At 34.9% G+C, this 71004-nt stretch overlaps 6 protein-coding genes across 15 annotated transcripts; 4 read left to right on the forward strand and 2 right to left on the reverse strand.

Moving 5' to 3' along the window:
• Positions 1–7084: 7084 nt before the first annotated feature.
• Positions 7085–12936, forward strand: LOC145017927 (protein ROOT HAIR DEFECTIVE 3-like). Of its 2 annotated transcripts, XM_078975871.1 has the most exons (23): positions 7085–7274; positions 7907–8056; positions 8162–8228; positions 8307–8409; positions 8575–8645; positions 8738–8801; positions 8884–8949; positions 9090–9137; positions 9219–9281; positions 9376–9432; positions 9540–9698; positions 9794–9862; positions 9942–10033; positions 10205–10283; positions 10369–10534; positions 10632–10756; positions 10827–11089; positions 11168–11264; positions 11339–11494; positions 11580–11688; positions 11768–11858; positions 11958–12054; positions 12418–12936. In XM_078975871.1, exons 1-23 carry the CDS (start codon positions 7271–7273, stop codon positions 12529–12531), a joined length of 2310 nt encoding a protein of 769 aa, XP_078831997.1. In that variant the 5' UTR covers positions 7085–7270; the 3' UTR covers positions 12532–12936. The 2 variants fall into 2 exon arrangements, with proteins under 2 accessions (XP_078831997.1, XP_078831998.1); XM_078975872.1 differs by lacking the exon at positions 7085–7274 and having other exon boundaries at positions 7951–8056; positions 8139–8228.
• An 821-nt stretch (positions 12937–13757) lies between these two features.
• Positions 13758–16609, reverse strand: LOC145014295 (syntaxin-81-like). Of its 6 annotated transcripts, none has more exons than XM_078972676.1 (8): positions 16426–16609; positions 15417–15518; positions 15223–15306; positions 15026–15130; positions 14653–14796; positions 14346–14588; positions 14093–14239; positions 13758–13950 (listed from the first exon to the last, which is right to left on the reverse strand). In XM_078972676.1, exons 2-8 carry the CDS (start codon positions 15492–15494, stop codon positions 13804–13806), a joined length of 948 nt encoding a protein of 315 aa, XP_078828802.1. In that variant the 5' UTR covers positions 15495–15518; positions 16426–16609; the 3' UTR covers positions 13758–13803. The 6 variants fall into 6 exon arrangements, with proteins under 6 accessions (XP_078828802.1, XP_078828805.1, XP_078828804.1 ...); XM_078972679.1 differs by having other exon boundaries at positions 14118–14239; positions 16409–16609; XM_078972678.1 differs by having other exon boundaries at positions 14108–14239; positions 16409–16609.
• Positions 16610–25400: 8791 nt separating this feature from the next.
• Positions 25401–30885, forward strand: LOC145018621 (RAF-like serine/threonine-protein kinase 20). 3 transcript variants are annotated; one of them, XM_078976493.1, is made up of 9 exons: positions 25401–25669; positions 25987–28187; positions 28278–28364; positions 28522–28674; positions 28791–28954; positions 29041–29188; positions 29937–30059; positions 30137–30224; positions 30352–30885. In XM_078976493.1, the coding sequence occupies exons 2-9, from the start codon at positions 26313–26315 to the stop codon at positions 30540–30542; spliced, it is 2829 nt and encodes a 942-aa protein (XP_078832619.1). In that variant the 5' UTR covers positions 25401–25669; positions 25987–26312; the 3' UTR covers positions 30543–30885. The 3 variants fall into 3 exon arrangements, with proteins under 3 accessions (XP_078832619.1, XP_078832618.1, XP_078832620.1); XM_078976492.1 differs by having other exon boundaries at positions 25401–25665; XM_078976494.1 differs by having other exon boundaries at positions 25401–25644.
• A 9529-nt stretch (positions 30886–40414) lies between these two features.
• On the forward strand, positions 40415–42657 carry LOC145014318 (uncharacterized). The gene is made up of 6 exons (XM_078972699.1): positions 40415–40674; positions 41508–41588; positions 41657–41745; positions 41826–41995; positions 42085–42222; positions 42315–42657. The coding sequence occupies exons 1-6, from the start codon at positions 40552–40554 to the stop codon at positions 42362–42364; spliced, it is 651 nt and encodes a 216-aa protein (XP_078828825.1). The 5' UTR covers positions 40415–40551; the 3' UTR covers positions 42365–42657.
• A 4788-nt stretch (positions 42658–47445) lies between these two features.
• On the forward strand, positions 47446–49875 carry LOC145018500 (protein SULFUR DEFICIENCY-INDUCED 1-like). 2 transcript variants are annotated; one of them, XM_078976382.1, is made up of 4 exons: positions 47446–47646; positions 48219–48446; positions 48788–48943; positions 49356–49875. In XM_078976382.1, the coding sequence occupies exons 1-4, from the start codon at positions 47545–47547 to the stop codon at positions 49764–49766; spliced, it is 897 nt and encodes a 298-aa protein (XP_078832508.1). In that variant the 5' UTR covers positions 47446–47544; the 3' UTR covers positions 49767–49875. The 2 variants fall into 2 exon arrangements, with proteins under 2 accessions (XP_078832508.1, XP_078832509.1); XM_078976383.1 differs by having other exon boundaries at positions 47448–47646; positions 48234–48446.
• A 3724-nt stretch (positions 49876–53599) lies between these two features.
• Positions 53600–55952, reverse strand: LOC145017292 (vesicle-associated membrane protein 721-like). The gene is made up of 5 exons (XM_078975349.1): positions 55551–55952; positions 54383–54524; positions 54177–54297; positions 54004–54066; positions 53600–53911 (listed from the first exon to the last, which is right to left on the reverse strand). The coding sequence occupies exons 1-5, from the start codon at positions 55738–55740 to the stop codon at positions 53762–53764; spliced, it is 666 nt and encodes a 221-aa protein (XP_078831475.1). The 5' UTR covers positions 55741–55952; the 3' UTR covers positions 53600–53761.
• Positions 55953–71004: the final 15052 nt, after the last annotated feature.

The following is a 71004-nucleotide window of genomic DNA, read 5'->3' on the forward strand; positions in this document are numbered from 1 at the left end:
TATGAGCACATAGGATGTCTTATGACCAAAACCCATCACTTATGGCATAAAGGTGCCAACTTTGTTACCATAAGCACCCCATGCATCTTGTAGACCTCTTTTATGGCTTTTTGAGCCAAAGGCCCCATGCATGAACATCAAGTTTGTAGCTTTACGTATAAAATGGACCCTAGGAGGCCATATCTATGGTTTTGATGCGTTAAGACCCATTATAATCAACTATATAGTTTTGGACAAAGAGGGACTCAGCGAGTCGGGGTGTATTTTCTACCAAATCCTTTCTGTTTATGGACCAGATGTTAAGATCGAAGGTTCCCCGATTGTTTAGGTTCACTAGGGACCTGGAAATAATAGGACTCGATGAGTGGATAAACAGACTCTGCGAGTTCAAGGCAATATCCCAGCCACATGAAGATAGACTCGGCGAGTTCAAGGGGAACTCAGCGAGTCATAGACTGAACACCTTCTTATAGATGAAGATGAACTTGGCGAGTTAAATAACGAACTCGGCGAGTCGGTTGAAGAAATTCTGATGTGTTGTTGAAGGCGAACTCGTCAAGCTCTTGCTAGACTCGACGAGTAGGGACGGGACTATGGCATTTTGTGGATATAGGGACTCAACGAGTTGGCGGGCCAACTCGGCAAGTCAAGTCAACCAGATGTTGACTTTGACCAAGGATTTGACTTTGACTTTGACTTGGATTTGAGTAACTCTTGTAAGGGTTATGAGTATGAATTGATAACCTAAAAAAGTTGTCGTGTAGGGATTGAGGAGTTGGGGAGAGTCGATTTTCACACCGACGACAATGCAAACACAACGTTGAGGTGAGTTACCCTTCAATCGAAGTGGGTCTAAGGCACTAAGGCCGACCCACTAGTAGTTGATTACAGTTGAGATGATTGTCCTTTGTGATAATTGTCCGGTTTGCTATTACTTGATGTGTTCTATGTGCCTGTATGATATGTTCTATGTGATAGTGGTAGTAGGATGGGAATAGTCCCCCGATTCGGTTGTTAGGACCAAAGGGTAGGTCAGACACCCCAGATATGTCTAACAACATGTTTATGATATGTTATTATATGATAGTAGTAGGGGTGAAAATAGTCCCCGTAACTAGGTGAGATAGACCGAAGGGTAGGAAGGCACCCCAGAATGGCCTGACACGAGTAGGTCAGCACCCCAGAATGGCTTGACATGGGTAGGTCAGCACCCCAGAATGGCTTGACATGGGTAGGTCGGGCACCCCAAAATTGCCCGGTAGTATGTATGATTGTATGGTATGTGGTATGATGGGGGAACTCATTAAGCTTCGGGCTTACAGTTTTTAGTTTTGGTTTCATACCTCTTCAGCTAAGGGGAAGGAGCCGACAGGGTAGCAGCGCATCACACACACATGATTTCCGCTTTGAGAACCCTGGGATTATACTCTAACATTTTACTATTTGATGATATGGTTTTTGAGACTTGTTATTTGTGACTTGATGTTTGAAATGATAACAATGATGTTTTCCATAAACCATTTTCATAAGTAATATAATTAAGCAAAAAAATTTGGGTCTCGATTTTGAGATGTTACAAGTTGGTATCAGAGCCTTGGTTTGAGGGATTCGGGTACACCTTTGGGGGTGTCTGAACTCAAATCGAGGGCTTGAAGGATTTTTACAAATAAAAAAAATAGTTTTCTAAAATTTGAAATAAGGAGTTTTGAGAAAGAATAAGGTGTGTGATGTGTGTGACCGGCCGAGCTCAAGTAAGTTTTCCCCAAGATACCCATACATGTTAAGTTATATGATATGATTATGAGAATTGAAAGCTAGATTAGGGCTAAGGATCTAGGAAGGATGCCTTATATGCCTATTGTATGAGTTTATTGAGATATATGTTTGGACTGGTTAGTCGGCAGTATGGTATCCTAATTAGGTTATGCTTGGTAATGGTTACTCAATGCACGAATGTTGCTTGCTTAGTGTTGATAGGGATTCCGGCTAGCTTTAACTAACTAGTGAGCGGATATGTAATAGTATCTGCAACCTAGTTAGGGAAAGATGGTAGGGACTCCTTGTGCAACTGATGGCGGAGAGTAGGTCGAAGAGTGCCCTAGGACAAGCCTAGGATGAGATTAGTTGGAAAGTAAAAAGGGACTTTGTGAAGTCAAGGCAATTCTTGAGGAAAGTATGGATAGATGTGGAAGGTAGTATAGGCCCATACTAATGGAAGCAGAGGATATGTACTCGAATCAAGGAGGGCTGAGATAGAACCAGGAAACTTAGAGAGTGTGTGAGACCTCTCGAGAGTATGTATGACCCTGACATCATTGTGTTTATTTTTAGCATGGCGATTATGCGACATGGAGCAGGATATGGGTTAGGCTCGGGTGCGGGATCCGAGTAGGTTGATGCGGGTCGTACAAAGCCATCATAAAAGTTATGCTGACCAATGACGATCAGGTCTTGAGTTTCAGGTAGGGGATTTTGTGTTGCTAAAGGTGTCCCCCTGGAAGGGGATTATCAGGTTTTAGAAGAGGGGCAATCTGGGGCCTCGGTACATAGGCCCATTCAGGATCACGACTTGGATGGGAAAGATAGCATATTGCTTGGATATGCTGAAGGAGCTTAGTTAGATTCACAACACCTTCCACATGTCTCAGCTTCAGAAGTGTGTCATAGATGAGTCTGCAGTCATTTCGTTGGATGATATTCAGGTGGATGAGGGCTTGAACTACGTCGAGAGGCCGGTTTCCATCTTAGATAGAAAGACAAAGGGTCTTCAGAACGAGGAGGTGAAGCTGGTAAAGGTGCAATGGCAGCACTGAAGAAGCTTCGAATGGACTTGGGAGCAGGAGGAGGAGGAGATGCGGGAGCATTATCCCAATCTATTCATAGCTACGGACTTCGAGGATGAAGTCTAGTTCAAGTGGGGGAGAGTTGTAACACTTCAAATCAGGTATTTCCTTGAAACCCTCGAAGAATTCTAAATTTAGCATAATAAGTCCCTTAAGTACGTTGGGCGTACTTATGGGTACGCTTAGCGTACTTGGCAAAGATGATCGCGGAGGGGCAGCATGTGCGTTGGGTGTACCAGGAGTATGTTGGGCATACGTGTTGAATTGCCAAAACCCTAATTTATGGACTTGATGACTATTTAAACATTCTTAAGCCTCTTGGACCTAACCCTAAACAGCCTCCACAGCCTTATTTCTCCCTTCTACTCCAGAGAGAGTTGTGAGATCATTTTTGAGCTTAGAAAGTGAATTTGTAGCCATCTTTAGTATCCATTCAAGAAGGAGAAGTTGTCAAGCAAGCTTAGAGTGACCTTGGGCTTCAAGAATATGCATCTAGATCACCTTAAGGATCTTCTAGAGGTATAAATCTTGGATCTTTCCATCTTATTCATTAGATCTAGTTAGGGTTTTCTAGTTTGGTCCCTTTTGTTGGTTTTAGATCTCGTCTTGTGAGTTGAGCAACTTCAGAGGTTGGAAACGTTAGATCTGAGGTCCTTTAGTCCATTTACAACATAAAAATGAAGTCTTGATGGGTGTTGTGACCGCATGCGTGGATTAGGAACCTTAAAAAGGTCTTAATGGGGTTATTGGGAACATATAAGACATGCAAAGGCATAAAGTTGCCAACTTTATGCCTTAGGCCATCTTAATAAGTTTAGATCTGACTTTTGGACGTAAGAGAATCGAGCATTATGCACTTAATGGAGAAAGTGCTTAATTTGTTAGTACGTTGGGCGTAACCTAGCGTACACAGCGCGTAAGGCCCAGAGACTCAGTACGCCGCGTGTACCAGGCTGGTACGCTAAGCGTACGCACAACAGATGGGCTTGGATTTTGTTTTGGGCCTTTGAACTGTTGGGCCAAAATTGGTCGTTGGGCCTGGTTGTATTTTGGGAATGGTGGGCCAGTTTATCTGTTTTGGGCCATTGATGCTTTGGTTGGGCCTTATTGGGCCATGAGTCCCATTAATGATTTATGGACATGGACTTTGGGCCCATTATCAAAGGAAGAATATTTGGGCCTTATGGAGGGACTTGTAGTTTGGGTTCTCCATTGATTGTGTGAAGTTCTAACATTATTATTCAGTACGGGTGGTTACATACTGTCAGGAGAGCAGACTTCGGATTCTTCAGACAAAAGGTGAGTCTTCTCACCATACCAATGGGTCTAAGGCACCAAGGCTAGCCCATTTTATGATAGTTGGTATATTTGTTGTGTAGAGGTGTGTGACATGATTATGTGGTAATATGCGGTAGAGATAGCCTTTATGGGTGACGGTAGAGATAGCCTCTAAGGCTATGGTAGAGATAGATTTTATAGCTAACGGTAGAGATAGCCTTTATGGCTAAGGGTAGAGATAGCTTTTATAGCTAACGGTAGAGATAGCCTTTATGGCTAATGGTAGAGATATCTTTATAGTTAATGTGATATGTGATATGTGGTAGAGATAACTTTATAGCTAAGATGATATGATATGTGGTAGAGGAAGCTTTTATAGTTGATATGATATGTGTTATGTGGCTTGTGGGGGGGGGGGGGGGTATGCTCTGGGGAACTCACTAAGCGTTAGCTTATAGTTTGTGGATTTGTTTTAGGTACATCAGAGCCCAAGGGTAGGGGCAAAGCTTGATGGCGTGGTATGCACTCTCTCACACATTTTTACGGGACACTCTGATGTTTGGAATAAAAGTTGTATTTGACTCGTGTTTTGAAAACAATTAGAATTGGATTTCTTAAATTATGGAAATGTGTTTGATTATTCAAAAATGAATATTTTCTTTGAAAAATTTAGTCATTACAACTATCATTCATCGGTCCCATACATGAGGTAGCTACATTCATATACAAGTGGGGCATGTCTAGAATACCACATTAGTCATTGCTCATCAAAAGTCTCATTTTCCATGCATGATTTGATGAGTAAAATTGATGATTATATAGTCAAAGTTTATTCGTTCCTTTTGCTTTAAAAGGAAAAGCAATATCTTTGGGCCCCTCGGTGATTTAATGTTGACATTATAAGTGGTGGGCCCAGTTAGGACTAAGTTGATGTATTCAATTAGTAGTCTAATGATGTCATCACAAATCGGGAAACCAGGAAATAGAATCTTGGATAATAAGATTGATTTAAATCTATATCTAGTATCTATACGATATCATGAAGAACGAAGGGATAGATGGTCAATTATCTTAGAATTAACGTCTAATTAGAGTCTTGTAGTGTCTTTGGGAAAACATTCTTTATTTATTATTCAGAGTTGTAATTGTAATTGTAGTTAGTGACTTATCCAAGTGGGAGACTATTGGACTAATGTGTTTAGAGTCCTAACTAAATTGGCATAATATTGAAGTATAAAAATAAAATCCTTGTTGGGTTTCCCTCCTAACCAATAAACAGCTTGGATTGATTAGAGGAGAGAGATATATGATTTATTAATATATTATATGATTGATATATTAATTAGAAATAACAGTAATTAATTAAGAGTTAGTTAGAATTAATTCTAAGTTAATTAGAATTAATCTAAGGTACAATGGTTGAGTTATAATTGTTCAATAGTTGAACAACAGAGAGGATCTGGAATCCTCTATAGATGGCCGGTTTTGGGAGCCCTAAATAAGGTTCTAGAAGTCTCTATTTGATAACCACGAAACTAGATAATTATATGATTTAAAATATTAATATTATATGTTCAAATTCAGGGTTTCTAGAGTTTCCAGAAAACTATAAATAGAGCCTTAAACCTTGCAATTTTTAGCTATCTCATTCCTAAGAGGAATTTCGAGAATCTCCCCTCTCTCCTCTCAATCTTCGAGTTTCTTGCGTCTTGGGTGTGAAACATTAAAGACTCTCATAATTTTGGAGCTAGGTTTTCTAAAGAGACAAGAAGACTTTGACTTGCTTGTTGGATCTACAAAATGTATGTATTCTAAACATGAATTTCGAATTCATAGGTTTTAGTTGTGTTCTTCATAAGTATGTTGTTATTAAATGTGAAAAAAACATAGATCCAATTTTAGGTTGCATATACCCTTAAGTGTTTAAGTGAAATTCCGCATGTACATTGTATTGGTAAACTAAGATCCCCAAATAGAACCGACTATCACCAAATAATGATCAAACCTCAATTAAAACCTAAATCCTTCAAGTTTGACCCAAGGTCAAAGTGGTAAAAAGTCAACGATCAACGGGCAACAAAAAATCAAAGGTCAACCAGGTCAATGACCATCGCATCGTGGTGAGTCATTGGCCGCATCTTATACTGTTGAGCTAAAAACTTTTTAATAACAATTTCACTATTATTTATAACATGTAATTCCTATATTAAGATGAGACCTAAAACATTTAATCTTAAAGAGAAATGACAATATCTAATACTGTTAGGCTAAATTTTTTTTAATAATAGTTTTCTATAACATGTAGTCCCTATCTTATGACACAACTATTGTTGGTTTATATTGTCATGTGTTCCCATGCAATAAGATATTTGCTTACTAATAAAGCTTATTAGTATGATACATATTATATGTGTAGATACAAGCCGTAAAGGGAAGGAAGTATCTTAGCTTGTACTTTAAATGTATCATGTAATAATATACCACGAGGGACAGACACTCAATTTTGTCCTAGAAGTGTTAAAAAAATGGTCACAAAGTCCGATAAGTGTAAACTCAAAAACGTCACAAAGTCCGATAAGTGTAAATTCGTCGGTAAAACCATTTATTGACGGATTTTGTGACGAGACTACCTCTGTAAATGAGTATTTTCCTAGTTTTGCAACTCCTAAAATTTTTATGCAATTCCTCTATTTTTTGGTCCTGCTATATGATATCTTGTGGGATGTACGTAAAATATAACATGTATGATAGAACTTGGATATTTCTCTGTTGATACGAAGATCGTGTATGTTGAAGTGTTCGAAATGAAATTTTTGGGATGTACATAAAAATATTATAATTTTAAAAAACAATAAGAAAAGGAAGAGTAAATGCAAACGCACAAGGTTAGTTATATTAAATTAATTCAAATACTTACCGACCTTTGAAATTTAAAAAAGTTTTTCTCCTTTGATTTATAAACATTCTAGTCGACGGTCGGGACAATCTATTCCCCGCTCCAAGCTTTTACGAGCACAATCCAATCCCAAAGGTCTTAATGTCTAATTCATACAGATTTTTTCAATCTCACTCATCGTCGAATCACGGTTTCAACGAAAACGATTTCTGATCCTCCAACAATCGCCTGATTCAATACCAGAGACTCTCCGATGGGTAACGCCGTTCAATTTCCAGCTTATTTAAATATACTATTCCAAATTTGATGCGCGTTATAATGATTAAAAAACGGAATGTTGTTAATTGTCGACAATTTTGAAATTCGAATGCTTATAGCGATGTCAATTGTTTTCTTTTCATCGTGTAATTACAAATTGATCTTGTGTTAAGTCTTCTTCTTAAGCCATAACATGTATGTAACGTTGAATGATGAAATACAGAAGCGTCTTACTTCTGTTTAGATATTTGATCGACTGGAATGATCACATTTCAGGACTAGGTAATTTTTTAATTGATGTCCCATGGGAGGTTTTGTTCCGTTTGTTCCTTTGTAATAATCGTAAGCAATAAGAGTCGGAATTTAAGCAATATGTAAAATAAATAAAGATCATTCTGCCCTAAAACTTGGTATAAATCTGATAATTAATACCAAAACTTATTTACGCTATGATTAAATATTGATCAAGTATGATAGGTTTCAAGTTATGGTGTCATTGATTATATAGAACTCTGGTAACGGTTGAATTGTTTGTAATCACATTTGGTATCTTAAGATGATATGAAAATTCTTCTATTCCAAAGTAGCGAAATGCTTATCATGCTATATTTGTACATTTTGTCCTTCTCAGTGGATGCTGCAGCATGTTGCTCCACCCATCTCATTGATGGAGATGGTAGTTTTAATGCATCAGGACTTGACAAGTTCATGAAGGAAGTAAAACTCGGTGAATGTGGTCTTTCTTATGCGGTTGTCTCTATCATGGGCCCACAAAGTAGCGGTATAGATACCTTTTTTTCAAGCGTAAAAATCACATTAGACAATTCATTTCACTTGATGCAAGTTCCATCTGATGATTTCAGTGATGCTTATGTGTTTGGGACAGGGAAGAGTACACTTCTAAATCATCTATTTCATACCAACTTCAGGGAAATGGATGCATTCAAGGGAAGGCAAGTATCTATTTTGTTCATTACTTCTCTTTTATCTGGCACCAGCATAACAAAAAGACTGCATTGCCCTCCTATCAGGTCTCAAACCACCAAAGGTATTTGGATGGCTCACTGTGCTGGCATTGAACCTTGCACTATTGTAATGGATCTTGAGGGCACTGATGGAAGGGAAAGAGGAGAGGTTGTATTCTGGTTTCTGAATCCTTGTTTTTAATAATTCCAGGTTTATAGTTCCTTTTAGTTGTTCACAGTTTTAAGCTTTTGAATGCAGTTTACTGTTTTATTCACTTTGGTGAAGTGTACCTTTTTCATTGCTTGCAGCTTAGTAAACTTTTGCATGTTTCAGGATGATACTGCGTTTGAAAAACAGAGTGCACTTTTTGCTCTTGCTGTTTCAGACATAGTGCTTATAAACATGTAAATGTTGCAATCTCTCTGACATACAATTTCACAAAGATTTAACAAGTTTTATAATCTATATTGCTTTCCTCTTTAAAAATATGTGTTAGGTGGTGCCATGATATTGGTCGTGAGCATGCTGCAAATAAGCCTCTGCTGAAAACTGTATTCCAGGTATGCCATTTATAGATTTTTCTTTAGTTGTTCTCATCATTGATAACACACAACAATTTAACTTCCTATTTCTCCTTTTCAGGTCATGATGCGGTTATTTAGTCCCCGAAAAACAACTTTAATTTTTGTTATACGTGATAAAACAAGAGTAAGTGTGGTTTATCTATCTATCTTACACACTGCTGTTCTAGAACGTTCAATATATATATATACGAGTTCATTATCTGATAATTCTATTGGTAACATCCTGATGCTTATTGGATCTTTTTTCCTTTTTGTTGTCATTAGACGCCTCTGGAAAATTTAGAGCCTGTCTTAAGAGAAGATATCCAGAAGGTAAACTTTATTAAACTTATTTTTATTTGTACTAATACTCTTTTACCAAAGAATAAAAGTCTAAAATATTCTTGATGATAGATATGGGATTCTGTTCCCAAGCCAGAAGCTCACAAGGAAACACCACTGAGTACATTTTTCAATGTAAGTTACAGAACATATTACTCTTTGTTTACTTTTAACAAAAACTATTTCTCACAAGTGTCTGTATTGTATTTCGTACTGATGACTTGATCAGATTCAAGTTGTTGCTCTTTCTAGTTTTGAAGAGAAGGAAGAACAATTCAAAGAGCAGGTAGAAGAAAAAGTTACTTTTATGTATGATATGTTATGTGGGACACATGACACATGGACACCTTAAATAACATATTATTATTATTTACTTTTTATACATTATGCAAGGTTGCAAATTTGAGGCAAAGATTCTACCATTCTATTGCACCTGGAGGGCTTGCTGGTGATAGGCAGGGAGTTGTTCCTGCTTCAGGTTTTTCCTTTAGTGCAGAACAGATATGGAAAGTTATCAAGGAGAACCGAGACCTTGACCTTCCTGCTCACAAGGTAAATGTAGTTTTCAAAATTAACTCCTTTTGATTAATTTTTTTAACCATATTCTGTGTTTTTACTGTGTGTGATGTCTTTTGATGCTTCTGTAGGTGATGGTGGCTACTGTGCGTTGTGAAGAAATTGCTAATGAGAAATACGCTGCCTTTGTTGCAAACAAGGTTCGTTGTTTTCATGTTTCATTGGTTGATGTTTTCCTTGAGATATTTAAACTAATTGTTTTTAAAATATTACATACAGGAGTGGTGCGAATTAGAGAATACCGTGAAGTCTGAATTGGTGCCGGACTTAGGGAAGAGGCTTAGTGCAATGCTTCAAACTTGTTTTTCAGGGTATGCGCATAAACACTTAGCATATGTTCATGTGTATATACTTGTTTTAAAGAAATGATTATGCACATATGTACTTGTTCTTGTTATTCATGTGCATATAACTAACTGTATATTGAGCATAAATTCAAGCGAATTTGTTGTTTTTATTTCTAGTATAAATTCCTTTTGCAGATATGACGATGAGACTACATTTTTTGAAGAAGGAGTTAGGACTTGTAAGAGAAAGCAAATGGAAGAGAAGCTGTTGCAAGTAATGTTACGCTATATTCAATTGGGATTGTGGTAAAATATAATTTATATGACTTAATTCCCCTCATTACTTGTTTCTTTTTTAGCTTGTTCAACCATCCTACCACTCAACATTGGGACATATAAAATCTCAAACACTTGAAAAATTCAATAAAGCATTTGAAAGCGCTTTGAGTGAAGGACAAGGGTTTGCAGTGGCTGCCCGTGATTGCAAAATATCAACCATGAAGCTATTTGATCATCAGTCTGAAGGTAATAATAACATCTTCATATATATAACTATTATGATAGTAATAAATAATAATTATCAATATGCACATAAAAAAAAAATTGTGTCTTGAATGTATAGGTGCCATCATCAAACAAGCTGACTGTGACACATCTAAAGTAAGGGAAAAGTGTTCAAACGAAATCGATGCACAGATTGCTGATGTTCGTAATACAAAGTTAACCGATCTTTCTACACTATATGAGGTAATAAAGTTTTGATATATACTTTTTTTTATTAGATACTCAAGTTAATTATATGTATTTTTTTGTACAGTCAAAACTAAAGGAAGCATTATATGGACCAGTGGAGGCTCTTCTACAAGCAACTAATGATGACACTTGGCCTGCAATAAGAAAACTTCATAAACGCGAGACTCAAACAGCTGTCACCGAGTGTTCTGCTGCACTTTCTGGCTATGAAATGAAAGAAGACTCCAAAAAAGAATTCCTTTCGAAATTGGAAAATCATGCTAGAGATATAGTTGAAAAGAAAGCCAAAGAAGAAGCTGGCAGAGTTTTATCTCTCATGAAAGAGAGGTACTGACACTGTGCATTTCTACTTTTTATTTGAAACTATATATTTCTACTGTTCGTATAATTAATTATCTTATACAGGTTTGTAAGCATATTTAATCATGATAGCGATCAAATGCCTCGAGTCTGGACTGGAAAGGAAGATATCCGTGCAATTACTAAAACAGCTCGTGCTTCTGTATGAATCTAAATTAATATTAAAAAAATAATAATTTATGGTTGTAGATTTTAACATGTGATATATTATTTCAGTCTTTAAGGTTGCTATCTGTGTTGGCTGTAATTCGTTTGGATGGAGATGCTGATAAAATTGCAGATATACTAGTCCTTACTCTATTGGATCCAACAAAAGTTGCTGTTAAAAGCTCCACAACAAACGATCCATTGGCCTCAAGCGCATGGGAAAAAGTAATGTATTTTTATTCTATTATTAATTAATATGATTATTTTGTTAGATATTTTAATTTGGTGATTTATCTGGTCTTACACCTAGATCCCAGCATCGAGGACATTGATTACTCCTGTTCAGTGCAAATCTTTGTGGTGTCAATTTCAGAGAGAGACAGAGTATACTGTAACTCAAGCTATTTCTTCACAGGCATGTTATTATCTTCCTAATGTTAATATTATCTTCTGGGATTATTTAGCAATTGCATCTTCTGATTTTCGTTTTTCAGGAAGCTAACAAGCGAAGCAGCAACTGGTTACCACCTCCATGGGCTATTGCTGCTTTGTTCGTCCTGGGATTCAATGAATTCATCACTCTTTTGAGGTTCTTTAATTTTTGTATTGTATTTTTTATAAAGTCTCAATATCTGTTCATTTTGATTAATTACCTCAGTACCAACCTTTCTCCTATTTTATTTTCCAGGAACCCGTTGTATCTAGTAATGATTTTCATCAGCTATTTGCTTCTGAAAGCTTTGTGGGTTCAACTAGACATAGGTGCTGAATTCCGACATGGCTTTGTAAGTGTTAATGCCACGATTAATAAAGAATAGGTTGTTCATGTAGTGCCATAGACTTCAATGGGATAAAAATTGCAATCTTCTTCCCTCCGAAAAAGGTGGAAACCAGAGACTCGATGACCTTTCTATGGAAATTTCCGATGATGCGGATGCAAAGGGCATTCGCGAGTCTCATGTCCATTTTGTAGTATCTTTTTGGATGAGACAAATGATATGCAAATTTTGTCCCACGTCACATCAATCTCGTAGTTTATTATTGCATGCCAAACTGCACGTACTAGCATGTGTTATATATGTGATGTTAATTAAGAAAAGAAGTTGCAATTAATATTTGATGGGTTTTGTTTAATCTGGTGTTACCAGCTTACAGGAATTCTGTCGATTTCTACGAAGTTTGTTCCCACCATCTTCAATCTTATGAGAAAACTGTCGGAACAAGGACAAAGGCCCACCGAAAACCGTCCACACAGCTCCTAACTAATATCGAGGACGATGAGTTTCCATATAATAACACTCGCATCGCATTTGATCTGTATAAGCTAGTAATTTAGGTAAACGGAACCTAATTGATGAGGCCCTATGGACATGTCACACGTGGTGAACGTGAATCAGATCCGTACATATTTGTGCGTGCCGATTTAACTGGTCAACTGTGTGAATACGATTCATATTGGGTTTTCAAGCATCCTAGCTACACCCGAACAGTACCATATTCTATTAATTAGGCGATTCTACTTGCTTGCTTTACAAGTTCCTTTTAATGGTTTTCTCTTGTAACAAAGCCATATTTCTTGTGTATTTTAGTGTGTGGAATATGTATCCATCGTGATGCCAAGGTAAATATGTTCTTCCTAAAGACGACCCGATTGTTAAACAAGACAATTGTTTGATCTGTGTTTGACGTTCATGAACCGAGAGTCCGAGACCATATCAGTGTTAATACGAGACAAAAGTTGTAATATTTTGTCTCACGAAAAAAAAAATGGAACATCGATCTCGAAAATTGGTGTTTACACAAAGAAATAAAATATATATATATATATATATATATATATATATATATATATATATATATATATATATATATATATATATATATATATATATATATATAAATCATGATAACCCAAGTATGTCTTTTGAATACTGAAATATGATGTCGATGACTACTGAAAAAGCAATTTTATACATTATTTTATTTTATATATGATTGAAGTTGAAAGTGATAATTTGATCTTATATCCTTACATTTTTTGGTCATTTTAATGATTAGTTCATTAAAACAGTATTGGACTTAACTAGCAGTTGTGAATTCAAATTCTCAATACAACATATGCATATTTCATTTCAATTTAATTAACATGGTAGTGAACAAATTAGAAGATCTAATATGTTATTTTCCTCCAATGTTTTGATTATTTGAGTTTGACACTATGCATTTTGTAAGACACATAATTATAATAAAACCAATAGGACATTATAGTTGCGAGTAACAACACGGTCCTTTTTGCCCTCCTTCCCCAATAAAATATAATTTTCATGATTCATTAATGCCACTGAAATATAACTTGTAACAGAATAAAATGCTAACAGAACATCCATAACTAAAACAAGCAACTCATTTTTCTCTTTTGATATTGCAAAAACAAATAACCCTTTATAAAAGAAGAAAAACATTTTGCCTCTCTTCCAAAAAAAAAAAAGAAGAAAAACATGATCCCTAAGTTAAATGATGGGTTGATTTAAGTACTAATCATTATACAAGTCAACAAAAAGAACAGCAATAATTAAAGCAGCTATGAAAAGCAAAAGAAAAACTTCGCAACTTTTGTTCCTCTGTATGGCTTGAGTTAGTTCCTTGTTACCCATCTCAACATTCTTTGTTGCTTCAACCGCCTATAAATAAATAAATAAATAAATCAGATACTACCAATATAGCATTCTACTTTATGTTGGCATTATTATAGTTAAGGAATTGCAAGTGCATTGATATTATTGTAAATAAATATTGCCTATATTGGCACAAAGAGTAAAGTACAATGCTATTTCTGACATGATCATACAAATACTCTATTTGTTGAGCCTGTAGCAAGACATGTGTTGACATTAGATGATTCAATGCTGACATCTCTACCATCTTTGTTTCAGTGTCACGTGCAGCATCAAGAAAACTTGATAACTCCACCTATAGGGGTAGTATGGTCATTTTGCATAGTTTAACAATACGCACAAATATGGTTACACGTAATTTTGATAAGCACGGGGACTAAATACGTAGTATACAAAAATACCTGAAGAGCACGCATTTCATCATCTAAAACTTGCTGTTGAACTTTCATGGGGGGTTCAGTTGTAATTTCACCTGGGCCCCTCATCTCTGATGAAATTGTTGGTTCAGTTTTTTCAGGTGGGGACCACTTTGGTTTTGGTTTTCTTCTAGGCATAGCTTGATTAATAGCTTCTTGAAAGCGTACACCTCTCAGTTGATCAAATTGTGATGTCAATGAATGTAGATTTTCACTTAAAATCAAAACCTGTAATTCAAATAGATAAATAAATAAATAAATAATCATAATAATCAAGAAAAGTTATACGTACAACTCCATGTTTGTGTGTGATAGTATCAGCATTAGCATCATCACCCCTAGTTCCAGCCCATCCTTTTGCATTTGCTTCTTCATCAGTTATGCTGGTTTTGAGAATGTCAATCTGTTCTTTACAAGCTTTTACAAAAACACTAACCTGTAAAAAAGTCATGTATTTTAAAACTTGAGTAAATTACATATTGGTCCCTGGGTTTAGCTGAAATTTTCAATTTTGGTCCCAAAAAGCTCACTTTTGCAAAAGCAGTCCTTATTTTGAAGTTTCCTAAAGATTTTGGTTCGTGTGTGTCTAAGTTAACGAACTAGTTGTTAACCTTTTAAGAATGACCATTGTGCCCTTGGATTAAAGATATTTTTTATAGCCTTACTTCGTGTTCAATGCTGTCTCTTTCCTCTTCTGTGGTACGATGAGGATCGACATAATCCTTTCTATGCTTTATCAAGAACTGTTCTAGAATCCCAATGCCTTGTAGCTGAAAAATGAAGAAAATAAGAATTTTTTAATATTTAGGATAATTATACAAGAAACAAATATGTTTGTATATGGTAGTAAAGATTTGTGTACTATTCTTAATGTAGCTTTGGTAAAATGTGATCTTTCACTAGGTTTGTGCATGATGAAAGATGCCATTAGAGCTGCCCTTTTGGCCTGTTGATAGTAATTACACTTACACATCAGAAAATCATTAGAGGAAATAATGGTGAAATAGGATAAAGATTGGTCAAACATGGTGAATACAACAATTAATGAGAACAAACCTCCTTAAATCCCAAAGATAAAGCTCCCATGTTGACAACATCTTTGAAGTCTTCAGTTCGGTCCTTGATCTTAGCCATGCCTCAACATCCACTAGAACTCACCTTTTACAAACAAAAAAATAAAAATAAAATAAAATAAATCTTCATATAAAAGGAATAGTGTTGAAACTTAAAAATAAAGTACCAAGTTTTTCGAGGGTCACAGATAATACAAAACAACAATGCAATATTGATGTCATGTTTATATTTGACAAGTATGCTCCATTCTTGAGGTATCTAATTATATAAATTATGAATTATGACCAAAGAATTTCACTGTTTTATTAAGAGATCAACTTTTTGCTCATAATTAATTGCAGAAGAAGTTACTATGCAATCTCTTTATTGACTTGAACACAATGCAATCTCTTTCTACTACATATATGATGTTGACTTTAGGAACATGTTCAAACCCAAAAAATAAAAGCACAACATTCATAACTGCAGAAGTTAATTGCAAGCACAAGTTTAGGGACACTAGAAAAGGATGCAATGTACATAATGATCTAGCACATGTACAACTGTGTATACAGCAAGCAAAAGCAACCATGCCAGTTCTTTTCCCCACAAAAAGGTCCAAACGTCACCAATCTTAACGATCATGGCTTCTTTGACCTTTCATTCAACCTATATACAGAGCCCAAAGCTCAGCAGAACTTGTCAGAAAATACGATTTCATTAACAAAATTTACAACTCCAGAAAGCACCGAAAAGCTAGAAACAAGAAAGAGAAGAATAATGCAATCAACTATTTCACACTGCAAAAATCAACCTATTGTTACTTCTCCTGGTAACTTTAGGAGCATTTACTCTCGGTGGAAGACACGAAGCATAAGGGGAAAACGAAGAAAGATAATGTAGGGGTATGGATGGTCTTTTATGGCATCCTTTGATCCAAAAAAAAAAGGCAAATTATATGGTAAGTTTGCCAAGATGGAAAGAGAATCACTTACAAGCAATTCCCGATTACCTTGATTGCTGATGTGGGGAAAGAACGGGACGGAACCGGTGGCTGTGGGGAAAGAAGAGGACAGCAACGATGGCTGCGGGGAAAGAGGACGGTGGCGCCGTTGACGGGGAAGGAAGGAATAGGGTGGTGCTGGAGGCTGGTGTTGGGAGGCGAGGGAGGTGGGTGGAAATTGGGGTCCAGTGAATGGTTTATGTACGAATGATTAAGAGGCTAATGTTGTGTTTAGCTATGAAACAATTTTGATTTTTTTTTTCTTTTCAATTTTTATTGGAAAATTTAGAAAAGTTATTTATTTTTTATTTTCAGTTTTAGGAAAATTAGAAAACGTGTTTATATGTATATTTTTCTATCGGTTTTTATTTTTAAAAGACGATAGTGATGGTATGATAGGGGTGGGGGTGATGACAGTGGTGGTGGTGATGGCGGCGGCGATGGTTATACGGGTGATGGGATAGTGGTGATGATGATAGAGATGGTAGGTCGATGGTTATGGTAGTGATGTTAGGTGGGTGGGTATGTGTGTGTTTGTGTGTGTGTGAATGTGTGTGATGGGGGGGGGGGGGGGGGGGGTGTTTTGTGAGTAGGGGGTATGTATATGTGTATTTGTAGAGTGAGGGTGAGTGTGGGTGTGTGTTTGTAGGGGTAGGTATGTGTGTGTTTGTGGGTGTGTATGTATGTAGGGGGTTAGGCGGGCTTGGGAGTTAGTGTGTGTCGGTAGGTAAGAGTGTGGTAGGTTGGTAGTGTTAAAATGAGAGTATGTAGGAGGTAGATGGGGTGAGAGTGGATGTGTGTTTATATTTTAGAAAAAATTTGGAAATAAAAAATGTGGAAAACAATGATTATCAGTTTTCAAAAAAATTTCAACGTCTTTGTAATTTTAAAAAACGGAAAATTTTCATTTTTTGTGAAACTTTTAAAAGAATATACGAACAAAACGCATTTAATTTTTTTTTTTTCGGAAAACGATATATTTTCCCGCAACTAAACGCATCATAAAATTTCCCCTCTCAACGATTAAGAGACAAATTAGAAAATATTACATAAATGGTCCTTGAAATTTACCAAAGGTCACAATGCTAATGTCATAAAAAACCTTAAGTCTGGCAGAAAATATCGGTTTTTCTTCGACAGATTTTTTGTGCGTTTATGCTGCAAACTCGTCATTTTTTTGTCGGTTTTGTCATTTTTACCTGTAATAGTAGGTTTTCAGGTTATCATAAATTATTTTTTGCGAAAAAAACCCTTAAGTATACAAATATTTTACAAAAAAGACCCTTTAAGATTATAAACGTATACAAATATATATTCAAATTTTGATAAAACTAAATCGTTTTTAAAAATTTAATTGTCAAAAGTTTATATCAATAATATAAGTTTTATTATACTTATATTATAAAACCAAAATAGAAACATATTTTTAGCTTTACTTACAGTAAATTTTATATTTGTTTGATATAAACTTTTTTTATTTAAATCTTAAAAAAGTTACATAGTTTTATCAAAATTTGAATATATTCCTTAATTAATACTTAAAATTTTCAAAAGCAAATTAAAAAACGTCTGTTAGCTAATAATTAAATATGTTAAACTAGTTAAAACATATGAATAATATGACATTAATTAAATTCAATTACTTTTTTTAAAAGAAAAATAAAAATATTTATATGTTTAAAAGGTTTGCATTTCAGAAATAATATTGTATCATATTTTTCACTAGGTGTAAAACCCATGTATTACATGGGTTTAATTAAAAAAAATATATATAAAATTTTAACAATTTGAAAAGTTGGAATTTATAAGAAAAATAAGAAAAATTTGAAATATTAAAATTAATGAGACTTTAATGTATTGAATACATTACATATATAAATTCTTTTTAATAAATACTTTACATATATATTACCTTACACATTAAATATGAAATTTTAATTTAATAAAATGAAAAATACAATAAAATGACAAGTGGAAAATATAAAATTTATAAAATCTAAAAAACGCCATGTGTCCAAATGAATGAGAAGAGGACATGTGGCAAAAAAACCTTTATTTATTATAGTAGATAATATAAGTCTAATAAAATTTATATTAGTTTGATATAAACTTTTGACATTTAAATTTTTAAAAACTATTTTGTTTTATCAAATTTTGAATATATATTTATATTTTTATATTTTTATAACCGTAAGGGTTTTTTTGCAAAATATTTGGAAACTTAAGAGTTTTTTCGCAAAAAACAATTCACGGTAACCTGGAAACCTGCTATTACAGGTAAAAATGGCAAAACCGAAAAAAATGACAAGTTTGCGGCATAAACGAACTACAAATCTATCGAAGTGTAAAACCAACATTTTCTGCCAAACTTAAGACTTTTTATGACATTATCCCTTGTTAACTTCTTTTAACAAACATGATCCTTGTAGTTTTTAAAATTGACATGCTTGGACCTTGAGCATTGAGCAACATCAAAGCCTTTTTAATTTCTCTCCATCTTTTTATATAACTAAAACATTTTAATTAAAAAAGAAAATTAAATAATCCAACTTTCCCTTTACCTCCCCCCCCCCCCCCCCCCCCACACACACACACACAAACAAACATACACACATCTCTCTCTCTTTCTCTCTCTCCCCCTCTCTCTCTCTCTCTCCATATATAAAAGAATTATGTCTCTTTGATTCGTCTTCAAGAACTTTCACATGAGAAATCGTTGTCATTGCAAAACTAACAAGTATGGAATCTCTGCTTTAACTCCAACGAATTATGTGTGTGCATTTTAGTTTGTGATTTTGTTTGTATGTTGAATGTTATTGACACTGATTTGCAGTGAAGTAAGAGCAATATCTGTTGGGGTTGGAAAACTCTTCTATTAAACACTAACATAGAATTACAATAGGAGGACCAACTGTCACACTCAACTATTACAAAAAAACCAACCCTCTTATTAACACTCTCACTCTAAGTGTTATACTATATGTTTCTCTGTGTTTTGGGATGCATACAACTGAAGAATGAAGTCTTTATTTATAGTCTTGGCAGCCACCATTGTAGTTGCCTTCATTAATTGTGTTCATCATAGGGTGGGAAGAAAAACTTGTCCCGTAGGTTTCCTTTTGTCAACAATGATGGCTATTGTAACTTTGGAGGCTTTTGAGGCTGGAACACAACAAATCTCCCCCTCCAGTCTCCGTCCAACAATCCTCATCCCAACTATGTCAGCACATAGTTTGTGTTTCTCTTGTGTCACCACCTTTGTCAACATGTCTGCGGGAATGGTACATCGAGTTCTTACTCAGGTCCATAGCACTCTGACTATCACAATGAATGATGTACTCTTATTGTGGAAAGCCTAATTCTTGAAGAAATCATTTCATCCATATAAGCTCCTTCCCATCTTCAATGGTAGCAATATACTCGGCTTTTGTTGTTGACAGCGCGACACACTTCTGTAGATTGGATTACCACGAGATAGCTTCCCCTACCAAAGTAAAAATGTAACTTGATGTAGATTTCCTACTATCAAGATCTCCGACCATATCGGCATCTGTATAACCTTCCACGATTGGCTTTGCTCCCCCGTAGCATAAACATAGTTTCGAACTACCCTTGAGGTATCGAAGTATCCATTTGACTGCTTCCTAATGTTGTTTTCCCGGATTAGCTAGATATCTACTCACAACACCGACAACATGAGCAGTATCTGGTCTTGTACACACCATTACATACATAAGACTTCCTATGGCTGAGGAATAGGGGACTGCCTTCATCTCTTCTTTTTCTTTCTCAGAAGATGGACAATTTTTCTTACTCAACTTGAAGTGGTTAGCCAAGGGCGTACCAATGGGCTTGGTATTTTCCATGTTGAACCTTTTGATCACACATTCAACATACTCTTCCTATGATAAGAACAATTTTCTTGATTTTCTATCATAGATAATTTTCATGCCCAATATTTGTTGTGCTTGGTCTAAGTTTTTCATATCAAAGAACTTATACAAATCCTTTTTCTAGTTGTTGATCATCGTTGCATCTTGGCTCACTATCAACATATCATCCACGTAGAGCAAAAGGATGACAAATTTCCTATCTGGAAACTTCTTCAGATAGATACAATGGCCTACAACAGTTCTCTTGTACTCATGATTCATCATAAATGAATCAAACTTCTTGTACCACTGCCTTGGGGCTTGCTTAAGACCATAAAGGCTCTTCTTAAAATTTTAAGACGGGATGCTCTTTCTTTGGGACTTTAAAGCCATCAGGCTGCTCCATGTATATTTCTTCATCCAAATCACCATGGAGAAAGGCTGTTTTCACATCCATCTGCTCAAGTTCAAGATGTAGACTGACAACTAATCCGAGTACAACTCGAATAGACATCATCTTCACAATCGACGAAAAAATTCCATCAAAGTCGATTCCTTCTTTTTGTTGGAAACCTTTGACAACGAGTCTCGCCTCATACTTTATAGTATTTCCCTTGTCGTCTTTCTTCAACTTGAAAACCCACTTGTTTTTCAAGGCTTTCTTTCCTTTGGGGAGTTTCACCAACTCATATGTTTGATTCTTTTGCAAAGAATTCATTTCTTCTTCCATGGCCTTCTGCCAATTTTGCTTTATCAATATGAGATTGAGCTTCTTGAAAGCTCTCTGGCTCCCCCTCACTAGTAAGAAGGATGTAGTTTGAAGTCGGATATCTTCTTGATGGAGCACGGACTCATTCGGATAGTCTAACTTGAGTTCCTTCGTTTGTAACTTCTGGAAATGTATCTAAAGTATCATGGGGTGGAAGCTCCCCCTGCTCAACACCTTCTTGATTTACATCATCAACTTCTTCATCCTCTTCTTCAATGGAAACATCATCTTTATTTTCATATATTATATCTGAAACTTTGGAGCTTTGTTGCTTGTTAAACGGTGCCTTGAGATCATAATATTGGTTTTCATAGAAAACCACATCTCTACATCGAATAACCTTCTTTAGTTCTGGGTCCCATAGCCTGTACCCGAACTCTTCATCTCCATATCCAATAAATATGCATGGAGTGGATTTGAGGTCCAACTTCTTCCGCAATTCACTTGATACATGTGCAAACGCCTTGCACCCAAATACTCTCAAGTGAGAATATGATATGTCTTTACCTGTCCATATCTTCTCCAGAACTTCAACATTTTAATGGAGCGGAATGTGACCTATTTATTAGATAGCAAGATGTCAATACAACCTCACCCCAAAATGGCTTTGGGAGTTTAGTCATGTTGAGCATGCATCGAACTTTCTCAACAATTGTACGATTCATCCGTTCTGCTACACAATTGTGTTGTGGGGTTCGTGGGACAGTCTTTTCATGTCTGATACCATGTTCCGTGCAGTATTTAGAGAACTCACGTGAATAGTACTCGTCTTCGTTATCTGACTTGAGACATTTCAACTGCTTGCGTGTTTGTCTTTCCACCATTGCATGAAAAGCTTTGAAGCGGTCCAATACTTGGTCCTTCATCCTCAAACAGTATGCCCATACCTTTCATGATGCATCGTCAATGAATGTCACAAAATACCAGCTTCCACCAAAAGATTCTACTTCAATGGGTCCACATACATCGGAGTGGACAAGGCTCAGCAATTCAGAGCGGTTCTTTCTTGTGGAGTTAAAGGAAACTCTATGTTGTTTCCCAAATAGGCAGTATTCACAGGGATCTAGGGCAACGTCTTTTGCCATTGAAATGGACTCCTTTGCAAGAGTCGTCAATCCTTTTTCGCTCATGTGGCCTAGTCTTCTATGCCACAAGTTTGGTGATGTCTCTTCTTTAACAACATTGAGACATAGTTGAAGCAGCTTTGCATGGCTGTTATAAAGAGTACCATCAAGTTGTCCCCTTGCAACAACCATAACACCTTTCAACAACTTCCAAGTGCCATTTTTGAATTGATTATCATATCCTTGGACGTCAAGAGCTCTAACTGAGACAAGATTCATTCTCAGCTCTAGGACATGCCGAACATCTTTCAACACCAATGTACATCGAACATTGGTCTTTAAATGCACATCACCAATACCAGCAATGCTTGAGAAACTGGTGTTTCCCATCTTTACGGTACCATGGTCGCTGGGTTTATAAGTAGTGAATAAATACCGATTTGGAGTTGAATGATATGATGCAGCACTATCAATCACCCATTCATCATCATGAGTTCCAACATGTAGACATGCTTCCTCCTCATATGTAACAAGGGCAACGTCTTGTGTTATGGTGACCATGGTTTCACCATTCTCCCTGCTTGGATTATGGCTTATCTCGGGCTGCTCTCGTAAGAACCTTCGGCAATCACTCCTTTTGTGGCCATAATAATTACAATGATTGCAATAGCCTTCAAAACATGTATTTGAAGATTTACCTCGCTCTCCCGATTTCCCTTGATCTCGTGATTTCCCACGAATCTTGGGATCTTCCTCTACTTTGACTATGTCTGCCTCTACCTCTACCTCGACCTCAGCCTCCAGTTTTGCCCCCGCCTCTTTCTTTGTTTTTTTGACATAAGGGCAAAAGACTGGTCTGTACCAGCTTCTTTCCTTCTTGCTTCCTCGTTCATTATGGCGTCTGTGACCATATCTATTGTCACTTTACCACCGGGGGCAGAATTGCTGAGAGTCACAACAAGCGTCTCCTAATTATCTGGTAGAGAACTCAAGAGAAATATAGCTTGTTCCCCGTCTTTGAGAACCTAATCAGCAGCATCGAGCTGGTTTACGAGATCCTGGAACTGACTCGTATGCTCGGTTATGGATGTACCACTTCGTAACTTGTGGTTTACAAGGCGCCTCATCAGCAAGGTCTTGTTGCATGCCGTCTTTGCCTGATACATATTCTCGAGCTTCTCCCAAAGTTTGTACGCGCCTGTCTCTTGAGAGACATGATGAAAAACACTATGGTCGATCCACTGTCGAATTTGTTCCACTGTTTTCCTGTTTATTCTTGTCCAAACTTCATCTGTCTTCGTGTCGGGTTTGACGCCTTGCTTTTCTATAGGCTCTGCTAAATCTTTCAGATTAAGCAAATCTTCCGTCCTTGGCTTCCACATGTTGTAATTTGTGGGCGTAAGTCGAACCATCGTAATCGTACTTGTAGATTCCATCGAAAATATTGCAAATTTATTTTACAAATATTTCGTGGAAAAATTAGATAAAACCGAGCTCTCGGTTGGATTCGGGAGCGTAAAAAATGGTGGGGTATAGTTTTTCGGGGTCAAAATATACTTTCTTGAAAAGTTATGTGCTAATTTGTAACTTTTCGGAACTATAAGGGCTAAACTGTAATTTTCGAAACTTACAGGGGCCAATCTGAAATATTTCTACCAACCAAGGACTTTTTTGAAACTTTTCAGAACTACAGGGACCAAAACAGGTGTTTTCAGAAGAACAGGGACCAAACTGTAGTTTTTTCATAAACAGAGGGACCTTTCTGCAATTTTCTAGAACTTCAGGGGCTAAAACGCAACTTTTCTGAACTTCTGGTCAATGGTGACGTCACTCCTTCTCTGGCAGTCTTCTCCGGCCACCTGGTTTTTCCGACGAGATTTGACCAACTTTGCCTTCCAGTAGTCACAAAATTACGAAAAATATATTTTTGGAATCCTTGAAACAAGCCCTTTCAAACGGTGTGCTCAAAAATGGATTTTGAGACAATTTTTTTTTTTTTGACAAAAAACCAGAAAAATTCGTAAAGAATTCCCTAGACACCAAACGGGGTTCTGATACCAGTTGTTGGGGTTGGAAAACTCTTCTATTAAACACTAAAATAGAATTACAATAGGAGGAGCAACTCTCACACTCAACTATTACAAAAAACCAACCATCTTACTAACACTCTCACTCTAAGTGTTATACTATATGTTTCTCTGTGTTTTGGGATGCATACAACTGAAGAATAAAGTTTCTATTTATAGTCTTGGCAGCCACCATTGTAGTTGTCTTCATTAATTGTGTTCATCATAGGGTGAAAAGAAAAACTTATCCCGTAGGTTTCCTTTTGTCAACAATGATGACTCCTGTAGCTTTGGAGGCTGGAACACAACAATATCGACAGTACCTAAAGCCTAATAATCTCTACAATCTCTACAATCTCAACCCATACAAACACTATGTAATCATTCATTATTACTTAAAATTTCCATTTACGAATTCAATGCTAGGGTTTCCGCGTATTAGTATCTCCATGATTTTAAACTTGATTATTTGATAAAAAAGTAATGTATAAACAAGCATTAATAGTCTTGTTAAGATCACATACGTAAAATACAAGAGATCACAGGTTTAAAATATAATAGATCAAACTTCTAACCTAGTATAAAAATATGTAAAAAAAATATTAATAACTTGCAAATGGTTATCGGTTAGTCCAAAACGCTTTCACTTTATTGATTCTATTAACATACCACATAAAAAATAATCCACGATATTATCAAACAAAACTATATGCAAAGTAGGCTTATCTCTAAAAACCGTCTCATTCCGAAACCTCCAGATGACCCAAATAACGACACCAATGATAGCCTCTATAGCAAACTTTTTATCTAATCTCAAATTAAACTAATCAATCCACTCAAACACATCAAAAAGTTTATCTTTCAAGACATTAATCCACATGAACACCTTTCTCCAAAGATCAGCCGAGACCTTACAAAACCAAAACAAATGATGAAATTCTTCTGGTTTGATCGAGCATAAGGGGCAAAACAAGAACTCCAACTCAACTCCTATGCGACTAAGATTCCATCTAGCTGTTACTATAATCGATTATAAAATTATAAATAAATTCCCATTAAATAGTAAAAGTAAAATACAAAAACAAAATACACCAGTATTTCTATAAGTTGCCCTAAAGTAGACGTATATTGATGTTTTAAAGAAATATACTAAGATTCAAATTAAAAAAAAAAAAGTGATTATTTTTTTATTCAATGGCGTCCAATTGTATCCGCCAGCGCCATAGCCAATTGTCCTTTCACCACTATGATTCAAATCTTAATTAACCCACCCTCCCTCACACGCTCTCCCATGTGTCCAAACATCTTTCATTCGATTCAAGTATTGAAACCTACAGTTCTATTCCAATTCATCAATCGAATCTTTTATCTCGATCGATTCCGCTTTTTCGTTTAGTCAACGTGTGAAGTACTACTGAAGCAAATCACTTAAATCACAGAGATAACGAAGAAACTAGGTCATCTTCTGATCTCTACAAGTAGGTATCGTTGTTATGTATCGATTTTAGTTTCCGATTGTTTTTCGTTTTCGATTGGTTGATAAGTTTTCTTGTGGTAGGGTAACTAACGATTACGAACTATCATTAGCTTTTATGATCTGGTTTACTCTGCTTAAATTGGTCGTTGATCTGTATTGATTGCTAGTTACGAACGCGATTTTCGTAAAATTGAGGGATTTAATTGACTTATATTGAAGTTTTGTATATTATTTAATGTAATTTAATGAGGCATCTGCGAGATCATTAGCTTGTCTAAATTCTATTGTTTTTTTTTATTTTTTTATTTTTGTGTTTGTATAGATTTAGCAGTTTGATTTAGAGGAAGAGCTAGTGCCAGATTAACTGTTACTGCATTAGATTCCTGAAGGAGCTTGCGGGTGATTTTTGAACAGAATTGCTGCAATAATAGTAGTAGTTTGATATCTCCGTCAGTATATCTGTTGGTAGCCGGAGAAGTGTGCTTAATTTTAATTAGTTAAGAGTGAAGAAGACGTTTGGATTGATTGGTTGCACTCGATGAAGTAGTTTTTCGATGTATATGCTCAATAAATGGGGGATGATCGGATGCTGAAGGTAAAAGGATTTTCTGATGCAATTAATATTGATCCCATAATATAGCCGTAGCAATGGCTAGTGAGGCAAGCTCTTCTGGTCAATGGCTTCAGCAAGATTCTGGTTCTACTATATTAAAAGATGGGGTAGTGGTGGTCAAGAGTTCGAATAACAACATATCATTAAGAACCGGTGAAGAGTTTTCCATGGAGTTCCTTCAGGATCGTGGTACAAGAAGAATCCCTAATGGACACGATACAAATGAGAAAATGGTTGGATCAAAAAGTGATGTCAGTGGTAATCTTGGTTTCAATGAGATTAGTGGTATGCTTGGGTTGCAAAGGAGGGAACCTGTAGTTCCAACTGATAACATTACTGCAAAAGGGCCTCTTTCTATGGCAAGTGCACCAGTCATGTCTCTGCCCCACCGAGCTTCAGGGTCGGGTGCTGTAAATGATTCTCAAAGAGGCAAGATAAAGTTTCTCTGCAGTTCTGGTGGTAAAATCTTGCCTCGACCTAGTGATGGGAAGCTAAGATATGTGGGAGGTGAGACACATATTTTTTCAATACATAAGAATATATCATTTGATGAACTTGTGAATCGAACTGGTCAATTTTGCAATCAGCCTCACACAATCAAGTACCAGCTTCCAGGAGAGGATCTTGATGCTCTTATATCCGTGTCTTCTAATGAGGATCTTCAGAATATGATAGAGGAATACAACGGGGTTGGACTTTGTGATGGTTCTTCACGACTCAGGATATTCTTGATTCCTCTGACTGAATTGGAAAGTACAGTTTCCATTGAATCCAATGCTAATCTGCAGAATAGTCCAGATTACCAATATGTAGCTGCTGTGAATGGAATAGCTGATGATGGTCTGAATAACTCAACATTCACTTCACACATTTCTGAACCCCGAATATTGGTTGCACAACCTGATCCATCTCTTTTTGTTTCACCTGTTCTAATGCCAGAAAATGATCTGATTAATAGTCATGCACAAGTGTACAATGACCCATTATCTGATAGTATTGAGATCCCAATACTTAAGGGTAGAGCTTTTCATTCAGAAAATCGTATTTTACCCCCTTCTGATCCAGTGAATCTGTGTGTGGTGGGATCCAATGGGTCTCAACTGGGTATACCACATGCTTTTTCTGACCCACAACTCAAGGAACATGGATCAACCTCTGCTTTTGGCTCACAAGATGGATCAAATTTTCCTTCTACACTGACCTTTCCACCACCACCACTACCTTCACAGCTGACATCATCCTTCTTTCAGGGGAACTCGGTTGAACAACATGATAACTTTCCTCCACAAGTCTTGCTTGAGATGCCAAATTTGAATCATGAGGATGCAATGCACAGCCATGAGACACACCAAGATGTGAAACAAGATTTAAGTCGGAATGTTGGGCTGCAACTCCCAAATATTGTCTCTGCATCAACAGAAAGCAATATAAGAACTACAGCGATGGCTCCCAATTACAACAATTTATCTGATGCTGACAAATCCTTAAATGATCTACTCTCTCACCTATCTCATGGTTTAGTGCAACAATCAAGTTCACACCAAAAAGAATCAAATGGCCAAAATCCTAACCTAATTGACGCACTGGAGTCAACACTGCATGATTCTTCCTTGAATCAGATTCCAACAACAGGTGCTGAGTTTAAAAAAGAAGTGAATCTCATTGATGACAACTTTAATTACACTGAACTTAAACCTGCTGAATTGGGTGATGACAAAAGTCAAAATAAGATACAAAAGGAAATCCCATCATCCAAGATCAAGGAAGAAATCCAACTGGAGTTGAATGACCCATTGGGAGATTTGAATGTTGCTATTAGTCATTCACAGTTGTTAGGTGCAGTTAGCACTGAGGCTCTCCCTTCAAGTGAAATAGAAGCTGAAGACATTCGCTTAGAATCTGGCATTGAGGTATGGCACTTAAGAAAAAAAAAATGAAACAAAATGTTGAGACATCAGTAATTTTATAAACTTAAATTTAGGTATTTCCTTATTATGCAGGATGCTGTAATAGAAAATGGAGGTAGTGATGGCCCATTTAATAATGCATTAATAGCAGAAATGGAAGCTGATATGTATGGTCTCCAGGTACATTACTATTTCTACATATAATGTTTATTTATTTATTTTTTGTGGAAAGTTGATGCGACAAAAGAAAAAAGCTTTATTAAGGGGCATTCTGGTCACTTTGGCTCCCACTTGGTTTTATTGTTTCCCTAGTATACTCTTGTATTTCCATATGCAGATAATAAAGAATGCTGAACTTGAAGAATTAAAAGAGTTAGGGTCTGGGACATATGGAACTGTCTATCATGGAAGATGGCGAGGGTCAGATGTCGCCATTAAAAGAATAAAGAAAAGCTGCTTTTCTGGGAGATCATCCGAGCAAGAACGCTTGGTGGGTCACTTTTGTAATTTCGTTTATCACCGTTTTTTGTATTTTTTTTTTCTTACTCAAAATGATTATTGTAAGTTGCAACTGTTATATATTCTTGTTAACTTCCAACTATGCAGACTAATGATTTCTGGAGAGAAGCTCGGATTCTTTCAAATCTTCATCATCCAAATGTGGTTGCATTTTACGGGGTTGTACCGGATGGAGCTGGAGGAACGTTAGCTACTGTTACCGAATTCATGACACACGGATCACTTCGGAATGTGTTGATAAAAAAGGACAGGTGAATTTACTTTTCTACCCTCGTGCAATCTCTTTTACCTTGTTTGGGTTTTTAAATGTTATTTTGAAATTTAAATTTTTATGCAGAACACTTGATCGTCGTAGAAAGCTTATAATAGCCATGGATGCGGCTTTTGGCATGGAATATCTGCATATGAAAAACATTGTTCACTTTGATCTAAAATGTGACAACTTGCTTGTTAATATGCGGGATCCACAAAGACCTATTTGCAAGGTAAGTAGAAGTCGGTATGAGGTATTGTTTGGTATGATGGAATAGGGGAAGGAATTGCAATATTTAACCCATTTTGACTTTTGTAAATTTTGATGACACAAATCTTTTTAGAATAATTTCTCGATTATAGTTAAATTACAAGTTTATCTTCTAAAAGTTTACTAGAAAAAATATTTTTAGTATAATATCATATGGGTTTTAATGAGCTTTAAATATGTTTAATGTTATGTTGTTGTAAATAAAAAGAAATCATTAATTATAACTAATTAATGTATAAAGTAGAAGTAACATTATACATTGTATGTACCAATAAATGATATAATACAAAATTTTATTTCATTTCATTCCTACCTTGACACCCACATTTAGGTAGTGTTTGGTATGAGGGAATTACCAAAGGAATGGTATGGTTCATTCTATTCGAATGAAAAATAGTTCTTTTTTTTGTCTGATGGAATAGAATGGATCGCTCATGAAGGAATCTTATTCCTTTCCATTTTGCTAAATTTCATTTTATTATTATTATTATTATTATTTTTAAAATTTCATGATTTTAGTTAACTTATACATTTATTTACAAAAATAGCTAGTCGGTATATTTCTTTATTATAATCTTATTTGGGTTTTATTATGTTACATTTATTGTTTTTGTAAATAATAAATTCTATAATTATACCTATACAATATAAAGAATTTTGTTAAAACAATGACTTGTAATACACCAATCATGCTTTGATCCTTGTTGCAGGTTGGAGATTTCGGGCTGTCAAGGATCAAACGCAACACTCTAGTTTCAGGTGGCGTGAGAGGAACTCTACCATGGATGGCACCAGAATTGTTAAACGGTAGCACCACCAGAGTCTCTGAAAAGGTTAAAATCCCTTCCATCATCCATATCCCACACAATTAATTTATTTGTTCAAATAACATAATTTTGGATTCTTACAGGTTGATGTGTTCTCCTTTGGCATTACAATGTGGGAGATTCTAACCGGTGAAGAACCTTATGCAAACATGCATTGTGGGGCAATCATCGGTAATCTATTTTTCTATTTTGGTGGGACCAAAAATTACAAATTTTCATTTTTGTTCCTTTACCACTCAGGAAAACATATTTTTGCTCATGTCATGCGAAACAACTTTATGTGAAATCTTGATTACAGGAGGGATAGTGAAGGATACACTTCGGCCTATAATACCAGAACGGTGTGATCCCGAGTGGAAAAAGTTGATGGAGCAGTGTTGGTCAGCGGACCCCACCGTTCGCCCTTCATTTACCGAGATCACAAATAGACTACGAACCATGTCCAAAGCGCTCCAAGCAAACGGCCACAAAAAACCCCAACAAGTATAGTTCCATTCACTAGAGTATGTAGGTGGTGAGCATTTGGACCGGACTGGTTTTGGAAAATATTGTGGACCGTGGATCGGACTGGACGAGACTTACCGGGTCCAGGTCCGGTTTTTGGACACGGTTGGATTGGTACAACTTTACTTGCATAGAGTACAAGTCGTTAAAATAAGTTTTTGGGTTTGATACAACTTGTTAAAACGAATATGTTGTTGGGTTTGATATGTTCAAAGTTGTAAAAATGAATATGTTTTTGGGTTTGATACGACACAACTTGTAAAAAATGATTACGATTCGTTTTGTGCATAACTATCTACGTTGATCTATAATATTATCACTTGCAAAATTAGTTTTCCAAATAAAGGCAATTAACATATAAATCAAGTTCACTTACAAAAGTTAACAATCTTAAGACAAACATACAAAAGTATTACCGTAACACTAAAAATCATAGTTTAAACTTTGAAATCAATTCAACTAACGAGCTTCATAAATAATCTAATCTTCTATTGGTTATTTAATATGTTTAAAGTGCAATTTCGACAAAACCACAAATGAAAATGTTTTAAGTGTTTAATAAAAGTTAATAATTGTATATAAAGCAAAGTCACAGAGACTTTACTAATGATATTACGAAGCATTCCATTGAAATTGTTACAAGACAATTATCCAGAAATGAAGGTTCACATACAAGTTACATTCCTTGAACATCCTTCATGCATAAAAGTTTCTTAATTATGCATAGATTCTTAATATCCAATTCCCATTAGGGAAACATTTCCATAGTTGCCATATGACTATCCATTCTAAATAGAATCCTATCTATTCAGAATTATATCAATATGGTCCATCCATAACTATACTTCCAACTATCCCAAGTAACCAATCTTTGGTAGACCTCAGATTGTCCTAGATAGTTTTTTAATAATTTTAGTCATATCTGGTTCTAATCTTTTTTCCCTCTTAATGCGTCATGCATTTGAAAACATTTGAACATGCGAATATTACAACATATGCAATCGATCCTATACCCGAAACATATGGGATGCGATTCATAATGTCTTACATAAATACATGATACTAGACCAATCTTTTGGTATAATATTTCCATATATAGAGTTTCCTATATTGAAACATTTCAACATGACATTTATATATGTTAATGACTAAGTTCTATTAAAATTTCAATCTAAACCTTTTAGATTCGAAATGAAGTATTAATGTCCTCTCCCTTAAGCCTTACTATAGCGAAACAATCTCCAAATTCTATAACTTTGCAAATTTAAAACTTTATTTCCTATAAACATATCATTGCTAACTTGCAACACCTTAACATAATAATCACACTCCCACTAGCATAACAATTATGTTCTTACCATCATAACAATTATGCTCCCACTAGCTTTGACATGTACTCAGAAATCAACCGGACTTCTAGAAATCAATACTTATTGACTTTCTTACCAAAGTCCAGATTTCTGATATGTGATGCTTCGATAAGTCTTTATCTAGACTTCTCAAGCTCATACACCATTCATTAGATAACTTATGTGTGTGTCCAAACCCTTTCAGAATTCATAACAATAAGTCTCAAACATTCAAACTATTTTCCAATTCTCACAATTCGAACTATGAAAAGGGATGACGTAATCATACTCGAATTGAGAACGCAATTATCACAACTGCTAACTCTAATCCTTTAATATCTACTGGTGAAAGCGTTTCCTCAATCATTTTCATGAAGTAGAGAGAAACCTCTTTCCACTTAGATTTTATGGTGTATGTGTTCCTATCCATGTAAATTTGTCATTTCCAACCACTATCATAGGACAAGGTTTATGACAAATCAAACTCATATGGACTGAACTCGTTTATTCACAATTTCTTGCCATTCGGCAGCACGAGGGCCTACCATTGCTTCCAAGTTATTGAGCAGCTCACCCACACCGACCAATGTACTTTCACCGATCAATGTGCTTTACGTTATACAATTAAATGAGACCTCATAGAACTCACATGTATAGTTAACTTAACTGGAATGGGCACAAAAACAAGGATACATCAACACGATAGGTTATCAACCTTAAGTTGTGTTTTAGTGCTTACCAATAGGGTTATTCTTGATTATTATCCTAGAACTTTTCAAGATCAACAAGACTCCCACTGACCTCTTGGCATATAAGATTCTCTTTCAAGGAACATTCCTTGACAAACAAATATTGAAGAGTTGGTGTGGGTTCTTATCAAGATAACAATTCATGTAATTAGTCTTAGTTGGTTTTGTTTTAGCCAAAAGATCACAACGACCAATTTGAAATGCACAAGAGTAAGACGCAAATTTACTCCACATTTCATGAAGTGTTACAAACCTATTTAGAACATGTTACTCAAGGTACAACTTGGAGTAACTAGAGTATAACTCTAAAACTTGATTTTGGAACGAAGTATGAATCATCCTTTTGATTTAACCATTTCAACAATACCCGATTCCTCTTCTTAGTTACATAAACGCACTAAGATGTCCTTAGAGGATCAATTGCGACATGGTTTCATAATCATTAGGATGATCATAAAACACAATACTAAAGTACTCTACTTTCCTTTCAGATCGGAGAAACTTTTTATCTTTCTGCCCAATTTGATTCTTCTTATTCATTCTGCTATACATTCAAACCTTTTAATGTATTAGAATTACACTTAAACTTGTAAGCATGACCATATTTACTGAACTATCGATAAATCATGATGAATAGACTTATTTTCCTTTGTGGTGGATCTAAACAGTACACATCAATGTGTACTAGATCCTTTAGGCTTTCACTTGACTCACATACATATGTGAACAAGGAATCAGTCCTAATTTCCCAAGGATCAAGATTGACATACATCACACAATTCAAATCATATGATTCCAAGTTTTTTTCCATCTGAAACTTGGGTGATAAGAATCCTTCCTCACTTGGTAAATTATGACACTACCACAAACGATATAACCAAGAATCAAATCCTTTTTCAACATTGCTAACAATATAAATATAAACACCAATTTTTAGAAATGCCATTGCAAGGATACATAAAATAAGATAAAATCAAAATTTATTTTATTAATAAAATACGGAAAACTTGTCCTTACAATGCAAATACATATGAAAACCATGTTTCTAAATATTCCTAAGCAATCTATCATAACTTCTAAGAAGCAGCTCCAAATCATGATCAATAAACCATGTGATCAAAATCCATTTCTTCAGATCAGAATTAGCCTTTACTTCTTCTTTTAAGCTTCCTTCCTTTTCTTCGATCCTACAAAATATCAAAATGCAATCTTATCACATCATGTATTAAGAATCTATAAATAGGAACTTAATAGAGTTATATAGTGGATTGACCTGAAGTAGAATCATACAGTTTGACTTTACTATCATTGCAATCTTTCAGGTAGATACGACAACTTCGCATCCAAGTCTCTTTCTCTTGGCAATAGAAATATATGGACTCTTTGGGAGTGACACATGGAACTGTCTCAAAATTTGCATTTCTCTTATGATGAAACTTTTTGATCATGGCCGATTTCTCTCCCTTAGGAGGAGAAATCATTTCTAGACTATCACCTTTGCCATCACCAATGTCCATGGAAATTTTGGATGTATATCTTCCAATCAAATTTTCTTGACTAGTATGCCAAAGCATCGTTGCTTTAGCAGATATTAGCAAATATGTCAAATCAATAAGGGTCACGTCGTTATCAATCATATAGTGGTCTTTAACAAACTGACTACATGACTCGGGGAGTGACTGAAGAACCAAGTCAACAACTAGCTTCCTTGGGAAAATGACACCCAACGTCCCTAGTCTATCAATGTGTGACTTCATCTTCAAGATGTGTGTACACACATACCTTCCATCTTGGTGTTTACTTGCCAATAGGGCTTGAGTGACCTTGAACTTTTCAAGTCGAAGAAATCGTGGGTTAGGGAGAATCACTGGAGGAGGTGGAGGAAGAGAAGTATAAATATTGGTTCCACCAATGCAGGAAGAAGGGATTGATCTTTCACCTTGATCGATACATGGAAGATTATCTTCAGAAGGAAAGCCTTTTCCAAAGGATTAAGGAAAATCATAGTTGTCTGAATTAGACATAAAGGTAGAAATTCAAGTTAGTTGATAGAATCCTTAATATAACACCCAAATGAAGTATTAAGGCTAAGACCTAACACAATAATTCACAATTCGGAAGAGGGATGCCATAATCCAATTGTAAATTATTTGAAGGTAGGTAAATGACGATTTACCAATTCCACCATGAAAACAAAATTTTAAACGAATTAGGTTTTAAATGAAATTCCTAGATCTTTTGAGATTCATTAAACTTTTCAATGGCATGTTTAATCTCGATTATGCCCTTCGAGTTTGTGACCGAGATACTGATGATCACAAACAAGGTGTGAATAACTTTGCAAACTAGCTTGGTACTCTTGATGTCATTTATCATCTAATCAATGTGTCAGTTAACCACACACGCTCCATTTATCAATGATAATTTACGAGCTACCCATTGCCATCCTTCATTAGTCCCAAATTAGTGTGCCGGTTAACCACACATGCTCCACTAACGACCAATAAGGTGCAATGTGCAATTTCATGGGTTAACATCAAATTCACATTTTCCTAAAGTAAATAAGATTGGGAATTTATAAAAGGTTTAGTTACTTTTTATATTCTTTATACTTATTAATGACAGGTTAATGTCATATCAACCCATTCGGTTAACGACCCTCCACTAGTCAAGAATGCGGTGGGTAAGAGTAGATACCCAATGACGGTCATTTTACAGGCCGCTTCCTTAAACAGCCTTTATAAACCAGCTTCATGAATGAAGCCTACTAATGGTAAGACGTCAGTTTACTTACTTACTTACTTACTTACTTACTTACACACACACACACACACACACATATATATATATATATATAATTCAACCTTTAATCTTATATAGTATAAGAGTGTATTTTAAGCTTTTAAAATACCAGTTGGTTTAATCTTTTAATAAATTAAGCTTTTAATTTGATTAAATTCAAACCATATAATGGATATATTAATTCTCTTTTAATTAAACACTCAATTAATTTTATTGATAAAATCCATGAGTGTGTATTTTAAACTATTCAAAATGTGAGGGTTTAACTATTTAAATTTCTAAAATCAAAATTTTTAATTTCAAATTTAAACTATAAAACCAAAAGGGTGCAATTTGAAACGATTTAAAATTACTAGGTTAAATCTATGAATCAAAATAATCTTATATTATCCAATTTAACAAAATCTTTAATTTTGATAAGGATATTATGATACCAATAAAAAAACAAAATCGATTTTAGACAATAAAAATGAATTATGGTAATTATCCAAAGTTAATATAAAATTAATTTTTGATTAATTAATAATTAATAATATGAACCTCCACAATAGAAGCATTGGACGGATTATTTATAACTATCAATGATTTGCAAAACTAGTCCCTCAATTATTAATCAGTTCATTTAATCCCAAAACTAATATCAAATTAATTAATAATTAATAATATGATTTCTAAATAATATATTAATCTTATAATATATTAATAAAATTATTCTGAGTACCAATTTATTATTCATATAATAAATCCCACTCTTTCTCTTTCCACTAGTCATCCTTTCAAGTTGCATGAGTGAAGGCAACCCAAAAGGACCATGCCACAAATCAAATCAAGTACATACCAATTATAGTTATGAGCTTAGACACCTAATTCAACAATCCTAACTACCTGCCATGGGAACCCCCACATGGTCTTAACTACTTTCCATGGGAACCCCCACATGGTCTTAACTACTTGCAATGGAAACCCCCACATGGTCTTCCTAATCACAGAAATATTACATAAGCTAAACATGTAAACAACTGGGAGGCCATGGAAACCCTCCAAGGTCTTACATCGAATACCATGGGAACCCCCGCATGGTTTTAGTCTATTGCCACGGGAACCCCCCGGGTCTTCCATTCAGGTATCGCACGTACAACTAGCATATCATATATCACATAATCAACTATCAATCCATATAACACATAATGGGTCGGCCTTGGTGCCTTCGACCCATTGGTATGGTGAGGAGACTCACCTTAGTCTGCTGAACCCGAAAGTTGCTCGTCTAACAGTCTGAAACCACCCGCGTTGAACAATAATACAATTAACCTTAAATTAGGGTTAAACATAATCTACTTGTATAACCCAATTACCTAAGTCTAAGTCCTTTCACAATGGTCTGCAAGTATCCCCTTGCTAATGGGCCCAAAATCCATGTCCAAACTATGAATGGGTAGTATGGCCCAATAAGGCCCAACCAAACACCCATGGCCCTAAATAGATTAATCGGACCACCAATCCAAAATATGACCAGGCCCAAAAGGGATTACAAGCCGAAACGAAGCCCAAAACCTACTGGGGTGCGTACTCCTGACGTACCACTCTAGTACGCTTAGCGTACTAGTATGGCATGCAAAAATGACCCTTAAGTGCTTAATACTTGGGAGTTCAACGTCCAACTTTAGATCTTAATCCATTAAGACATCCTAAGGCATAAAGTTGTCAACTTTATGCCTTTGCATGTTCCATATGCTCCCAATAACCCATTAAGACCTTTCTAAGAGTCTTAATCCATGCATGATGTCAAAACACCAATCAAGACTCCATTTTTATGGTATGAATGAGTCAATGGACCTCATATCTACTCTTCATAAGCTCTAGAGTTGCTCAAACTCTCAAGAGATGATCCATGAACACAAAAAGAGACTAAAGAGAAAACCCTAGCTCTAGAAATGAAAATGATGACCAAGGAGAAAGCTTTTTACCTCCTCAAGCTTTCTAAGATGTTCTAAATGCAAGATCTAGAAGCCCTTCCTCGTTCAACCTTGTTTCATCCTTTCCCTTGAAGCTAACACGCCAAAAAGATGGTATTAAAGCACTTACAAGCTCAAGAACACACACTCTAATGATTCTAGGGTTTCAAAGACGTTTGAGGGTGAAGGAGGCTGGTTAGGGTGAAGCTCAAATGAGATAAGGATGCTTGTATAGATCTTAAGTATGAAAATTAGGGTTTTGCATGGCCGCCACGTACGCCCCGTGTACCCTTTGGTACGTCCAGCATATGTGCTGACCCTCCGCGTTCATTCATGCATAGTATGCTAAGCATACTCCTAGAGTATGCCCAACGTACTTAAGGGACCATTATGCTTCATTTATTAATTCAAGAGCATAAAGAGTAATTACTTGATTTGGAGTGTTACAAATATTCTTCTCTAAATACTCATGGAGTCCTCTAAGGACCATTTTGTCTTTATATGGTACCATAAATATAATAAATATTAAAATTTATGTTGAATTTAAGAAATTATGCAAAAGGTTATTGTTTTGTGAAATATATTCAGTTTAGTAAGGAACATTGTAAATAGTTAATAGGGTTGTTGAAGATACCACAACTCGATAAATGACATACGAACGGTTATGTTTAACAAGAAATAGGATTGTAGTAAATCGGATGGTGTAGGATCTCCATGTCTATGGTTCTTTCTCTGTCACTTCGATGAGATTCTATATGAATTCTTTTTACTGTCGGTATATTGCTATTAGATGGAATACTCTTGTCCCTCAGAAATTTGATGTTCTTTTATGGCGTATATCGAGAAACTAAATTCCGATTCAGTTGAATCTTATAGATAGAGATATTGATCTTGATTCGGTTTATGTTCGATTTACTTTTCCACAAGAGAGTCTACAGATCCTATTTTCTTCTTGTGCCCGTATATTGCTCTTTTATCGAGCCAGATTGCTAGATGGTGGAAGGTTTCGATTCTGGTAAAGGCTTTTGTCTTTTCGCTCGTTACTTGGGCTGATAATTCTTCTTTTGAAGAAGAAAAAAATTTATGCAGTTACCATATGTACATTTTGGTCGATCTAGAATTATCAGAATCAACTCTTTTTTAAAAATAGTAAAGCCAAGATTGGATGTTTTGTTTGATGTAGTTTTTTTTTTTTAAAAGCACAAAATGTATTGGGATTGCTGGGTGTTGAATCCCAACTTATTATGACTTTTTTGTAATTTTACTCTAGCTTTTTGCTAGAGTTTTTTCATGCATTATTGCTGTATTTTTTAAAAGAGATGCATTTTAGTTTTTTCCAATTTTCCTAAAAAGATATACTCCGAAAATGCATTAGCTATTTATGAAGCCTCTCCCAAGTTCCTCGATAGAAAGAAATCATATTTCAAAATTAGCCATAGAGCAATACAAATATTTTGAACAATAAATTTCATTTATAAGACGTGTTGGACAAAACTAACTTGTAGCGGATAGTGGATAACTGATAGCTAGTAACTTTTTATTAAAAACTACGTAAAATATCTTTTAGATTTGGAGGGTTTTTTTATTTTATTTATTTATTTATTTTTTTAACTCTAAAAACCTATAGTGTCAAACAATATTTTTGTTCAAAACGAAACGTTTTTTTTTTAAATTCTAAAAATTAGAAGCTTCCAAACACACCTATAAAATTATAGATATCTACCACTAAAATTACCCAATTTCAATAAGAATGTGATTTGTACTTAATATTTTTTCTACATAATTTTTATAAATAATATTTTTTCTATATATACAATAATTATGTTGTATAAAATCATAACATAAATTGTTATCTATATATATAAAAAAAATTAAAAAAAAAAAAAGAAATTGTTTCGTACGGTCTTCCCTTTTATATATATATATATATATATATATATATATATATATATATATATATATATATATATATATATATATATATATATATATATATATATATAACATTAACCATTCACCTTTATACTTTTGTTTATAAACAACCTTTAACTTTGGTTTGAATTTTTCATAACCATTGTCTTTTATTACATATTATTAGTATTTCTACTTATAACATTAATCATTCACATTTATGTTTTTGTTTGAAAAATGGTCCCTTAACTATGTTTGGGTTATTTTAACGTTGCTTCCTTTTTATCTTTTTTGATCCTTGTGGTTTACCAGATTTAACATATTGAGGACAGCGATGGAAATCGAAATTACTCTTTTACTCCTAATCCGAATTTTTTTTATTAATTTATATTTCTCTTTTTCGTTCTAAATTAATGTTTTATTTATTAGAAAATATTCACCAAATACCATAAAACCACCCACCATCTACCATCACCACCACCACCGCCAAAATTACATAAATGGTCCATATGGTTTACTCATGGTCACAAATTTAGTCCCTACTACCTAAACATACCAAATTACTCTCATATTAACGGATAAAAAATAACGGTTTATATTTTCCGGATTGGTTTTCTGACCACTGCCATACATGATAATAAAGTTCAATTTGTGATATTATTTCTTTATTTTCCTCATTTATTGTAAGAAACAATTATTTAAATTTCCTTACTTATGTGATTAGATGACATTGTTTATTTTGCTTTACTGTATTATCTCAATTCAATTAAACATGTTATTTTACTTTAGATGACATTGTTTATTTTGCTTTACTGTATTATCTCAATTCAATTAAGCATGTTATTTTACTTTACAAAGGAATTACTTCCGACCCGTCGTTAGAATCCTTTTAGTTTCGATCTATATCTATGGTAAACTTTGGCTCGATCAAGAAAATTCGATAAAATGCTACTCCAAGTCTCCAATATTTTCCAACCAGAACTGTGCGTGTCATGCAATCGCTAATTCCTGCCCGTGGCCCGTGGGCATCGCAGATCAAGAAAATATATCGTGGTGTGGGGTCAGCCCTATATAATCGGGGATCATTAATCTGTACCACCTTCATTTGGAAAAAAAGTTTCCCCATTCATGGCGTTTTAGCTTCGCGTCGTCTTCAAGCACACTCTCTCCCTTTGGAGAAGGATTTTAGGGCTTCCTTTTTCTCTCTAGAACGCCGTACTTTGGCGCAATGGACAAGTACAAGAAAGTTGAGCAGAAGAGACCTGTGATAGCTAGCAACGCGAATGAGATCAGAATCACTTCGCAAGGTCTTCTTAGTAACTACATCAGCATCGCCACTACTCTTCTTCAGGTATTATCATTACCATTTTACAATTGATCTATTGTATTATAGGACTTCATGTTTCTATTCATCATTATGCTTTCTGTTTCATTTCTTAATTTTTCCGTGTGTGTGTTTCCGGAAATCCGCTTTTAGTTTGTTGATCGGTCGTTTTAGCATCCACAACTATACATATTTGTGTATATGTGTACCGAATTGTAAGAGAATCTATGTAATGCCATATTAACTAGCTGTTTATGCTTATATGCGTTTTGCGTTTCTCTGCATTATTTCCCCCGTGTTCCAACTTCCAATGCCTGTCTGTGTGATCATAACGCCGAGTATGGTGTTATTTGTCATTAGTTGTGCTTCTGTTGTATCAAACTACATATAATCTGATTGTGTTTACGACTACGATGCTTAGCTAACTTTTGTCCTTACAGTTATCGTTTCAATTTTGTAAGGTGCTTATTCATTTCGTTTTTCGTCTTTTGTCATCCGTTCTGTTTTCGATCGTTATCTTCTGATAGTATATGGTAAATCAGTCATGTTTGATTGTTACGATAGATTTGTTGATTTATGTAGCAAAGGATTTAGGAGTTGTGGCTATGCAAATTAGGGCATGTATTTGATAACTAGCTGCTTTAATTTGCGTTGGCATTTGCTTTGTATTTTGAAATTACTTTTCTTACTTGAACTAACCAATTTCTTACGCATCAGAATTTGTTAATTGTCTCTTGTAGATTCCATCTCAGTATTTCTATCTGTTTTGTGTGTGTGTGTATGTGTGTGACCCTTTCTGTTAAGAAAACTTATATGTATCAGTGATTAACATGCTCGCGGTTGTGATTATATTTCTCCAGGAAAGACGGAGGAATGAAATTACGTTGAAAGGAATGGGACAAGCAATAAGCAAGACAGTAACGATTGCAGAGATTTTGAAGGTTTGTTACTAAACTTAGTTTTTAATTTTATTTCTTCTGAGCTTTCCATGTCCTTTGATTTGAAGCAGAGGTGCATTCCTCAATTGCATCAAGAAACTGGAATCAGTTCAGTATTCATAACTGACGTATGGGAACCTATTGAGGAGGGTCTTCTGGTGTAAGTTTGTATTGATTAAACATGTCGATCTCCTTTAAGTTGATGACAATATATAATAATTCTATATTGTTGATTTACAGTGTGGAGATGACCCGACATGTCTCAATGATATCAATCACTTTGTCGATCAAGGAGCTGGACAAAACTTCACCAGGATACCAAGCTCCTATTCTTGTTGAGCGAAAGCCACTCATGTATAACAACTATCAAAGACCCCAACAACCAATTAGATACAATTCAGTAGTTGAAGGTTATTAATTAGTGGGGTCTAGTCACTAGAGTGGTTTTATTTGATTTTTTTATTTTAATGTATAAAAGAATAATAAGATTTGCTTTTAGGGTCGTATGGTGGTGGAACTGGAAAGCATCAAGAAAACAGGGATCCAGGTGAAGGTGGTGGGAGAGGGCGTAGGGGTGGTGGATATGGAAACTATCCTGGAGGTCAATATCGAAACTATCACAATAGGAACTATCAAGGTAACAAATGAGAATTTTGGTATTGTTAACATGTTGGTCTCAGAGTCAGCTTGTTAAAACGTATGGTTATCTTTTGTGTTTGATGATTGGAGGTGGATATGGAAGAGGAGGTGGTGGTAGATATGGTGGAAGAGGTCGGTGAAACTGAGGGATGAGTAATGGAGCCAATCAGCAACAATTAACAATAGATAGGAGGAGGAGGAGGAGGAGGTTAGAGTAAATTCGTGTTAACTACCGGTTTCTTTAAAGTCGAAGCATACCATATTATAGTAAAGGTGAGCAAGTTTAAGCCACTACTTTACCTTTTGACCTTGTTTGTTAAGGGCATTTTGAACAGTATTTGTCGTGAATTAGACAAGAACTCTAGGATTAATGTCATTGTGACGCTTTTTTTTCTTCAATATTAATGATATGCATAAAAGTACGTAGAGAAAATAGCTATACATGCACAACTGCTATACACAAAACAACGGTTTCGGTTTTAACAAAATAGCATGTTATATTGCAATAAAATTGATCTAACATGGAAAGTTGGAAACAGTGTTTTTATATTCGAAAATTCATGTTAAAAACACATTGATATATGATTATGATAGTACTGGGTTATAACCCATGTCTTACACGGGTGGTTGATAAAGTAAAACATATAAAAATCATAACCTATTAATGATACATTCTCAAATCAAATAGTAAATCTTAAGTGTATTACGATGGTTATTGCTTATTTTATGGTAAAGTAATTAAACTATTTTATCATAATTTTCTATTATATTTCAGTTTCAGTCTAATGTATGATTATCTTAAATACATATTTGTTGGACCGGATCACCTATGATCTATTTAAAATGTTAACAAACAAATTAATAGCTTTTTTTCTATATTTTTACACCATGTTAAATAAAAAATAAAAAATATGATGTAACAAGCTATTACTCGATATCAATGGTATAATAGAATAAAAATAAATTTGTTCAATTGAGCACAGTTTTCAATGACCTAGGTAAATTTTTGTTATTGGTTGCCATTTTAGATCATTTTGCTATCTTTTATAGTTAATATTACTATTATAAAGTAGTTTGATTCATGCAGGCACAAACAAATTTTGATAAAATGACTATTTTAATCTCGTTTGTTAAATTACCAACCACAAGAAAAGACTATGAACCAATCAAATAGTGGTTGGATCCTTGCCCATTACAATCAAACAAATCTAGAATTCAAACACAAAAAATGAGGAACAAGAGAGATAACTTGCAGGCATCAACAACCTCATGCTGGTCGGAAATGGTGGTGGTTGTAGGCAGCTTTATGCAACAGAAACCAGTCAAACTAATATACATACCACCAAATTCGACATACATTCGAGCAAAAACCATAGTGATAATAAAAATTGCGAAGTTATCTAACTATATTAACTACTCCTAGTTAACAACATTCACACATAAATCCTTCACCATAATAAAAACCAACAACCATAAAATTGAGAAGTTATCTAACTATATTAACTACCCTAATTAACAACATTCACACATAAATCCTTCACCATAATAAAACCAACAACCATAAAATTGACAAGTTGACATCAATTGTTTCACCCCTACACAACACAACCACCACAAATAATGCCCATGTTATCACCAAGGTCAAAGTTAGTCAAAGGTACATCTTTTAATGCATAATGTATAACTCATTAAACATACATAATCGAGCAACCAGAGGTTTTACGCCTTTTTTGCCATACTACATCCTTTCGCCTTGGAGATTGAAGAACAACCTTAATTGTCGTATCAAAAACATCTTTCACGTTCTAAGATTAGAATTAAAAATATACACTAAGTTTACTTTAAATGTTCAAGGGTTAAATCGTCAAAACTCGAATATAATACGAGTGTTTTTGGATTCATTTTCTTTGCGTGTTGAGTCTTTGAGCTACATTCAATATAAGCAGATGCACCAATTTGTTTCCTCGGTTCCTCACCCTAACAAACCAAAAAATTGTATTAAATAAGCTACTTTTATATCAATATTGCAACGACCCAAACTATGATCCAAAATTTTTTGTTTTAATAACACTAAAAATCACATCATATATAATAAAACCATGTAAAGAGCAACTCAATTGTCATAATACTGTGTCAAACAAATCTGTATCAATCATAGTAACATCCAAAATAAACTCCTAGAATAAACTGAAGCTGTGGTATGTGCGATGCCATCAACCTGAGCTCTTCCCTTTGCTTGCGGAAGTACCTGAAACCAAAACTGAAACTGTAACCACAAAGCTTAGTGAGCTCCCCCAGACTACCACATACCATACAATAACATATAAACGTATATTGGGCCTCCCCCACTGCATCGGACCGAAGTCCGGAACTAACCAGGGCCTTGCCCTTTGCATCGGACCGAAATCTGGAATTGCATCGGACCGAAGTCCGGAACTGACTGAGACCTTGTCCCCTACATCGGACCGAAGTCCGGAACTAACTGCATCAGACCGAAATCCAGAACTGACTGGGACCTTGTCCCATGCATCAGACCGAAGTCCGGAAACTGACTGAGCATAACATAGCATAGCATAAACATATCAACTAACATAAACATATATACTGCATACTGATGGGTTTTATACAAACAATCCTATGTGTGCATGCAACCCTAGAGTTGGATCTATGTTTTCACTATTAGTTATAGAACTTCATGAACGCAAAAAAGAAACATGGCATGCTAGTACTATTTTTGAAATCCACATAGAAGAATAGAATACATACCTTTTGTTGTTATATAGTAATAACAACTAGTTCCTTGAATCTCCTTAGCTTTGAAAGCAAGTATCACAAGTGTAGTACCTCTAATGGCTCACAAACACCAAGAGCAAGAGGATGGCTTAGGAAAGGAGGAGAAGCACCCAAAAAATGTCTAGAAACCCTAAGGAAACTCTTGTTTATGTTTTGGTGCTCTAGGGGTCCTTAAATAGTGAGGCTATTAGGGTTATCAAACAAGGAAATGTTGGTGATTTGTTATCATCAATGTTATTTAAGTGTAATGGGATTACTTTGTTGACTAAAAATGATCTTGATAAATATTAAACAAGTAAGGAAGGTGTGGAGTACACACTTGTTTAAGTTTGATCAAGTATCAAAGTACACTGTCATTTAAGGGCGAAACCCCTTAACGAACAGGGGTCCGAGGGCAGCGCCCCTGGGAGCGGGGTCCAAGGGGCAGAGCCCCTGGCTGGGATCGAGCTGTATTAAAAATGCATCAAAAAATCCAAATTTTGAATATTTGACTCGGTTTTGACTTTGCATTAATCCTTATACCAAACCCGGACTTATAACAGTTTTGACTGTTGAGAAAAACTTTTATATGACAGTTTTGACAGTTTTTCAGACAAGGAATGTATATAACCAATTTTTAGTCAGTTTTCTGGTACTCGCGAAAATTACACCATCTCATTCTCTCTTTCTTTCTCTTTGATTTTAGCTGAGTCTTATCCAATTGAGGATTTGGGAGTACCACCCAAATACTTCGATTTGAAAGTGATTATCACGATTCTCAGATTTCCAAGTGCCACTAAACCATATTTCTAACAGGAAACCCTAATTTGACTGCTTAGGCCCTAAGCAGCTCATGGATTCCTTTAACATATCCCTTGGACGATTTCTAATGGGTTTCGCCATAGAATTCGTCAAACCTATATATTATTAGGTAATCCATAGCCCAGTTGCAATTATCTTATAATTACAAATCCAGTCCCCTAAGTTTAATTAATCTCTTTTAGCCACAAAATTAATTCTTAATTAATTATTGACTAATATTAATTAAACAATATGATTTCTCTTTTAATATATTATTCATATAATATATTAATAAATCATAATTAATCTTCTTTCTCCATAAATCATCCTATCAAGTTGTTTTGGTGAAGGCAACCCAAAAGGACCATGCACAATCGGGTCAAGTACATACCAAAAGTTGCTTTGATACCATAAAAACTAACAAGTGAAAGACATATAACGGCTAGGATTTCGTATTATTATAAAAAAGAAGTACAAATACAATGAAAAAGAAAAATATAATATATAGACTAACTAATAAGGCTTCCTAGCGAAAAAATCCAATCATAAAACTCAATACAAAATAAAGCCCAAAATCTTATTAGGCTACCACAAAGATGTTTTAAACCATAATATTATAGAATAAGCGCCTAGAAAAAAATACGTGAGAAACCAATTAAATCAATTCCAAAAAAATTATAAGGCCTCAATAACATTATCCCTATATTTATTTGTGACAGATAAAATCAAATTCATAAAGCTAAAGTTTGCAGAAGAGGGATGAGGGGACATTGTGCTAAGTGGAATGCATCAGGACTCATTTCAGTCATTATTCAGTCCATTTAAAAAGTTAAATACAATAAATTTTATTATTAAATTTGTTGCAGTGTAGCTTGACTTGAAGGCAACAAAAAACGACAACAACTTGGTTTTTGCTTATCGGCGAGTGTCCAAGTGGATCACAATCTTGGGAGAGTTTTGGGATTTCATCCAATAAACACTCACCTAAAAAATATTATCGCTAGTAATAGTAAAAAAATTAAAACATAAATCTAATCCATTCTTATTTCATTTTTAATATCATTTATGTTTAAAATAAGACTTGAACTAGGCCAAAAAGCTTTTGGTAAAAGACAATAATACCTAAATCTATTTTTCCTTCATGCCACCTAGAAGGGAGAAGCCACAAATAACATCTTAAATATTTTCACAACCACCTTGAAATGATACAAATTCCTGGGATTTAAGTGTAAAAGCCTTGATATTAATCATTTAATATCAACATGTAAATGTTTCTAAAACAAACTTTTTTTTTTTTGTTTTGTTTATAAAGATTTGAAAACTTCAAAACGAAATCAATTACAAAAGGGCTTATGGCCTATGGATTAAAAATGTGCCACTCAACAAGTAAAAAGTTCAAATCTCGTGGTATATTTAAATGTCTGTTTAATGGATATGTGACTTTGCCGTTAAAAAAAATAACCGAAATCGATTAGATCACCCGATAAATGTATACATCTACAGCTTATCTTGAATCCTCATAATTTATTGAATAATACAAACACAGATAATATATAAAAAGAAACTCAAAGGAACTGTAAACTTAGGTGGACACACATGTTGTCTAGGTTCACTTTGTTTTTTTCAACCCTTCACTCTACATAATAATAATAATAATTGTTAGAGATATGTGTGTGTTCTAGAGAGAGAGAGAGAGAGAGAGAGAGAGAGAGAGAGAGAGAGGAGAGGTTCCTAAAGAAAAGAAACTATGGAAGTCGTGAATTCAAGAAGGAAAGAAGAAGAGCAGTTTCATATTATTCATAAAGTGCCATCTGGTGATGGTCCTTATGTAAAAGCTAAACATGCTCAGGTACGTGTGTTTCTATATTGTGTTTTATTTTTTCTAAATCATGTTTAATTAAATGTATAATTTGAAGTTTTTTCATTAACAAAAGTGTTCGATCAAAAAAAATACCCCATTAAACCCAGATCGGGTTATTACCAATGAATCAAAACTAAAAATTTGTTTCCGTGGACCAATTTTATGTAACACTGATTTTGAAAATTAGTCCACGGAAACAGTTTAAAAGAACTTACTAAACTAATCTAACACGCAAGTAATAAATTTTTAAGCCAAACTCTGATTTTCTTGAATTATAGATCTTGGTTTAATTCTACGATTCCCTATATGTAATTTGCTTGTTCTATTCTTTTAATATACAAAACTATCAATATTTTTTTTTTTTTAATTTCAACACAAATTTATCATTCATTTACATCTTATTAGTATTATCATAATCATTGCTTTCTTAATATTTGATCGCGTTGGTTCTACCTTGATTTTATTGTAACACATTTATTACTTATTTAACTTCAACATTATTATTATTTTCTATTTTAAATATTTTGAATCTATCATGATGATCAGATCTATATCATTAGATTCTTAATTTGCAGCTTGTGGAGAGGGATCAAGAGGGTGCAATAGTGTGGTTTTGGAAGGCAATAAATGCAGGAGATAGAGTGGAAAGTGCCCTAAAAGACATGGCCGTTGTCATGAAGCAGTTGGATAGAACTGAAGAAGCCATTGAAGCCATTAAGTCTTTTAGGTGCCTTTGTCCCAAAAGTGCACAAGAATCTCTTGATAATGTCCTCATTGATTTGTTCAAGGTACAACCCCTCCCACTCCTACATGCATTAATTATTCCACTTCTTGTGCATGCATATACATATACAATTGAGTTCCTTGAAAGTTATACGCATGCATATATGCTACCCGTTAATCATGCATGATATGTAAAGCTTATTATATATTAGTGGGTTTCATGCACCATGTCTCGGTCAGATAGTGTTCGTCACATGTTTTGATGGATCATACTCATGGTGGTATCGATCTAAACATCTTAATTGCACACAAATCAAAGAATGAGTAAATGGAACACAATTAAGTCGTGTTTCTAGTTGGCAAATTAACTTGACATTAATAATGTGGTTGAATATTTGTTGAACAGAAATGTGGGAAAGTAGATGAACAAATAGCGTTATTAAAGCAAAAGCTTAGGATGATTTACAGAGGAGAAGCTTTTAATGGAAGACCAACAAAGACAGCAAGATCTCATGGCAAAAAGTTTCAAGTCTCGGTCAGACAAGAAACTTCCAGGATTTTGGTATTTTTTTAATATTCTTCTTCAAAAATTATATGTTTGATAAATTAATATATAGTACCAGTCTTTTTCATAAAAGAATAACAAACTATTTTGTTTTTTTTTTTTTTTGTTTTTTTATAAATTATTATTATTTTTACAGAAGATAATAACCTGAACATATTGTTCACAAAATACCATATTTTCACTATTTTGTGAACTAAACCTTTAAGTTGCTCACGTTCAAGCCACAGACTTCAAAGAGATGAGGTGTCGTTAAAAATAATAATTCGTGTACCCATTTAAAAAAGAATTGTGATTTATTAAAAAAAAAATAGTTATTTAGTCATTTACAGCATTAACCCCTTCATATATAAGATACTATTACAAGATGATCGATTATAATTTAACATTTTGTGCTCTTTTGGATTAAAAGGGGAATTTGGGTTGGGCCTACATGCAAAAGTCCAACTTCATGGCAGCAGAGGTGGTCTACAAGAAAGCCCAAATGATTGACCCCGATGCAAATAAGGCCTGCAATTTGGGCCTTTGTCTAATGAAACAGGCCCGATATGAAGAAGCTTGTCCGATTCTTCAACACGTAGTCAACGGGGAGATTCCAGGATCCGATGACATCCGGGCCAGAAATCGGGCTCAAGAACTTTTGATGGAGATGGAAAAATGTCGGCACATGTCTGAGTTATTGCCTGCCCTTCCTGGACTGGATCTGGATGATGACTTTGTTAATGGGCTCGAAAAGTTGATGAATGTATGGGCCCCAAGTAGGTCAAAAAGACTGCCCATATTCGAACAAATTGAAAGCTTTAGAGACCAATTAGCTTGTTAAAATCTTTATATATTTTTATTTGTAAGGTTTTTTTTAATGTGTGAAATAAATGAGCTAAAGCTCGTAGCTGTAAAGTTTTAGCGGTAATTGTCGGTGCTATTATTAGTTACGGCTGCTTTACTTTTTTTTAATTGCTTGTGATGTAAAAAATATATATACATAGTTAGTAGATTCGATGTAAATTTGATCACAAGTTGTGTAAATTATGTTGTACAATGTGACTAGTTCTAATGTTTTAGATGTGTATCTCTTAAAGCACTTTAGATGACTGATAACCGAATTTGATGTGAGAATTGCTCAATTGCTTATGTATGTATATACTTCATGCATAATGTGATGAATTTGTTTTTTCAAAACGATACAATGTGTGTGTGTGTTGTACCTGAGAATTTATGCAATTTTGTTGATGCCTATATAAATAAGAGGTTTGTGCTCTGTCAAAGTTTTGAAAAAATAAATTCATTTTTAAAGCATTAAATTTGTCTTTCATTTTAAAAGGGAATGTAATGAAACTAATTGAATTAACAGAATAATAAAATTGACTATTATATTTTATTATTATACATGGTTAATTTGAAAAAATGAAATATGTAATCTGATTAAAATAGATAATTAGTATATCTCATAATGATTTCTCTCCTTGATTAGCATATAAATATGATTTACAAATACACGTTGGGTTAATAAAATTGACCGAATACAATAGGCTCACTATAATTAAATACAACAATATAATTGATACATTAACATTGTAGTTGGAACAACCTAAGAGCTTAATGTTCAAATTACATTTGGAGTCAAGGATCAATCATCAATGAGGACAATAGTCCTTTTGTAAAGATGTTGGCATAATGTGAGGAGAATGGAACATGAAGAACTCAAATATGGCATATGGAAACTTTGTCCCAGATAAAGTGAGTGAATATCAGTCTTGATGTGTTTGGTCCATTGGTGTTGACTATTGAAGTAGGTTGTTGGAGAGGTAGACTAAACCCACATTGACTTTGGCTATTTATACGTTTTGTCATTTTCCATCATTTATATGACATTATTAATTCCAAATTTCATATGAATGAGTCAAGTCACAATCAATCTTAACTTTCTCACTTTTGTCAAATACAACTCTTATTCGTTAAATCTTTTAAATTTAATCTTTATCTCCTTAAATTTATATGTCTGCTAATATTACGATATTGTTATTATTTTTATTTTTTATTTAATATGAAATTTTCTAGCCCTACAAGTGGGATGTTACATAGGTCGAGACAATAGCACAGTAGCACCCTAAGTTTTATTTGAAATAAGTGCATTAAATGCATCTTTCGTGGCATTAAGCATATGTGGATCTCGTATGGCTTTAGAGTAGTTATGGGTTATATCATATATGAGAGGAGAATCAACATATAAATTTAATTTTTGTATGGGTTTGGTAATGCCCATTGTTGGACAAATGATCATCGGTGGAATTATTGAGGTTGTATGGTGGAAGGTAGAAGTGGGTTGTCCTAGTAGCTTCAACGGTAGGAAAGGATGTTGGGAAACATGAGAGGTGTTAAGTGTGGTGGAAGCAAGTTGTTAGAAGGCGATACTAGGTTAGTAGAGGTGGTGGTTGCAATAAAGGATGGACGAGGAGTTGTTGCAGCTGATAAGGGTAGTGAAGCTACCGATTCAACAACACAACAATCGAGGTAGGTGTTACTCGAGGCAACATATGAGGTCAGTAGGGTCGTTTGTGGCAGCTTTTGAGAAAAGTATGGTAAGTCGGTAGTGATGGTTACATTAGTATATGTTGGGAAGTAGGGTTGTAAACGAACTGAACATTCAGTGAACTGTTCGTGAACCGTTCGACGGAAAGCTTGTCTATATTCGTTTATTTAATAAACGAACCAATATGAATAATGGTCTCGTTCATTTATTATGTTTGTGAACGTTCATTTATATTGTACGTTTATGTTCGTTCATATAAGTTCATTTTATGTTCACATATGTTTAATTACGTTTGATTACATTAGTGTATTATATATTCATTTATGTTCATATATCTTCAATTATGTTTTTTTTTTATCTTTATTCATTTATTTTCATTTAGCATGTTCACGAACATAAACGAACGAACATGAACAAGAAAACTTGTTCGTTTATCCGTTCGTGTTCGTTTATTTGTTCGGCTAATTTAAACGAACAAACATAAATAAGCCTCGTTCGTGTTCGTTCGGTTCGTTTACAGTCCTATTGGGAAGATGACAAGAGACCAAATTGATCTAAGAAAAGCTTATAGTCATATTTGGGGGTAAGGAAGTTATAGTTAGATGGTTCATGAACCTAAAAGGAAAATTGATTTCATTAAAGAAAATGTCTTGAGACGAGGATTTTCTTGGTTGCGAGATCTAAGCATTGGTAACCCTGATGGTAGGATGGCTAACTGAGGAATATGCATGAGGTTTTTCTTAGGAAAGTTTATTAGGAGTGTTGAAGTTTGGGTAAAATAGACAATCAAACACTCTAGAAGATGAGTTTATGTGAGTTTTTTGGTGATATAGTTTGTGAAATGGTGTGTCATTGTTGAGGGTTGTAGAAGGTAAAATATTTAAGAGACGAGTGCATATGGAAGGATTATATCCAATACGTGGGAGGTAGATGGGCATGGAACAACAAGGTACGAACAACATTGTAAATGGTTGTAAGAGTTCTTTAAGATGTCCCATTTTGTTAGGAAGAGTGAGAGCATGAAAAGCATATATGAATTCCATTTTGTTAGGAAGAGTAAGCATTTTGTTAGGAAGAGTAAGGTAAATGGGCACGGAAGAACCTTATTTTTGTATGTCGGCCTTATATATAACTGTTTTGATCAAAACTTTATTTTTAAGAATTTATCAGAAAAATCTGATTATTTTGAAAACTATTTCATTATTTTGAAAACTTTTTTTGAAAAAGTATTAATTTTTTTTTTTAACATAAAAGTCCCGATTATTTAAGATTTTGCTCAAATTAACGAAAATATCATTTTTTTTTTTAATTTTAACAAAATGACAGATTATATGCTTTTTCTAAAAGAATGTGATTTTTTACATAAAACCCTTATTTTTATACTTTATGGTCCACTTTGAACGAATATTCTCCGTTACATATGCACGATGTGACAAAAATACTAGTTTCATATGATTTGACTGAGTCTTTTATCATTGACATTGTTCTAGGTTCAATTTATCATCGACATTGTTCTAGGTCCAAATACATGCACCATGATACCATGTCATCTTCGTGGTCATTTAAGTTCTTTTTTTATTAAAAGTTTATTTTGTGTTTTTTAATCATAAAATATATGGTTCTTAGTTTAATAATTATATTTGTATGATGAAACAATCAAACAAATAAAATTTGGATATATTATTTTGCCAAATTTAGTGTACAAGAACATAATGCATATGAATAGTTTGGTAGCATCCTTTGAGATTTTTCGTTGCCAATTAAACGGCTAATCTGCACAAAATCTGATTCTTTGTTACAAAAATCGATTTTTGGAACATTTTTGGCCCGAATCGGTACAACTCGCTTGCTTTTTTGTCTTTTTTTTTTTTTTTTCTTTGAAAAAAATTATTTTTATTTAAGATAACAGGCATTGACTCTATGGTATAAAGACTAAAGAGGACTAGTAGTTTTGTTGTTTAAAAGGTATATAAAATTTTCTATTTTGGATTCCTTCCAAAGACTAGACTCATTATTTGAAGTAAAATTATAGAGAGAAGTCGACAAAACTTCTTTCACCCTAAAACACAGACTCTTGAACATGCCTATTGTAAAAATCAGTGAATATCAAAACAATCACCAAGAGAGAAAACAGCAGGCACCTGCTATCAAATTATTGCCTAATATATATAGATATCAAAATTACTTTTTAAGGTACATGGTATACAAGCATTGTCTCACAATACAATAAGCTTGTAAAAAATGAACATAACAAGTCAAGATGTGTATAGTACGTAAGTATACCTTGTTCACTTGAAACATTTGACGCCATGACAAGCTGAAAAAAGTATAATAAAAACCAGTGCAATAATGATTGCTAAAACTATGAGTTTAATCTTCATATTCTTCAACCACATTTTTCTTCTTAATTGCGTACCCTGCGTCCTAAACCCTTGTGCCTACAACATATATAATAATTAAACCATTATCATTAAAATAACAATTTATTTTTTATTTGTAATGTGAAACTTGCATTTCAATCGGCTTTTACCTGAGAATGAAGGCTCTCTGTTTTGTCAACCAAAAGCTCAATCTTCTCCCCTCGGTCAAGAACCTACACATTCCATCAAAACTTCAAATAACAACTATAAAATACACTTGAAGTGTCTGGTTCTTTCTTTTTTTCTCTTATATTTTAAGAATGACCCATGTAAGTGAATTTACCTTCTCAATGTTATCCATCATGACACCTTTGACTTCCGAAACCTGGGCCTTGACTTTTGAAAGCTTGCTGATCTCTTCTGGATGATCCACACAATACTGCATCTGCTCCTTCAGCTTGGGACTGGTATTACGTAATTTAGCGGGGATTAAGAATTTAATTTTAAAGGATGTGAAAAAAGACTATTAGAAATTTATAAGATGATGACCCGAATTCTTTGTTCAAGCTATTGGGTACAGCTGTTGCAGCTTTCCCTCCACTGTATTTCTTGGTGAATTCATCCTTGATTCTCTCCAGAAAAGCCATTGGAATCTGACGACCAACAGCCTCGATGGCAACCACGCAGTATGCTTCATCATTTAATAACTTAAAAGTTAGTTCAAATATACGTAAGTTGGAGAAAGCAAAAGAAGCAGAGTATTTGACATTTTTACATAATTTAATCAACTGTGGTGGTGAATTAGTGATGATGAACTGTCAAATGAGAATGATGATTAATGGAAATTACTTTAAAGTTTAAACTAATCATGATTCATGTTGATGGCCAGCTTTTCCTGATGCATATGTGCTCCTTTTTTGGTGAATTAGTGCTTTCACTTTGGTGTTCCTTTTGTTTGTTATACAATTAATTGGTATGAGTTTATATATACTTTATGCACTTCTTTACTTTATCAACATAATGTATTTTACATGGCATAGATCACCCAAACTTTTGACATTTTTGAAAAATGACAAACCCAAGCCCCTATATATCAAACAGTAATTAGATAAATACCAGAAAATTCAAAGGTAAGGGAATTGTAAAGCCTTACACCTTTTAACATCTAAATTGACTTTGATTTGTAGGTAAACAGGAAAAAAAAAACATTTCAAAATATAGAAGTTAAACTAACTGGTTATCATTCCATACCAGAAAGTATGAGGTTGGACTAAGAGATTGAGCTGATTCATATCAAGAAACTATAATTAATCAATCAAAAATCCACCTCTTGTTCTGAATCTTGTCTAGCAACTCAAAATGACTCAAGTTTACATATTACATCGCTCATATTATTACTTATTGCTGCAGAGATGATGAGATGCATACGACGCTAATCGCAGTAATCAGAAAGCATGGATCATCAGCCAATTCTAATAGCAACAAAGGAACGTAAAATTGAGAACAGAGAAATTGCGACCCCTAGTCAAACTATTTGAGATGAAACATTAGATAATTTACTGCCATGATTTTCATAACTCAAACTCAAAATCATCTAACTCACTGGAATAACATAAATCGAATCAACACATAACGTATGAGCAGATAAACGATCAACTCGACCAACATTTCAAATACAAAACGCATAATAATAAAAAATAGGTCAGATCAAACTCACTAAATCCATCTTCAACGAGATAGTTAAACGTGTGTCCATCGCATGCGTAGGTGAACTTGTTATTGGTAGCAGGAAGCTTCTGGAGACACTGAGCAGCGATGTTGGTGAAATTACCGGTGAATTCCGTGAACTCAGAGAGAATAACCGTCCCTCTCGCAACAAAACTGTAGATCAATGACTGTTGCCCCATGATAGCCTTCTCTTCTCCCTCTCCGGCGAACTGAGAACCCTAGAACCGATCACCACCGCGTCTATAGGGACAAAAACAAATGGAAGGGAGCGTAAATCGATGAAGTGTGAAAGAAAGAATGAATATGGAAGGTGAAAGGGTGAGATTCTGGATTTGCTTATACTGAAAGTAAAGGTTGTTTTGTCGACAGTGTGGTATTACCAAAGTCCACATGGAGAATAACGGAAAGGTCCAGCTGTAATTTGTTGTGTCCAGATTTTGAACTTTTTGGATTATATACCCATTAATACATAGTCGACTTCCCATATGTATTTCAGATTTTAAAAACTATATATTCGTTAAGGAATTTATTGAAAAACTAAAGTATGTTATATTAATATTTGAGTCAATCGTAGGGTTACTTGGGCCCATACAGTTTAAGGTTATGGCAAAAAGAATGAAAAAAAGTATCTCAAATCATTAAATTATGAAATTATGGTGGTTTGATACGATATGAATGATTTAAAAACTTTACCAAATCTGTTTCTGAATAAAAAAATAAAAAAAAAAAGAGAAATTAAATGTTTTTTTTCTATATAATCTTTCTATCCAATTAAATGGTAATACGTGTCATATTTATTATATATTTAATAAAATTTAATGATGTTTTAATATACTAATGAGATATATGTTATCATTTAAATTTAAATAGGTAAAAGAATTGATAAGAATAAAAATTAGTAGGACATTTAATTTCTTTAAAAATGTTATTTGTTTAGGTGTCTATAAAATAATTATTTTATCATATATATATATATATATATATATATATATATATATATATATATATATATATATATATATATATATATATATAAAAGGTTACGGTTAATATCCTAACAACTATTGTGTACTCATAAGCACAAACTGGACCAACGGATTGAGTAAAATCAATGATCAATGATCTGAGGGTTTATGATATAATAATAGAGTAACATGTACCATATAATCACACAAAATTTAGCATAAGGAGATTTTGGTCAATTAAATTGTATTAAAAAAGGAAATTTTCAGATTTTAAGGAATAACTAATTCCCTTATTTTTAAATATCTGAATATTTTAAATTAATTATAATTAAATTCTAATATAATTTTTACTAATAACCGATTTTATTCTGTCAAAATGACCAAAAATCAACCATAAACTAGTAAATATATTTTCGATTTTATTCTTGCAGAATATGGTTCCATTCAAAGATATTTTTTTTATCATAAACATGTTAAAGAATTTCAAACGTGTGTGGTTCTTCTTAACGAAGAATCGGAGGAAGATCCATTAGGTATAGAGGATGTAAAGAGATTGGACTAATCGGATTTGGCAAATCAAAAGAATAATGTTTTTATATTTTGGGAAGAATTTGGATTTGTGGGAAGATATGATTGATAAGGTGATGCATTTTAAGGTACTATCACTGAATGCAATGGAAAGAGATCTTCAAAGAACTTCACATCTCGTGAGATAAAAATATTGTTTGTGACCAAATCTAACCCTTTGTATGCTTTCTGACCAAAAAGATATCTAATGAATATATAAGGGTGAGATCTAGGCATAAACTTATCTCTTCCGATTGTAGATGTTGATGCAAAACAAAGACAACCAAAAGCTTTCAAATGTTGTAACTGTGGCTTTTCTTTGTAGAAAAGCTCAAATAGGGTACAACCACGAGTCGTTTTAGAAGGCATGCGATTGATTAAGTGAACTATAGTTTTCACACACTCTCCCCAATAAGAAACACCTATTCCGGATTGAAAATAAAGAGTTCTTGCAACCTCCAAGATATGTCTATGTTTACGCTCCACTATCCAATTCTGTTGCGGCATATATGGAATTGATTTATGGTGAATAATTCCATGATTTTGGAAAAAATTGATGCCATCATTGCTAGATCCCAGTTCCAAAGCATTATTTGTTCTAAGAACTTTGATTGTAGTTTGAAATTGAGTGATAATGAGAGACACAAAAGCTTTAATCAAAGTGAATGTGTAACTTTTGTTATTCAATAGATGAACCCATGTATGCCTGGTATAATCATAAAAAATTATGAAAAAATACCTAAAACCATCATAAGTCGAATGTTTATAATGGCCCCACACATCAATATAAACTAAATCAAAAGCTGATTTAGATTGAGAAGTGCGTGTAGGAAAGGGTAATCGATGATGCTTTGCTTTAGAACATACAACACAAGATTCAACAGAAACGTCACGACAATTACCGAAAATTAATGAAAGATTTTGAAGTTTAGACATTGGTACATGACCTGGATGCTTATGCCATAAAAGTGCATCAGACTTTAGATTACAAGAGAACACTTCGGAAAAACAATATGAAGCAGAATTAAAAACAGGAAGATTGTAAAACAAATTGGTTTTGACATGATTGTGATCAGTCACATAGAGATTGTTGACTCTTTTGCTAAGATTTCCAAGTGCAAAATTACTCTTCAGTGAAGGGTCCTGCAACAGAAAAACTTCATCAGTAAAGATAACAAAGGTTTTGAGATGAGAGGTTAACTTGTGAATTGAAATGAGGTTGTATTTGAAATTTTGGACGTGCAAGACGCCATGTAATGTAACAGATGTATGTAACTGTACTTCACTAATATAAGAAACACATGTGTGAATGCCATTAGGCAGACCAATGAAATGAGGTTGATTAAGCTTGATCAATGAAGAGAAAAATTCTTTGTTAGAACACATGTAGTCACTAGCACCATAATCTAAGATCCAAGAACTATGTTTATGAAGATAGGCAGAGGATGATAGACATTGGCAGCAAAGTGCTAAAAAGAATATAAATTGCCATTTTGATCCATTGCAGCATCAAAAATAAAAGCATTGATTTGTTGTAGAAGATGATGGTTGAAGGGTAGTATTGTTAAACAGTTGAAGTAATTATTTATATTGTTCTGGAGTGATGCTTGGAGAAGAAAGTGAAGTCACTTGTTGAGAACTTGATTTGGATTTGTAACACCCATAAAATCATGCCAAATTTCAACTTTTAGAAACATTTCAAAACCATTAAATCATTACAAACTTGTTTTCAAAATGTATAATACCAGAGTTTTCCCAGAAACATAAATAAAATATGAGGAGCTGTATGATCACACCTTTGCCTTGCCGCGATCCCCTGATGTACCTGAAACAATAAACTGAAACTGTAAGCCCGAAAGCTTAGTGAGTTCCCCTAAAATACTGTTACTTTGCATATAATACATATATAAATAATAGCATATACTGGTCCACAGCTTTACAGACTGGATTACCCATGGGCCCACAGTGTGAGTCTGGATTGCCTTTCGGGCCCACAGCTCACATCTGGATTGCCATCGAGCCCACAATACGAGTCTCCCTCAACTCGTATCTGGAATGTTCTCGGGTTTGTTGGTTACTGCACGGAGCAGTATCACCTCAACCCATCCCACATAATATGTCAACATATAACACAACTATTACACATACAGATAATCACATAATAATACAGGTAGTCCTACAAATCTACCTAACTGGCATAGCAACTAATGTGCAACACTAACTCATACTCATCATACTACAAACTGATAGGATATCATATCCAATGGGCCAGCCTTAGTGCCTTAGACCCCCTTAGTATAGTGATGATAACTCACCTTAAAACTGTCAACTCAAAAGATAAGCTCAAACTCTCGGATCACCACCACAAACTCCACCACCTATATTCACCATAGAACCACACTTGTAAATTTCAAAATTCCCAAAATGCCCCAGAAGTCAATTAGTCAACCCTTGGTGAAAGTCAATGTCAACGGTCAAGGTCAATAATCCATGTTGACCCGACTCGTGGAGTGCAGTCACTGACTCATTGAGTCCTTCCAGAACTCGAGTAGTCGTGAAATCCCCACACTGACTCGTCGAGTTTTCCCCGAAACTCGTCGAGTCCATGCCTGTTCAAATGTAACATCCTATTTTAGATCGTCTGAGACTAGGGTTTATGGGCTGCAACTCGGGATTAGGGAAATCTAGGGCTTGCGACGAGTTGCTAGAAGAGTTGGGCGTCTCGACATCTTTCTGTGGTTATGAGTTTCATTGGAATCGGAGTTATATTAAGGAAGCATTGGAAGTTTGAATTTATGGCAGGATAAGTCCTTTAATTGAAAAAGGTTCCAGCGGAGTACGTTGGGCGTACGTATGTGTACGCTTAGCGTATTCATGTGCGTGGGTTGTAAGTAGAACGACCTAGTACGTTGGGCGTGCCAGAGGGTACGTTGGGTGTACTAGGCACAGAATGGAAAACCTTAATTTGGGTGTGTTCCTATATAAAGAATGAGATGGCCTTATTCCTAGCCACCATTCCCATACACCAAACCCTCCTAACCTTAAATCTTCTTTCTTATAGCTGGAGAGTGCATTTGAGAGCTTGTAAGTGTAATCTTGTGTTCTTGAAGTAGAGAAAAAGCTTTGGAAAAGAAGGAGTGAGAGCCCAGAAGTTTTGGATCTGAGCTTAGTTATGTGGAAAGCTTCACATAAAGGTATAAAGCTTCAAGCTTTCTCACCCTTTTGAGTTGTGCATTTATATGGAGTATTTTAGGGTTTTGTCCTAAAAGATGGAGACTTTATGAGATAATGAGCTCTAGAGACCTTAATCTACCCCTTTTCAGTGTATTTTGTGGAGTAGAGTCATAAAAATCCAATCATGGACGTTAGGAGTAAGCCATGCATGAGTTATGAGCTTCATGAGGAAAGAGGATGGGTGTTTTGAGTGTTTGTGACCTTATCAGCCATACAAAGGATTAAAGTCACTAACTTTATGGATTAAGAGACATTAGGGAGTCCAGATCTGAGAAATAAGCTAAAGACTTAACGGGTTAAGACCAGGGGAATAGTCTTAAGCAAACTAAGTGAATGACCATCGTAAAATCCGGTACATCCTGTGTATTGGGTTACTGTCCCGATCAGTTTCATGCATGTGCGAGTATGTTGACCGTACCAAGAGAGGTACGCCTAGCGTAACTCCTTTGTTGGCTTTTGGGCTTAAGCTTATATTGGGACTTAAGGGTTGGGCCTGAATCTTTGGGATTGGGTGTTGGAGACTATGAGCAGGGAAATATTATAATTATGCATTGGGCCTTTGAGTAGGGCTGGTCACTTGGACTTGAGAATTGGACCTTGGGAGAGCCCATTCATTATTCGGCCTTATCGGGCTAAATGAGTTTCAGGGTGTTAATGGGCTTGTTAGTGGGTTGCCTTTAGACATAATGAGTGAGAGTTTGGAATTAGTTCCTAATTGGGTTAATTGTGAGTTTGGCATAGAGTTAAAGGTCGGTGCGTAGCAGCAGCGTTATAGGGGATGTTCATCATCCGAGGTGAGTCTTATCACTATACTTTACCGTGAGTGGTATTTTGTGTGACGGAGATGTCTTATGTGCTTATCTGTGTATCGTGATATCCTGCATTATTTCTTTGTAATTTATGTGTTGTATTACTCAGAGTTTACAGAGTTAGGACCAGAGGGTCCATCAGAGTTGTGGGACTGGAGGTTCCCACTGAGACACATTGACCGGAGGGTCATACAGAGTTATAGCCTTGAGTGGATAAAGAGTTGTATGTGGTATTTTGGGGAACTCACTAAGCTTTGTGCTTACTGCGTTATGTGTTATGTGTTTCAGGTTTTTCTCAGAATCGCAGGAAGGCATCGGCTCGATTGTACACACCAGAGAAGGAGTTATGTTTTGACAATCCTGGATTATTATTAAATAATTATAGAGTTGTGTTTTGTAAATTATATAAATGGGATTTTCGTGAAATTTGTTATGAGAATTATGTGATTTTTAAATGAAAATTTTGTTTGAAAATTTACGGTGTTACACCAAAAGTCGGGAAAACCCCAGTTGACTCGCCGAGTCACCCCATTGACTCGCCGAGTCCATGCAGAAGTTCATGCACGACAATCTTCATCTGAATCACCGAGTTGACCATACAACTCACCGAGTCCCTTCGGTCCATTATCCATTCAGATGCTTATTAAGCCAATTTATGGTTCCATATTGCAGATCCAGCTTCCTAAGGCATGTTTATCACGTAAAGTTGCAAACTTTACGTGCATGCAAGGCTCTAAAAGACTTATAATGTCAAAACCAAGCTTGTAATAGAGTTTTACACTTAAGGAAAGGTTCATATTACTAAATCTGAAAGCTTTATGGACTTAAAGACCAAAGAGAGTTCAGATCTGAAGTTACAACTTCAGATCTTAGCTCATACCCAAGAATAGCTTCTTAATATGCTAGAAAAACCCTAATCTTTAACCAAATGAGATCTAGAAGGAAATGAGGTCAAGGTAATGACTTGATACCTTCCAAAAGATTCTAACTGAGGTAGATATCATATCCCCACATGTTCCTTGCTTCTAGCCACTTGCTCTCCAAGCTCTTCTCACTAAGACCCACCTTCCAAAGCTTAAAACACACAAGAATGGAGCACACACACAAATTAGGTTTTTTTGGACTCTCAAGAGGCTGCAAGGGGGCAAAAGGAGGTTAATGATCCTTTAAATAGGGTGAAAAACCCCAGAAGTTAGGGTTTCATCCTCCAGCTCCTACTCGTCGAGTCCAATCATGGACTCGACGAGTAGGTCACTTAAACACGTGGCCTCATCCGCTTCTACTCGACGAGTCAGGGCATCTAACTCGTCTAGTAGACCTTGCAATTATGAAAATTAAAGACATAAAATTATCACTTGAGAGTTGGGGCGTTACAAGATTCTTATTTCTTATTCTTTGTAAACTTGAAGTTAGAAGGAAATCTGTTTAAATGATAACACTAGGATTTAGTATTTCCGGAATTCTTGCAGTGATTGCAGGACAAGGATTTCTTCTGATCAATGGAAACATGTATAGCAATTGCATCACTTGAGAGGGATGAAGGAATGTTAATATCGCGTTGGCGTTCCTCCTGGATAATTAGTGAATATGTAACATCCGGTTCATGGTATGTATTTAAAGTCTCAATTTATTCATTTTCGTATAGAAACTCGACGGGTTGGAGTCCCCAAACTTTTCGAGTGGTGATAGATTTGGACACGGGTTGTGAAGTCTACTCGACAAGTCGAGGAGCCTCAACTCGACGAGTAGGACCGGAAGAATGAAACCCTACTTTTCAGGGTTTTGCACCCTATTTAAACACCTTGACCTCCATAAGTTGGCCTTATTTACAACCTCCATTGTCCCAAATCCTAGCCACGAAACCCTAATCCACTTTTAATAGTTTTGAGCCATTTTGTGCATCCTTTGTGATTTTGAGGAAGAAGATTCTTGAAGAAGGAGCAAGGATGTGTAGGAGGAGAGTATATCCAAAAGTTGAGCTTCATTTCTGGTTCATCTAAGGTATAAAGCTCCTATCTTGTCTATAAAATGTTTAGATCTAGTTTTAGGATAATTTATCTATATTTTGGTCCAAGAATGTTGGTCTTTGGGACTTGGATGTCCCATGGGGGCAAACCTTTCAGATGTTAGGTCTATAGAGGACTTCATGGCATAAAGGTGCCAACTTTATGGCCATGGAAGTCCCATGAAACTTGTGAACCATCTTTTTAGCCTTTTGAGCCAAGTAGTCTATGCATGCAAGTAAAGATAGGAACTGTATGTGGCCAAACGGTCCCTAGAGTCTAGATCTATGATCCTATGGCTTATCTTGTCGTTTTGATGATAGTTGAAGTTGGAACTAAGCCATTTTGAGCTATGATTAGGGCTCATTTCTTCTCGGATGGGTCTTAATGGGTAAAGTCAGAAACTTTACCCTATTAGATGTGTTTTCAACTCAGATCTGGAATATGGGACTAGACTCGAAAAATAATGGCTTAACACATTAAGAAAGCTTATCAGACTGAAGAACTCGACGAGTTCACATAGTAACTTGACGAGTTGAGTCGAAATGACCCGATTCTGTAAAAGGAAGGGCCCGACGAGTTCAAGGACGGACTCGACGAGCTGGGTGGGAAAGTCCCGATTCTGTTGATAGGAGGAGATCGACGAGTTCGTGAAACAACTCGACAAGTTGGATCGTGATTCCAGGGTTTCATGATTTATGGAACTCGACGAGTTGAAGGGATAACTCGGCAAGTTGAGTCAAATCAGAATGTTTACTTCGACCAGAATGTTGAATTTGACCGGGGCGTTGACTTTGACTTTGACCTTGACCAAAGTTAACCCTTAAGGGGTCATGAGTATGGAAGGGTAATTAATGGAAATCTTTTATGTGTAGGAGTTTGAGTCGGGTGGATTGTCGGTGTCGAGGATTTCCAGCTACTTTACAACATTTTTGGTGAGTTACCTTCCAGTAGAAGTGGGTCGAATGCACCAATATCAACCCGCTAATAGTTGAGATGATTGTCTTTGTGATAATTGCTTGGTATGCCACTATCTGTTATGCCTTATGTGCTAGTATGTTATGATATTATGTGATAGTGATTGGAGGGGTAGGATAGACCCCGTTACGGGTCATAAGGACCGAATGGGTAGTCTAACACCCAGATATGCTAGGCAGTATGTGACTTATGTGTTTATGTACTATGATGATATGTGGTAGTGGTAGAGGTGAAATAGTACTCGTTACTAGTTGAAAAAGACTGAAGGGGTAGTCACACACCTAGATATGTTAGGCATTTACCAGTTGAAGGAGACCGAAAGGCCAGCACCCAGATTGCTAGGTAGTTACCGGTTGAAAGAGACCAAAAAGGTAGGCCAGCACCCGGATATGCTAGCCAGTATATTATTGTATGGTATGTGGTATGATGGGGGAACTCACTAAGTTTCGTGCTTACAGTTTTCAGTTTTGGTTTTAGGTACTTCCTCTTCGAAGGGAAAAGAGTCGGCATGATCGCAACGCATCACAATATATTTTTCACACATGAGATCTTTGGGATTTATACTCTGATGTTGTTTTATCATGACATGTTTTGACTATTGATACTTTGGTTATGATTTAATACTCTGGTTGTTTTTATACAAATTGTTTATAATTGTTATATTAAAAATGAAATTTTTGGTAATAAATTTTGGGATGTTACAGAATAAGTAGTGGACAAACTAGGAAGAGGTTTCATCATTAGAATTTGTCCACGAATGATCTTGTATGAATCATTTAGTCCCATAAGTAACTGGATTAACCTCTAGTCTTCAAGATATTTGAGAATACCAGCAGCACCACCACATGAGCACGATGGAATATCTTGAATAATTCTTAATTCATCCCAAATTTTCATTAATTTGGTGAAGTATGTCGAAAAATCATCATTGCCTTGTGAAACATAGTATAATTGTCGTTGAATTTGGTAAATCAAAGCACCATTAGATTGTTCATACCTTTGATGCAATTCAGTCCAGTCCAAATAGTAGAAGCAGTCTGAAGAAAAAGGACACTTTCAGCAATGTTCTTATGAAGTGAACTGATAAGCCAACTAATGACCATTGAGTTCACTCGATCCCAAAATGGATACGTTGGTGAAGCAGAAGAAGGTTGAAGAATTGTGCCGTCAACAAACCCTAACTTGTTCTTGGTAGTGAGAGAAATAATCATGGAGCATTTCCATGATACCATGCTATCTTTTAGATTGAGAGACAAAGAAAGACAAACATTCAGGTGAATTCGGTTTCTCATAAAATTGAATAAAGAACCGTTTACACATATATACAAGATACATGTGTATAAAAAAGATCTAACTGACTAACTTATGTACACAATGACCATACTGTCCTTTATTGTTAAATTACAGAAAATACCCTTCACGTAAGTTGACATTCCTCCCTTCCCTGTTTCCTTGGTCTCACTCCACCGCCCCTCCCCTTATGCCCCTTTTCTTATTCTTCCTCTCTTCACATAATTCGTGTCTTACCCCTCCCTTACTATACACCCACCCTTTAATATGTGATGATATCAATTAAACCATTGATTGATATCAATTAAACCTTTAATAAAGAGTTTTGAAAAAGAATGTAAAGTCATAATTAAACATTTATATGTAGATATAAGGAGGCATGAAGTTCAACTAGGTATGAATCTAAACAATGTTCTAAAAAGTTCATCATGGTTTAACCAAGTTGTGCATGACTCCAAGGCTCGCATCTGACACAATGCCATAAAAAACGTCACCTTTAGTCACACACGCACACGCAGACGCACACACACACACACACACACACACACACACATATATATATATATATATATATATATATATATATATATAATTATAAATTATATAAAAAAAATTGCCAATAATTCGCACCTTAAAAACATCATAGTTCGTCATAGGGGTGAGCATGGTGCGGTATGGTGCGGTTTTCGCCTAAAACCGCAACTCATACCGCTAGGTGCGGTTTTTCTTTATGTAAAACCATTAGGTGCGGTTTTTTTGCGGTACGATTTTTGCGGTTTTATTTGCGGTTGCGGTTTGTAATGGTGCGGTTTCGGTTTTAAACCGCAAACTACTAAAATGGCACAATACTAGGAAAATTTGTATGTCTAAAATAAGTAAATAACCATATTCATTTAGCATCTTAAAATCCAATAATATCATTTACTACTTAACCATGGCATTAGGCCAATAGCCATTTAAATGGCATAAATTGCAACAAGTCAAAGTAGAAAATTACAAGTTTAAACAAGTCAACAACATAGCCACTAGATTGGCCCAAAATCGATAAAATGCAACAGATTAAAGAACAAAAATAAAGTTTTTCCAGTTTTTCACTTTCCAACTATGGATCAGTTAATAGACATCTATAGCCAAATTCCACAACTTCCACAACTTAGCCGAAATCCATCATTTTCTACCGGTGCTTCCTAGAAGAAGAAAAAAGCAAAAAAAATTATATTAGTATATTTGAAATATGAACAAACATATAAAGAAAACCTTACCAATTTTTAAACTCGCCCTCTTCTCATTAAACTCATCTATGTCCTTATTCTTCATAGAACAACCGATTTCAAGATCAACCCTTGTACATCTTATCCAATCTTGTGTACAAATCAAAGCTTCCGCGGTTTCAGTATTAAGTGAACTTCTATACTTGTCGATAACTCTACCACCCGTACTAAACGCCGATTCCGATGCAACTGTTGATATTGACATTGCCAAAACATGTCTAGCTAGTTTGGAGAGTATAGGAAATTTGATTGAATTTGCTTTCCACCATCCCAAAAGATCAAACTTTGGGTCCCTTTTTTCCTTTCTATCCGCTAGATAGATATCAACCTCAGTTTTAATGTCTTGACCCCCATCATCAAACTTTGCAAACTCTAGCTCCAAATCAATATCCATCTCACTAATACTTGACTTTTCACCAAAAATGGATATTGTGAGTTTGGTACATTCTTATTTTCCGCTTTGCCCTTGTAATGATTAAACAACTCATCAAGAGTCTTAGTCACCTTTCCCACTATCTCTTTACTTTTCTCCGAACCCGTACCATGGATCAAATCAGTACAATAACTAATGTATGCGAGCTTGTTGCGTGGATCCAAAACAACCGCAACATACAAGAGATAATTCATATTATCTATGTTGTCCCAATATTTATCATACTTTGTTTTCATCGATAGTGCTATGTTTTTCTTTTGTTCATCTTGACTCAAGGTCATCCGAGTGATGGTGGCCTCCATTTTCACAAGTTCAGAAAAAAAAAATATTTGATGTTACATACTTTGAAGCGGATATCTTAGTTGTAACATCGGAAAATATTTTCAAGTACTCGATCATATTCCTAATTTAACAATCAAATATCAAAGTGTAAGTATTCAAATGATAAATATAAAACACTAACAAAATAAATCATATATAATAACATACCTAGCTGCTTGCCAATCAGCACCACTCGGAGCACCAACTACTCTAGGCTTTCTTTTCCTTTTTCTTATGCTCCCTTCCACATCTTCCACCCCCTCGGTGCGAAAATAAGCCCCATAAGACGGATCTATTATGTAAAGCCTGTTAAGAAAATAATACATGAACACAATGTTATTTAACTAATAACTAATAAGGAAAGAAATCCTACATAAAAAGAACACTTTAACCCTTAAAAAACAGAAAACAGCAAAAAAAAAAAATGCAATTAGCAACAACAAACAAAAACAGCAAAAAAATAGAAAAAAAAAAACAGCAAAAAGCATCAGCAAACAAAAAACATAAAAAAAACAGCAATCAAAAACAACAAACACAAACAAAAAACAGCAAACAGCAATAGCAAACAAAAACAGCAAAAAAAACATAAACAACAAACAAAAAACTAGAAAAACAGAAAAAAAAAATAAAAAATAAAAAATAAAATAAAGAAAACTTATACCTGTCAAACGCATTTTCATACACTACAGCTGTTTCCAACATTAGATATGTGGAGTTCCATCTTGTATCAACATCAAGAGAGAGTTTTAGTTTGGATTTTACTTCAACACGAGCAGCACAATCTTCAAAACTTTTATATCGAGCCGGTGACGATCGCACGTACGTCACAACATTTCGAATTCTAGTAACAGAATCAAATTGCTCTTCCAATCCATCTCTAACAACAAGATTGATAATATGTGCACAACAACGTAGGTGCAAGTATTTACAATCTAGTATATCATTCGGTCCCGCTAACATCCTCTTCAAATATCTTATAGCTCCATCATTGGAAGACGCGTTATCCACTGTGACAGTAAACACGGTCTCAATCCCCCATTTTTTTATACACTCATAAACCAAACTCCCAATGGTCTCACCCTTATGATTCTCTATAGAACAAAAATTTAGGATTTTTTTTTTGTAAATCAAATGTGTCGTCGATCCAATGTGCCGTAAGACACATATAATTAATGTTTTGAACGGATGACCATGTGTCGGTAGTTAGAGACATTGTTTGACCTTTTAACATTTTTTTGACCTTTTCTACCTCTTGTTCAAAAAGAGATATACAATCTCTAGCAACAGTCCATCTAGATGGCATAATAAACTCGGGATTCAATTCCCACGAGTACTCCTTAAAGCCTTCATCATCAACAATACTAAAGGGTCGATTGTCCTTAATGCACATTTTAGCAATGCCTAGTCTGCCCTTCTCTTGGCTAAAGGAATGCTTAGCCAAAGACCCACCCCCCTCCGTCTCTTTGGGCTTGAAGTTTAAGGTTGACTGATTTTTTGAACCTTTTTTTTTCCTTATTATAAAAGGGTGATCTTACACAAGAATTTCTTAGATGACTCAGTAACCCGGAGGTACCATTATCTCTAGTTCCACAAGCTAAAACCTTTTTACAATATTTGCATTTTGACTTTTTAGCACCTTTCTTATATGGAAAATGTTGCCATACAACCGACTTCAACTTTGGCTTGTTTTCTTCTTCAGGGACTTCAAATTCATCATTTTGATCATCTACATCTATCACACCTTCATTTGTACCCATTCTAAAACAACAAACATACACTGTAATTAGAGCCATATTGTTAAAAACATACACAATTACACACAGACAACTATGAAATTTGAAGACTTTGATGTATAAATCTGCTGCAGAAGATGAGCTATTCATGACTTTTAATCAAGAAATGGATGCCCAATCCTTCCAAAATGAAAGAAAATATACAAATGTGTCATCTGATGCCTAAAACTGGGACAATATCGAAGCTATGCCTATAGCAGTAAAGAAAATACATAAGAGGTTATCAAAGTTGGACACCATAGCCAAAGAAGTTGAAGTTGAACTAATTTCAAGAGACACCAGCTCAAATTCGACTAGATCAAAACTCAAATCAGCTCAAATTGAATCAAATTCAATAGAAATCAAAACTCAAAGCATCTCAAATTCAACTAACTGTGATCATGCGAACATATTCAGAATAGTTGTAAATCAAGTCAGCCAAAAAAATTAATCTTACCTAGATTCAGAGTGTCGATTAGATGCGTCGAAGACCGAAGTGCTGGTCGCTGGTGAGCAAGTCGCTGGGTTCACTATATAGGTCGCTAGCTCATTGCTTGCTAATTGCTATTGCTGGTGCGAACGAAGTTGCGAGGGGTCAGCGACTCGACTTTGATGACAACGATTGAGATTTGAGAGAAAAGAACACAAGAAATTTTGATTAATTTTGGATGTCGGCTGGAAGAGAAAATTAGCATACGTGATTTTAGGGTTAGAGTTTTGAGGGGTTGAAAAAGTGAAAAGATAAGGACGTGGTATTTTTGTTCCCCCCATTTATTTTCAGTTTTCCCTTTAATTCTATTTCTTCAATTGTAAATAAATAAAAATAAACAAATATGTATATTTATCTTATACTTTAATTTTATTAAATTATCAAATATATAATTATATATATAATTTAATTATATAATAAATTTTGCGGTGCGGTTTCGGTAAATTTGCACGGTTTTTCAAGCTAAAACCGTACCGTACCATGCTTTGCGGTTGCGATTTTTGCGGTTTCGGTATTTTACGGTTTTTTGCGGTTTTGCGGTAGTGGTAAATGCGGTTTTTGGCGCGGTTTCGGTTTTCGGTTCGGTTTTTGCTCACCCCTAGTTCGTCATGTCTCCTAAAGCTTGAGATTTGATATTGTCATCACACTACATCTTGTGTTATTTAGAAGAGTGGTTTGATGTCGATGACAATATGAGACACATTTTGTCAACTTGGATACGGTGTCGGTTTATGTTTTGCAAGTTAACTTTGACATAGGTTGGTTTTATACTTTCCTTTTCAATCTCAACAAAGAAGGGTGGGTGGGTGGTCGTTGAGTGGCATAGTCGAAAAGGTGAGAGGCTCTTTCATTCTAAATATGTGAAAATCTGATCTCATTTGTTGTATTTTTTCAAACTACTTTGTTTTTTTTTCGTATTTTTTTGTTCAGTTTTTACATTATTTAGAAATTGCCAGAATAGTTGAATCAATGATCTCACCGAAAAATATAATATAATATATTTTACTTTAATAAAACAAAAACAAAGATAAAATGGTTATTTTCCTGTAGCTAAACACCTTAAAATTTAAATTTAGAATTGTTAAAAGAAATTAAATTTTAAAGCCCAACTAAAAGTAAGAACTTATTTAGGATTATGTAATTTCGTCTATATTAATCCCATATATAAATCATTGGTTTAAAAAGTCAATAAATTCGTCTTTACTTTCTTGTATAAATGCATTTATCACACCAAATATTAATTAGAAAATAACAAATCGAATATTATGGTTGGAAAAAGTCAAATTTCGTCATTTTTCTTCTATATATGC

The sequence above is a fragment of the Lactuca saligna genome, chromosome 9 (assembly GCF_052625555.1).
Source record: "Lactuca saligna cultivar CGN05327 chromosome 9, ASM5262555v1, whole genome shotgun sequence".
Classification (NCBI taxonomy): Eukaryota; Viridiplantae; Streptophyta; class Magnoliopsida; order Asterales; family Asteraceae; genus Lactuca; species Lactuca saligna.

Bases quoted from the DNA above. Each gene is read 5' to 3' on its own strand.
- LOC145018621 (XM_078976493.1), top strand. From the start codon at position 26,313: ATGGCTAGTGAGGCAAGCTCTTCTGGTCAATGGCTTCAGCAAGATTCT. The intron at 29,189-29,936 runs GTAAGTAGAAGT...TCCTTGTTGCAG, and splicing joins CACAAAGACCTATTTGCAAG to GTTGGAGATTTCGGGCTGTC. The intron at 30,060-30,136 runs GTTAAAATCCCT...GGATTCTTACAG, and splicing joins CCACCAGAGTCTCTGAAAAG to GTTGATGTGTTCTCCTTTGG.
- LOC145014295 (XM_078972676.1), bottom strand. From the start codon at position 15,494: ATGGCTAAGATCAAGGACCGAACTGAAGACTTCAAAGATGTTGTCAAC. The intron at 14,589-14,652 runs GTACGTATAACT...TTTGAATTACAG, and splicing joins TCACACACAAACATGGAGTT to GTTTTGATTTTAAGTGAAAA. The intron at 14,240-14,345 runs GTATTTTTGTAT...CTACCCCTATAG, and splicing joins ATGAAATGCGTGCTCTTCAG to GTGGAGTTATCAAGTTTTCT.
- LOC145014318 (XM_078972699.1), top strand. From the start codon at position 40,552: ATGGACAAGTACAAGAAAGTTGAGCAGAAGAGACCTGTGATAGCTAGC. The intron at 40,675-41,507 runs GTATTATCATTA...ATATTTCTCCAG, and splicing joins TCGCCACTACTCTTCTTCAG to GAAAGACGGAGGAATGAAAT. The intron at 41,746-41,825 runs GTAAGTTTGTAT...GTTGATTTACAG, and splicing joins ATTGAGGAGGGTCTTCTGGT to TGTGGAGATGACCCGACATG.
- LOC145017292 (XM_078975349.1), bottom strand. From the start codon at position 55,740: ATGGGGCAACAGTCATTGATCTACAGTTTTGTTGCGAGAGGGACGGTT. The intron at 54,298-54,382 runs GTCATCATCTTA...ACGTAATACCAG, and splicing joins AGCTTGAACAAAGAATTCGG to TCCCAAGCTGAAGGAGCAGA. The intron at 54,067-54,176 runs GTAAATTCACTT...TGGAATGTGTAG, and splicing joins TGATGGATAACATTGAGAAG to GTTCTTGACCGAGGGGAGAA.
- LOC145017927 (XM_078975871.1), top strand. The intron at 9,699-9,793 runs GTAAATGTAGTT...ATGCTTCTGTAG, and splicing joins TTGACCTTCCTGCTCACAAG to GTGATGGTGGCTACTGTGCG. The intron at 10,034-10,204 runs GTATGCGCATAA...TTCCTTTTGCAG, and splicing joins CTTCAAACTTGTTTTTCAGG to ATATGACGATGAGACTACAT.
- LOC145018500 (XM_078976382.1), top strand. From the start codon at position 47,545: ATGGAAGTCGTGAATTCAAGAAGGAAAGAAGAAGAGCAGTTTCATATT. The intron at 48,447-48,787 runs GTACAACCCCTC...TTTGTTGAACAG, and splicing joins TCCTCATTGATTTGTTCAAG to AAATGTGGGAAAGTAGATGA. The intron at 48,944-49,355 runs GTATTTTTTTAA...TTGGATTAAAAG, and splicing joins AAGAAACTTCCAGGATTTTG to GGGAATTTGGGTTGGGCCTA.